The following is a 67,993-nucleotide window of genomic DNA, read 5'->3' on the forward strand; positions in this document are numbered from 1 at the left end:
AAGAGCAGTATGTAGTAAAGCAATGGGATGTGATTGAGGTGCACATTTTTTTAAATGATTGGATGTGCTGTGCTCCTGTTCCCCTTCTAGACTCTTGTCTGCCTCCTCCGCTTCCATTGTAAGCCCTTTGGAGCAAAGATTTTCTCAACTCTAGAGACAGCACCCAGTCCAAAGGAGCTGTGATACCACTATCAGCAAAGTGCCACAGGTACTAGTGGAATATAAATCTACTAGCATGTGTGGGGTCGTCGTCACCTTGTAGCTAGCCTGTGTAAAGGGGATAATAATCTACTACTCCTAGCATCACATGGACTTCTTCCTTTATCTTGAATTGGAGACATCCATGGTGATAACCCATGAGATAAAAGCCAGGGGTTCATTCAAAGGAAGCAACGAGAAATGTAGACTGAACCTCAGGAGCTCCTTCAGTCTGTTGCTTTAAGCAAAGTCTTTGTCTGCTGAGACTTTTTTTTTTTGCTTTGTGCTTTAATTAAACGAAATTTTAAAAAAATCTCTGTAAAAGAAATATATTAATCAGCTGGGATTTAATTAGCCTAGATAATTGCCTGATTCATCTAAGTCATATGCGTATTTGAGAGAGATCACTTACATTATAGTGCTGATTCTTAAAGGTGGGGTTTTTAAATTCAGAAAGAAAAGTTGGAATTCGTTTCCTCCTGGGGACCATTTCCAGGTGATCTGAACTACATTCCAAAGTGTCTCATCACCTGGCAAATGTATTCAGTGTCTATGCAAAAGGCAGCTAATAAGGGAGAGTTTACATAGGGCCAGCCGCAGAAAGCAAGTGTAAGGTTGTCGTAAGCGTCCCGAGGCTGAAAGGTATTTCAAGTGCAGTGCAAACACAAAAATGCCAAGATCTCAAGTGAAATTTTGCCTGGTCAAATGCTTAAAGCAAAGCCATTGAATTCAGATTCCAAATGAGAAAGCCCTGAACCAGAAAAATGCTACAATGAAATGCTGGTAATTTGCAAGCAGGGTCCAGTCATAGAGATTTGAGCAAGGTCAGAGATGCATGGAAGTCAAGTGGTGATGGATTTACCTGAGCTGTGCCTGTAGGATTGAGCATTGTACAGCAGAAATGGCTCACGGTTACCTTTTCTGGAGGATGTGGGGACAACCTCCTTGTTCCTTGGTGCTCTCATGGGACAAACCCTTCCCTAGAACTGGTTTGAAAGGGGAAAAGATTTTCCATCCGATGCTAATTTGATTGAGCTGTTCCTGCACCCTGATGTCCTCATCTCATTCTTGTGTTCAGGAGCATCTCTGTAGATGAGGGTTTGTTCATATGCATATGTTTGGAGAAAAGGCACCTTTGTGCTACTCGACCAGATGGCATATTTGTGTGCAGCAGAAATATTTTCTCACCAGGCATATTTGTGTGCAGCAGAAATATTTTCTCGCTAGACTTGGCTTCTCTTTCTGGGTTCAGGACGAAACCAATGGTTGATTTTGCGTGTGTGTGTGTAAAATGTTCTCACTTCATTCTGAATTGCTGCTGTGGCTAATTAACTATTATTAATTTGGATTGCATTACCACCGAGATACCCCAGCCAGGACAAAGGACCCCTTTATTCTAAGGACCCTGAAGAGCTTTCATTGTAAATGGACACGGACATGGCAACAACAGGTGAGAAGAAGGGAGTTTTACAATCTGTAGTTTATGGTTGAGGGACTGAAGTGCAGTTTTACAGGGGGTTAAGGCAGAGCCCTAGGCTGAACTCAAATCTCCTGTTTCCAAGTCCACTGCCTTAGCTACAAGGCTTGACTTCTTGCATGTATGCTTATTTCCTGCTCTTTCTTTGTAACATTTCCCATTTACAGTGACGTATTCAGGCCTTTCTTCTGTTTATAATATTCATCTTCCAGTTCCAGAACAGAAGAAATGCCATGTGATTTAGGTAACCAGTCACTTAGCTTGAATATTCACAGCCAACGTCTACAAGGAACCATTAAAGTAAACCATGCTTGTACATGTATTGAATACCTACATATATAAAACAATGTATGCAGAACCCATGTCCTGTTGAAAACATAAAATGGCTACAACCAATGGATAACTTGCCTCCTGAATAATTTGCTAAGCCGTTGCCAGGGTACTTCACATTTTTTACCAAGTCGGTTCATACTGTATGACATGGTAAATAGTGATGGGTGAACTTCAAAGCAAGTCAGGGGGTTGGATAAGGACCTAGAGGTTTGCCTATTACTCTGAATTTGCCAAACCTCTTAACCTTACACATATTTCTCAATAAAAGCTGTCTTTTTATGTCCTGCTCCTCTTTTTGACCCTCCAGAAAGGTTTGATACTGACCGGTTCCCAGGGCTGCCAGGTTTGTAGTGGGTGGCTCTGGTTCCCATCCCAGTATGACCTAGCTAGCATACAGTGGCAAAGGAGATGCAGAGATTATTGTGGCTATCCAGGATAGACTCCTTTTTGGCACTCCAGAGCATAGGCTTGTGACATTATTGGAGTCAGAGAACAGAAGAGCTGAAAGCGACCTCAAGTTATCATTTAGATTATTCTCCCAACTTTAAAGCACAGTAAGTATTACTGGACTGTCCCTGGCAGAGTTTACCCTGTTCTTAAATACCTCCAACCATGGAGACTACACAGCCTTTTGGGCAGTCTGTACCAGTAATACCCTTATAATCCAAACACATTTTTCCTACTATTGATTCTTCTTTGCTGCATATTTTGCTGATCACTTGTCATCCTGCTGCTGGTGGCCATGGAGAACGACTGACCACTGTCCTCTTCATAACCTGTTACGTGTTGGAAGACTGTTATCTAGTTACCTTCAGTCTTTGTTCTAGGCTGACAAACCCAGCTCCCTTTAGGTCATGTTTCCAAACCTCATATTTCTGTTGCTTTTATGTGGACTCTTGTTATTTTTCTGCGTCTTAAAGCAGTGTGACCAAACTGGATCCACTGCCTCAGCTGAGGCATCTCCAATGCTGAAAAGAATGAAATACTTTTCTCTTGAATCTTATTTTAGATATTCCTGTTAGTATGCTGCAGAATATCATTCTCCTTTTTCTACAACAGCATCACGCTGGTAACTCATATTAACTTTCTGATCAATATTTCCCCCAAACTCTTTTCCCTCACACTGCAGTGTAGCCATTCAGTCCCCTGTTTGTACTCCTTCCTAAGTGTAGTATTTTGCACTTGTTTTCTTTTTTTTAATTGCATCTTGTTGATTTTTGGATGACTTCTCCCATCACTCAAGACCACTTTGAAATCTAATTATCTCCTCCAGCATGCTTACAACCCCTCTCAGCTGGTGTCACCCACAGATTTTATAAATTACCTGGAGAATCCTTAAGTAGGATTCACTGATCTAGCAGGTCTTTTCTATCATTACTATATTAGTGTGAAATGGTCTGTGGAAAACAAGAGTTTATGGGGAAGACTCTTAGTTGGATAGCTCCTCTCTCTTTGAGAACCTGCCCCAATCTCATCATTTTCAGGCTCACAAATCCATCCATCCAGATTTTCTTGCTGCCAATTTGAGATCAGGTTTCTGGAAGATGGTATCATGTTATAAAGAAGTCCCCCAAATGCATTTTATCTTGGAAAAATAATCTTCAGGCTAAAGTCTGGAAAAATCTTTGGTTTGCTGAACAATCCTTCTGTTTTTCTAAATGGTTTCTATTAATGGTTTGAGATGAATCCCAGGAATTCAGATTTGAGCCCTTTCCAGAGAAAAACAGTGTTTAAATATAGTGCCATCCCAAGATCTTACAGTGACTGGAGCTACAGCTGCACAGAGCCTCAAATAAGTTTCTTGGCAGAAGTTGCACACACATCTCTCTAACCTGCTCGCTGAACAACACATGCTGAAATAACGCGATTTGTGTGTGGCTCTGAAAGGTGACAGTCCCTTTAGATAGTGGAACTAGGTTAATTCCTCCTTTGCATGCAGCTTTTTGTGAGCCCAACTGCCGAGTTCACTGCATTTACTACAAGATCAGGCAGTGTCCCTGAATTCTGTCTGACTGAGTGTCTTAGGTACTCGTATGGCCTGCATTAACATAGCATCTGGGTGCCTCACAAGCTTCCATGTACTCATCTTCACAACCGCCGTGGGAGGTAGAAAAGTACCGTGCTCCAGATGGAGAACTGAGACACACCGAGTGACTAAGGAGTTGTCTGCTTGGGGACCCAGTCCAGTAAAACACTAACTCTCCCATAAACTCTTCTGTATGCACTAGGGGAGTTTTTGTGTGATACAGCTGAGCGTACTTCAAAGAGGATCAGGCTGGGCTGGAGAAAGGCCCCTTTGGGCGGGACAGGAGTTCTCAGCCTGGGAGCTGGTGCAGAAGAGCTTTTGTGCCTTTAATTTCACACCCTAGTTTATTTTGCAATAGCTTTGCTGGGTAGACAAGCCCAAAATGACTTACCAAGGCTTGGTGGTAGAGCAACAACTTGAATGCAAGTCTCCCAAGGTCTTAGTTAGCAACCTGTCTGGACCACCCTGCCTCTGATTTGTCCACATAGCAGCAGGTTCAATGGCATCGGATGTCTCAGTAACTTCATCCAGACCTCTCTCTTGGAGCTCTCCTTTCTTGCCCACTGATCCATCACTGCAGCATGACTGGGCATTAATAGATAAAATCACATTTGCTGCGATTTTGCATGAGGGTTGAGATGTGGCCATTGCAGTAGATGATTGTTTACCCTTTCACACTGGGCTCACACTTTTGCCCAGAAGGCGATTCAGCTTAGAGGATGTACAAACCCAAGGTGCTCAATAGGGGTTCTGCAGTGAGACTGGACTAGACAGAGAAACGCTGGGACAGGATCTCCATCTTTTAAATATGATAGTTAAACCTGGGATTTCAGCTTTGCGATTAGAGCACAGAAGAACAATTGTAACAGAGGGTCCATAAGAGATGGCGCTGCTCGTTGGGTCACTGGGATAATGATAGGCTTTGTGGGGCAACCCTGTCATTGTGGCTGGATTTCAGTTTTGTCCTCTGAGTTCACAGTACCAAATGCATGTTGTGTTATTTCAGTCTTGCTTATGGGATTCATTGTAGTTGAAAGATTTATTTTAATGGGAAAAGCTTTGCAACCAAATGAAGCCTCTTGGGAAATGTATGCCCTCCAGTGACTCGTAGGCTATTGCATTACATTGTTCTCTTCCATCAGTAAGAGACAGCACTGGAGGCTTTTCTTTTTCCCCTAACTCAAATTTTCCTGAGAAAAGGGGAAAGGCATGTGGATGAAATCTCCATCCTCCCGAAGGTGACAGATGGCTAGCACTGGTGGGATAATGAGAGCTATGCGAGCTATTTGCAAGCTGTGCTCTCCTGCTGCAAAAGCATTATGTCAATGTACTTTAATCCTGAGCCGTAGCACCCCCTGCTATGGCAGCTTGTGGCTTCCCAGGCAGGCTCCAGCAATGCTCCTGACTCAGAGCACCCCCACTGCCAGTGCACCTGCTCAGGCCCTTCACTCCCAACCAGCAGCACTCCCTGCTGCCTCCATTCTGCTGTTGGTTGGAAATGTTCTTCCGATTGCTCCAAGCACATGGTGAAGAGATGTCACCCAGTCCTCTGTTAGAGGAGACCTGCAGGGATCATTGGTCATTTGAACCTGCATCGTTGTAATATCCTTTGCTTAGCATTTTGTGCTGTGATTAATTTTTATTAATTTTTTTGCATCCTCATACAGGAGAACCCCCAATGGGAATGAATCCTGGTGTTTTTTGCTACTGCCTCTGCACATACAGCTGTAAAAGCTGCACAGATGCTGGTTTGCTGGCCCTCCCAGTGAGAATATAGGTGTGTACAGTGTCTTTAAATCTTCAGAAGGGGCTGGTATTTGCTATCAGCACTCTAGCTAGATGGTTGTTCTGGCACCAAAAAACCCCATACTGCAGGGTGTAACCAAAGTGAGTTACATGGGTATCACCTTTCCCCTGAGGAACCAGTTCCTTCAAGAGCACCTTCAATCCTAGTGAAACCAAGACTAGATCCATCTCTTCTGATAGCAGGGGGGCATCTTCCCTCTATGCTGCTACTACTGTGTTTTGCAGACCGCAGGTAGGGAGCCCTGCTGGCCAGAAGCATGTGCCTGCGTGTCAGAAGTGGTGAAGAAGAGGTCTTTCCCCTGTGAGGGGGAAGATGCTTTCCTTTGGTTGGCCGTGTGGTCAGAGCAGGCTGCTGGATGTGCCATTTTGGGCAACAGAGCAGTGCTTTTTGTTGTGAGAGTCAATACTCAAAATACCAGTAGAGGGGAGGAGACGAGAGGACTGAGGAAGCTTGGCCTAGCTGATCTGTGCTGGGGATTGAATTTCAGGTGGCAAGCTCATCCCTCTATCCCAGCCTGGCAGGAGGTACGTGCAGGCTCACCTCCAGGGTCTAGTCAGTCCAACTGCAATCCAAGAGCACTCTCAGTGGGCTGGAAAGGCAGGTCAGAGCAGTGCTGAGGCTCTAAGAGCATGAGATGGGGAAATAAAGAGGGGAAAGTGAGGAAAGGAAGGTGGACGTATGGCATGAGGAGGGCCTGTGAGACCACCTGCTCAGAGAGGGATCCTATATGAATACCTTGGATCCTTTCCTCACTCTCCTTCTCCCTGCCTGAGCCCCAGAGTCTGCTGTTCTTCTCTCCAGCTTAGTTATTTTCTTTTCAAGACCTTGTTGGCTCCTGCCTGGATTTGGCTCCTTGCAGTCAGGAAATAGCCGCTTCATTACAACAGCAACCACAGAAATCCACAGCCATCCCCACAAGTCATGCAAGGCACAGCCAGTAACCTCTGTGATGCCAGGCCAGCAGGGAATGGGGTGGAAAAACAACCTGCAGCTAAAGCCTAGAAGGCCTGGCTCACGCTGTAGGTGAGAATGAAGGAAAGGGGAAGGGAGAGGAGATAGTGTTGAGGTATCTGCACAAGGGTGGCACTGGCATGGGTTTCCAGGCCCTTAGTCCAGTGTTTTCCTGGCAGTCCCATCTGATGACATGGCTGAGCAGTGGCTTATCAGTTCAGAGCTTTTTCATCTTGCTGATTTCATCTTGCAACACGGTAAAACAGGAAAGGTCCCTTCTCTCCTTCACACACGTAATTGGTCGGATCCTCAGGTACTGTAGACAAGCGTTGTTTGTGGGGTCGTGCTTATCTACATCACCTATGATTCTGGCTGTCAGGGGTCAGCTTCTGGGGCAGCAAGAGATGGAGAAGTGATCATTACGGGTGGAAGGTCAAGGAGCTGGATTACGAACGTTGCCTCCATCTAGCCCAGTGATTTCTCAGTCAAGGTGCCGCATTGCTTTGGTCCTTTCAAGGCAAGGTTAGCACTGAGGTGTGCGCACATGATTCACAAGATAAACCTAGGGATTTCGAATAGGAAGCCAGAGTGTCAAAAACACTCTGTGGTCTTTCTCAGTTCTTTGCAAAGACGAATTGCTTTATTGTTTTTCTGTGGTCAAAAAAGAGTGAAAATGAAGAGATGGCATTTTCCAAGGCATGCCTGATTCTATCAAGGAGTGTCTTGAGTCTGAAAAGGTTGTGAACCATTCCTCTAACCCTTTCTATCTGAGGGTCTCCAAGTGCTTGGCGGAGTGACTGAGTTAGATCTTAGGTTGTTTCTTATTGGGGGGAAATGGAGGCACCGAAAGAAGTAAGAATTTCATGCTTGCCCAATGAATTGTTGATCCATTAACCAGAATCCATATACCACGTCCTTCACTCTGCTTACGAGCTCAGGCCTACTCTGCATGGTGCCCTGCATTGTTTGGTGCCAGCCCTGCGAAGAGGGTCATCACCTTATTGCTGCAGAGACCAGGTCAGAGCAAGCAAGAGGCAAACCGTGCAGTGCTTCTCAGAACAAATGCTCTCTTCTCTGGCTCCCCCGTGGTGTACTTGGAAGAGCGCTACTCTTTCCTGGTTGTCATAAGACTGAGATCAGCACTGCCTGGTGTCTCAGATCCTGGCAAGAGCAGAGAAGCAAGAAAACAATCAAAAGAAGCAAAGTGCGCTCACACGGTTACCCCCAATCCTTCCTACTCCTGCAACATGATTCCCATCAGGTTTGGGGGAAACCTTCAGTGGGTTCTTATTGGAACCAGCCTAGTTAATCCAGAACATTATGGCTCTTGTTTCCAGCAGGCTGGCGTGGAGGCTGTCAGGGCTGAGAGAGTTAACAGGAAACTTTGCTGGTGGACAGATTATTGAATAATTGTTGGAATTCCTAGCAGCTTCTCTTGCAGCATCTGGTTCTGGTCACTGAGGGAGACAGGCACTGGACTCAGTAGCCTCTGGCCAGGCTGTCCTTGAGTTCACACTTATTGCAGAATCTGCAGCAACAGCATACACTGGCATTAAGCCTCTCCAATGAAGGATTATATTTATCATGCACTTTGCTTTGTGAAGCATTTGCCTGGCTAGATACCTAAAGCTTCGTTGAAATGCAGCAAGATGGTGGAGGAAGGCAGTGGGATAGAGATGCCTGTCACCTAGCACACGAGGCGCTGCTCAGTACTATGACAAGGGACGCACATTTTTTTTTACAGAAACACTCCCCACCCTTCTTTCTTTTTCTGTTTTTAAGGTTGCATCTGGCAGGTCTCCACAATTGTCATTTTTAGTTTCAAGGGCTATGTATTTATTTCTCTTGGAAGGACAAGGCAACTCTGCCAGGGCTTAATAGATGGGGTTAGGAAATTCAGGTGTGTCAAAGGTGGCCACCAAGCTCTCTTGCTGGTCTGTAGGTGGCTGCCAGTGTCAGGAGTGGGGCTTGTCCTGCTGCTGTGCATTGAGCAGCAGAGTCTGAAACTCTTCTCTTATGAAGATGGGAGGGTTAATGACTGAATAACAATGTGTCTGCCCACAAAGTGGTAAAGGCTGCCAGCTGCTAAAGATTTCCATTCCTTTGGTGCTGCATGACAAACTACCAAACAGGATGGCTGCACAAAGCTGGCAACGGGTCCCGATAGCAAGTTCCACCTGGCAAAGGGGTTAGAGCCACTTCAAGGTGTTTGGTGAGCTTCACGGCTCAGCATGGGCTCAGGACTGGGCAAAGGAGCGTCCTGAAGGGGCTGGAATAGAGGGTGGGCATCGGGCAGTGGGAGGGACTGTGATGGCAGCAAAACCTCAAGGACTGCATTCTCTGCTGAGTAAATTGAAACCACTTGGAGAAAGCAGTCTCCCAAATACTTGTCCGGTGAGAGAACTATTCCAGGCAGGTCAGATCATAGAGGATTATTGGAAAGGTCCCATTTCAGGTTTCACATCATGGGACAAGAGAAGAGACCGGAGACCTTTTGTTACTCTTCCCCCCCGCTAGGCTCTATGCTGTCAGACTACAGGGCCCTTGGAGAAGAGCCCATTAGCAATCGCTAGAAAATGATCTGCTTTCAACTGGGTACTTCACTGAGCCTGTATAACTCTGTAGTGGGATGTAGTTCACTCTTCCAGCCTACAGCACAGTCTAGCAGTTCTCCAGCAAGTCTTTAAGACCAAAGCCCGAGGCCAAATTCTACTGGATCGGTGCCATTTTATGCCCACTGAGAACTTGGGCCCCATCCTAACATACTTCATGCGCTGTTCAAAACAGTGACAGCTAGTCTACCATAAGTGCTAGCTGGTCCAGAGAAAGGACACAATCATCAGGACTTTTTCTACCTACCAGTGAGCCCTGGGTTTTTATAACTTCCTCTGGAACAGACAGCGGAGGAAGGTGCAAGGCATGTGCTCAACTTCACATCTCATCTAAGTGTAGCACTTTGTGGCACTAGCACTGGACAAAAAGCTCCCAGATTCTGGTCTGTGTTCAAATATTAAAGTATGATGCACAAGATCTGGGTTCATCTTCTGGCTCTTCCATGGGCTCCCTCTTGGGCCTCAGGGAAGCCACAGAAAGGCATTGTTTTCAGAAGCCCCTAAGTGATATAGGAGCCTAGACCCTTTTGATTTTCTCTGGCGTCTCTCTGTGCCTCACCTGAGAAATGAGGACATGTTGTTGTCCGTCTTGTCTGTTTAAAGCATAAGCTGCTTAGGGCAGGACTTGTCTTCTGCAGCACATGACACTTCCATATTGCTTCTCCCTCTCCTTGTTTCTCCCCTTCAGAGCTGCAGAGTGCCTAGAACTAGGTTTTGGTTCAGTTTTCATACAAAGATCTCGAATGTTTTACAAGCAATGAAGCCCCCAGTATCTCTATGGAAAGAGTGAGTGTTGTGATGGCAATGTCACATACGACTAGCCTGAGGCAAGTGAGATCTGACTTGATTTCAGCGCTGCTGTTTGCGGGAGTTGAAGGAACCCAGCTCTTCTTAGTGAGTTGCCATCAGGCCACGTGGCAAATCAGTCCTGAACCAGAAAGACCGAAGCATCCCAACTCAAAATGCCTTCTTCCATCTTGTCCACTTGGAGATCAGGCTATGAATAACCTGAGAAAGAAGCAAGACATGGGTTGATACAGAGCAGAGAAACCCACTTCACCAGTGTTTGGTGTGCTGGTCTGGTGCGAGCCATGGAGTCTTTTTCTCCATAGATTTCTAGGGTCAGAAGGGATTAGATCATCGAGTCCAACCCCCTGCTCTGGGCAAGAAAGAGCACTGGGGTCAAGTGACCCCAGCCAGGCATTTGTCTAACCTCCTCTTGAAGACCTCCAAGGTAGGGGAAAGCACCACCTCCCTTGGAAGTCTATTCCATATTTTGGCAACCCTCACCATAAAGAATTTCATCCCGATGACCAATCTAAATCTACGCTTCTTCAGTTTATGGCCATTGTTTCTAGTAACGCTGAGGGGCGCCCTGGTAAAATGGAGTATCCCCTATTCCCTGCTGACCTGACCCGACCCCCCCGATAAGTTTGTAGGCAGCCACAAGATCACCTCTCAGCCTTCTCTTGTGGAGGCTGAAGAGATTCATATCCCTCAGTCTGTCTTCATAGGATCTTGCCTGCAGGGCCTCAACCATACGAGTAGCCCTCTGAAACCTTTCCAGGTTATCCGTATCCCTCTTGAAATCCAGCACCCAAAACTGGATGCAGTACTCCAGTTGAGGCCTCAATAATACCACATAGAGGGTAAGCATCACCTCCCTAGACCTGCTCGTGATGCACTTGCTAATGCGAGACAGCGTGTGGTTGGCTTTACTTATTACCTTGTCACATTGGCTACACATGTTCATTTTTGCATCGACTACGACTCCAAGATCTCTTACCACTGTAGCCACGTCTCTGAATCAGATTCGACCAAATCAAATCGGGATAGTGATTCGAATCACTGAATTGATCACTGTCCCCCGAATCGGCCGAATCTGAATCTGAAGCAAATACTAGCTGCTTTGCACAGGCCTACTGCATAGAATGGCACTTCCCAGTCTGTAGGTGTATTGGTGAATTCTTCTCCCCAGGTGTAGGACTTGGTACTTACCTTTGTTAAACTGCACTCTATTCTGATCTGCCCACTTGCCCACTCTATCCAAATCTATCTCTATCCAATTCATTCGCTACCCTCTTGCGTGTTTACTGTACCCCATAGTTTGGTGTCGTCTGCGAATTTCGACGCAGTGCTTTCTACACCCTCGTCCAGATTGTTGATGAAGATATTGAACAGCACTGGCCAAGGACAGAGCCTTGGGGGACACCACTGCCCAAATCTCCAAGGTAGAAACCAGCCCATCCACCACCACTCTGGGTGCATCCCGTGAGCCAGTTTTCCACCCACCTGACTGAAAAAATCCACGTCACAGGTACTTGGTTTACTAGTAAGAATTGGGTGCGACCCATGCTGGTTTCCCCTTAACATTGTATTGCCTCTGGCCCCCCACAAATGTGGGGTTTTTTAAATGATTTTTCTAAGATCTTGCCAAGAATAGAGGTGAGGCTAACTGGCCTATAATTATCTGGGGCCTCCTTCCTCCCCTTCTTGAAAATAGCGACCATGTTGGCCTTTTTCTAGTCATCTGGGACCTGCCCTGAGCACCACGTGCTCTCAAACAGTTGTGTAAGTGGCTTTATGACACTGGCTAATTCCTTTAGTACCCTTGGGTGAAGATCATTGGGGCCTGCCAACTTAAATACATCCAACCCCGCCAAGTGCCCCTTCACCAGGTCAGTGCTAACTGTTGGTGGATTGGTATCTCTCTCAAGCCAGACTAGTCTCTCTGGGAGGTATGTTTGTATCTGTTTCCAGGAATACAGATGCAAAGAAATTGTTTAAGAGCTCAGCTTTGTCCATCCTATCTGTTACAAATTGCCCTAGTCCATGCTACCCTGCGCCACCTTCTCGCTTCGTACATACTTAAAGAAGACCTTTTTGTTAACCTTAATCTTCGTTGCCAGCCTGAGTTTCTGCTTTGGCCTTCCTCACTGCTTCCCTGCAAGTGTGAGCCAAGCAGGTATACTCCTCCTTGGTGGCTGCTCCCTGCTTCCATCACCTGTAAGCCTCTCTTTTCCCTTGTAGGCTTTCCTAGATTTCCCTGCTCAGCCAAGAGGGTTTCTTGGCTTTTCTGTTTCTCTTTATGTGTACTGGGATGGTACCCCTTTGTGCCTGCAGGATCACTCCCTCGAGGAACTCCCACCATAATTTGTTTTCTTGTTTGAAAACAAATTGCTCTTACTTCTTTTATGATCTCCTCAGTGTAGAAACTGATAGCAGCAGGAATTGTCTTTGGTGCACTGAATATTTATTTCAGGATGTGGTGTGGGCTGAAACATAGTGGAGACGAAGCAAAAGTCTCAGCTCACAATGAAGGGCTTATAAATTTCAGACCTAGACTCTACTGTTACTTCCGACTGTTTTCATTCATTTTCCTCCTGGGAGAGTTAGGAAACCTGTCTAGGATCAGGAGCTCTTGCTTTCTGTTTCCTGTACCCTCTACCTCCTTGACTTTCTTGGCTCTGAAGCTCCTGTTTATGGTGCACAATGAGCTGGTATTCTGCAGGGTAACATTCGCCTCTGGAGAGTGAAAAACTTTGGGAACTGAAAACACGTCTGTCTGATTTTGAAAGCAAGAACTGTTTGAACTGGAGGAAAACTCAGATTGGTGTTGGACTTGGGAGTTATTTGGTGGCCAGCTTTTTTTTCTTGGAAGGAAAAGAGAATTATCTGTGGATACTTCCCAGATATTCCACTCGATTGACTATAACGGCTTGTCTACACACAAGTTACATCAGTTTTATTTATTGGTTTAGCATGTGTCTGTGCATTTACTGAGGCAGGCTAAACTAATATGAGCCCATCTTAAACTGATGTAAGAGCATCCATGTACCAAGATGCCTTGGTTTAACTAATCTGATATGAAATCACACTTTTAACTATATTAGTACAGTTTTGTGTAGAACAAGATTAATTTATCAGTCTTTTTCTTCTTTTGTAGGGGCCTGTAACCGTCCATGCTGTTCCTTGGCTGGACGCTTACCTCTTTCGGCACGGCTCCCTGCATCTGTGTCTTTACAGGTAGACAGTTCGGCCTGTTGACTTAACTTTGCTAGTGCCAAATGCTCTCTTACGTGCCATGACTTGGTCTTAAAATTTCTTGTGAATGTGAGGAAGGTCTTCAGTCTCCCAGCACAAACACTTGGCCAGATCAGGCACTATCTCCTGGGGCTCTGCCTCCCCTGCACCCCACCTGCTGCCAACCCAGTGTCACAGTCACAGTCATGTAAATAGAGGCTCACGGCCCTAGTGCAATATTGTCTTCAACAGTTTCCCCCCAAAAATACCATCACATTCTTGGGGCTACTCACTCAGTCCTTTACTCCTTATCACTTGCCCAGTGTCAGAATAGTCCGTGAATTCCCTTTAAGAGAGGGATTGGGGGGGTGGCAATAATTGCTCGCTAATTCCATTTTTATTCACACTTCTAATGCTCAGTTATCCTCTTTCCACAGGAACCTCGTTGTCCCGGACCCACCCATTGCAATGAGGCTTCCATGCAAGTTCCCCCGGTAAGTAAACAGGCTCCTCTGAGCCTATATCTGTGGGCTGCCGCACTGGCTCCAACCAATCGCTCCTGCCAGGGCAATTCATGCCAGGACACTGCTCTTCGTGGCTCCAGGAACTCACTTCTGGTCCCCCTCCTGTGGTCTCCTGAGCAGCTTTTATCTAGCTGCTTGAGTTTCACCCTGCCAGTCGGAGCCGGCAGGTGCTCATAAAGCATGCTGGCCCTGGCAGTAGGGTTTCTCTCTTTGGCATCAGCACTTCTTGACCCAACTCGTCTTTCTGTGGAGGCTTCTCTGCTACTTCCGGTAACTCGTCTTCGGTGGCATTTACCTTCTCGCTGCCCCCGGGCCCTTGAGAATTCTGATTCTTCATAGGTACATGGTTTTTTTGCTCTGTACCGACTGCCAGAGCAGTGGATACAGGAAACACCATTAAGCTTTCAACTATTAGTCTCATTTCTAAAAGCCTGGGAGCAGAGAAAGGAAATAAAGAATATAATATTGGACCTTGCAAGGTCAGTTGTGTAAGGTGCCTGTTGTTCCACTGAATGGCAGTCAGAGAGTCCATAGCATAGTTCAGTGATGGCCAACTTGTGGCGTGGGCATCCTCCGCATGTGGCATGCAGCAGATTGGGGAGAAGATGGGGAATATAGCAACAGGTAAGGTAGGACGTAGAAAGCAGAGTCACAGATCAGGCAGGGAGCACTGGGCAGCTCCATGCAATGCAGATCAGGCATGGAGCAGAAAGCAGAGCAACCGATTGGGCAGGAGGAGGGGATCAGAGTGGCACTTGAGGAGGAGATGGCATGCCTACCAAATTTTTGGCATGCCTATCAAAAAAGTTTGGCCCCCACTGGTCATTCAAGTTTGTTTTCATACAGGGGATGTGAATGTGGAGGTTTAGACTTCTCAGGTCTCTCCCATCAATGCATCTGAGGCAGGGTGACTTGCAAGAAAGACTGCTGAGTGGTCTGTTAGTTTAGGACATCATCATCATCTGGGCTCTTTTGTGTACACTGTCCTGAAATCAAGTGTCTTAATGGTGGTTCAAGAGCATTGACATTAATATCCTCTTGCTAGGATTGCTGCTATTCAGTGATTGCCTGCTAATCATGGGCCTGAAAGTAAACCTTGTTTTCTAAGTCAACTTCTAAGACTTGATTTTTAAAGTAAAACCATGTGAGGAGGGAAGGATCAAAACCCACAGAGGGCAGGAAAGAATCAGATCGCAGGCAGACTGCTGGATGAGTGTCAAACAAAGGAAGGAACAGCTGGATCCAGTAAAAACACCAGGAAAATTAGTTCCAGACTCCGAAGGGAGGACGGTGGGGGCTTGTTTTCAGAGCAGAGTGGGACCAGCTAACACCACCAGATAAAACTGGTACATCAAACAAAGTCAGGGAGCAGAGCAGAAGACTTCAGAGGAGAAGTGGGGGGGGGGGAGTGGGTGGAGAGCGTGTTCGGAGGAATTGAGCAACCAGCATTAGGGAGAGGAAGGAGGTGGAGTGGGGGGGGGATGTAGGAGGAGGTGGGAGTTGTAAGTTGTAGGTGGAGTAATTCTGTGGAATACGAGCTGCTGTCCTTGGGTCCGTGGCTGTAAACTGATGAGGTCATAGTGTTTTCAAGTTAGCAAAAAAAAAAAAAAGAAAGAAAAAAGAAGACTTTGACGACTTGTTTTCGGGAGAGAGAGAAACGCGCAGAGGCTGAAGAATGGAGCAACTTGCAAAACTCCTCCTGTGGCAGCTTTTGCTTCTGCAAAGTAGGTGTATAGGTGATCAGCATCTTTCTTGCTTGTCTTTTATCGCACCTGGAGAGGACAGGGGGTTGGAGTTTACTTGGGAGAGCTCAAACTGTCAAGTCAGTGGTTTGGTTCAGACTTATCTTGTTCTCTGTTTCTGGGGTGCAGGGCAGGGGAAGGCTCAGATGGGATAGAGGGATTGCTCCTGGCTTTTGTGGGGAGAAATGTTTGTTGGGAGGGGTGGGGAGGGGAGGCCAGAGTTATCTAAGTACTATTGAGGGACTGTCCAGGGTCACTCCCTCTGAAGTTTGTTTCACAACCAAATGTCCTGACCTGTGGAGGAAAGGGCAGTGAATTAAAAAGAAAACCTCCAGGGTTTTGCTCTGGGGCTTGAAAGGAGTTAGAATTGTTTGCTCCGAGGCGGCATTGTACTTCCTGGGTAAGGCAGGAGCAATCCAGTGGTAATTTTGGGTGCTCAGCAGAGCAATATGAAAACAGTGTGTGCTCTGTGCAGGTAAGAGTGGTTCGCTAAGGATTTGCTTTGCAGGAAATAGGCGAAGATGAATGATGAGGGTCACGGGGAGATGCGCTAAATTCTTCGTGCCTTCCCTCAAAGTATTTTTCCAGAGAGGGCATGAGGCCCCAGTGCTCTCTAAGAGCCTGGGCAGTTGGGAAACCCCAGTACTGTCATACTGATGTGAAATGGCTCACGGGGAAATAGCAGGGCCTCATACCCCAGAGCCCAGACTGGCACTAGCAACACTTTGGGCTGAGAAAAGCCAGGCGTGAGTGAGCATTGGTCATCTCTTTGAGGAAAGCACAGAAGCACTCAGTTACTGCCAGACAGCACCTGGCACCTGGAAAGGATGAGTACAAGATCTTTCAGGACCAGAGCACCCCCTTGCTATTCACAACCCCCCATAGAGCCCATTACACAGTGCCTGTGGTTAACCAGACCAGATATTACTATGTCCCTCAAGTCACAGATGCAATGGGTTGGATTGTTCTCAGCTCAACCCCTGGAGGATGGCTTTCAATCTCGGCAAGTCACCCCTAGTTTGCAGCACCTCAGGACTGGAACAAATGGAAAGGCTGTAGGTGGGTGAGAACATCAGGGCATGAGCAGAGCTGCAGTGGATTCAGCACAGGCATGAAAGGGTGCGGGGCAGATCAGACCTGAGGTGCTGGTGAGCAGGAAGGGCAGAGGTATGTTTGAGGGGGGTGAACCAGCCGCATTGCTAGCCAGGAGATTCAGGTGCACTGGCAAAGCCTGAGGCAATAGCAGGTCGCACTGCTGTTCCTCGCTGGCAGAGCTGTGCGGGGGCTCAGCCCTGGGGGAACAGGGCCACCGGTCAGGATGGAGGGGCTCTGGCAGCGGTGTGTGGATGCAGCTTGGAGAGGTGCCCGTGCGGGGGGCCAGCCAGGCTGCCTCCACAGCTAGTTCCCCTTCAGGAGGCCATAACCACCAAGCTCCCATTAAAGCCTCATTGAAGAAGCAGCGGGGAATGCAGCCCCTTCCTTCGGTTTGTGAGATGAGGCTCCGAAGAGGAACTCCACCCTCAAGTGTTAATCTCGCACGGGGAAAGGCGAGCCCCATCCGGCACGGCTCCGCGCAGCGTTCCCCGGGCTGCTTGCCAGTGTAAAGCGCAGAGGGCTGAGGAGTGTTTACAAAGCAAAGCGAGTATCTGAGCTGTGTGCGAGAAGCCCCTCTACGTCTGCGAGGGATCCGGCGCGCAGCGCAGCCAAGATGGCCATTGGCAAGGGCTTGGCCGGCTCCCTGGGCCGGCGAAGAGCTTCCACGTTCTGCCGAGGCTGCACATTTTTGTCTCTCTCCGATGGGCAGGCACATTCCCGCTTGTGGGAAGGTGCTGGAAGTTAGAGGCGGATGGGTGGGGAAGGCTTCAGGAGTCCCAAACTCGATCTCCAAAAGCAGGAGCAAACCCTGCTCTTGAGAAATTAGAATCCAGGAGCTATTTAGGGAAGGGAAGAGGCCCTCTCAGTTGGAGACTTCAGAGCACCAGACCAAGCCCTGGTTTGACATCAAGCGTCAATGCATGGAGGATCTTAATCCGAGAGCCAGTCTAGCGCTTGCACTCCAGGCCATTCAGAGAAAGGAGCCGAGCGGATGATGCTTGCTTTGGCTTCAGGGATCCAGCATTTTGCATCGCTCACTGTTGACCCCAACTGGCTGTCCTAAAACATGGGCAAAAGTCACTTCCCTCTGCTGCGTCAGCTGGTTAATAGAGCTCTTGCCCAACCTGAGCTGAGCTCACTGGTGTTGCAATTGCTCCCACAGTGCCATAACCCATAGTAGCCCTGCTGACACCCTGTCAGGTCCCAGCAGAGCCAGTGCGAAGCTGCTACTGTTTTCCAGGGAAGCATGAGATTAACTCAGCAGCGGTATCTGCCTTTTGCACTGACTTTGTAACAGCTCTAAAGAGCCTCTTTAAAGGCTTGGTGGGGGGCCGTGATGAGGAAAGTGAGGAATTTGGGGTTTCCACTAGTTTCTTTCAGCACCTGCCGGACTGTAACTCTCCCTCCCTGACACAAGGAAGATGCAGTCTCCATTTTGGAAAGGGGCTTAAAGGCTTAGGGCAGAGGGTTCACAGTGGGTCCGTGCACAGGTGTCTAGCAAGCAGTGCTCAGAAGGGGCATGCGGAGATGGTTAAAGCAGAGACCAGGAAGGGAGGCTCCCAGGTTTTGGTCCTGGCTGTGCTGTCACCTGTGTCATCCTGGGCATGTCACCCATGCTGAGGTTTTCTTCAGAGCCTGGGGTGAAATCACGGCAAGCCCTGGGGCCATCTCCTTTGCTAATCATGCCCGGGGGGGGTTCCAAGTTGGACACCCCACGACGAGGCAGCTAAAATCAGTATCTGTTTCCAGAAGCCTGGGCCTTAACATCTGTGTGGCTCTGATCAACACTTCATTCCCAAGGGCGTTGCACTGTGCTTTGGAGCGGTAAAGCCCTGTGCAGTAGATCATGCGTATTCCTGTGTCCCTTGTTCATTGGCTGGGCTGCCGTGGCATTCAGATAGTTACACTACCCAGGACCCAGCTCTGTGGCCTGGAAAATGGGCAGTGAGATGGTCAAGGAGAAAGGGACTGGAGGAAAGTAGGAGCAGCTGGGAGCTGGAGGCTGAGCTGATGGGAGCTGGGTTTCTCTGGCAGAACGGTGGTGCCGCTGGCTGTACAAGGCTGTATGCCTCATCCTTCACCTCCTGGGGTCACTGGCAAAGTTTCTGTGGACCTCGGTGGAACAGGCTCAGAAGCAGTGTGAATAGAGAAGGCAGAACCATGTCCTCGCTTGTTGTGACAGGTCATGGATATACATCTGTTTGCCGGCAAACCCCCTTGCGAAGACTACACACCCTGCTGCTAGCCAGGTTTCTTGTGTTGCTCTAATACCGCCCGCCAGTGTCTTTTATCCCCTGTTGTTAGTCTCTGATGCAGCAGAGCCCCTGGTGTGCTGATGAGCTTTGAGACAGGCTCTCAGTCAGGGCAGCGTCCCCTTCTCAGCATTGCAGTCACCTTCAGCATGCACCAGAGATGCCGTTCAATGAGGGGAGGCGAGAAGGATGGTCTCCTATTTTGGCTGCTCAGAGGGCAGAGCTGAGTGAGCCGTGGGGAGGTGGGGTCATAGGAAAGTAGGGCTGGAAGAGGGGACGCCATGCGGCTATCTAGTCCAGCTGCCTGCTCAAGGCAGGACGGTTCCTGACTAAACCATTCCAGACAGCGTCTGTGGAAGTGAACTTGGGTTCATGAAAGCTAGCGCGCTCTCTATTTATATGCATATCTTAGGTAGTCTATAAAGGTGCCTTTTGACTGACTTTAGACTAACACAGCTGACTACTTCTCTACCATCCCAGGCAAATGTCTGTCTAACCTGCCCTTGGCCATTTCCGGGGGGGGAGATTCCAAAACTACTCTAGGTCGCCTGTTCAGCTGCTTGACCAGTCTCATAGTCAGAAAGGTCTTCCTAATCTCCAACCTAAATGTCGCCTGTCTTGTTACAGATTGGTTTAATATTCTTATTAAACCAACCTATAACTGCCCCATGCTTTCAGTAAAGATTTAGAGAAACTATTAAGCTTCTTTATGCAATCAGGTAGGTGAAACAATAGCAACCTTACTTACCCCCCACAAAAGAGACGAGGGCAAGGCATGTGTTTCAGAGACTTGGCCTCTTGCTCCTTGTTTGCCCGGTTTCTTCTTGGCCTAAGAGTAGAAGCACCATATAGGCCTCCCAGCCAGTTGCCCCTCATTTTTGGGACTGCCCCTGTTATGTTAGGACACGAGGTATAGCTGCAGGGGTCCCAGGGGTTGCCCTCATTCGTGAAAGGTCAGATTCCAAATTGCAGACTGTAGTATATCCACTGTTGCCTATTCTCACGGTGCGTGGCTTCGGCCCTTAGCTTCTGGAGTCCTGCATTTATAGCAGAATATTAATGTTCCAAAAGGAAAACATGTTTCTAGACCCACAGTTACAAAGCAAAGCTGGGAAACATGACCCCTTCAAGCCAGAGTGAGTATAAAGACCTGTACATTTATTATTTTGCTTGTTTAGAAGCCAGCTTCATAAATGTGTGCGCCTTTCTCGTGCGAGTTGGATGGCTGGAGTGGGTGATGCTGGATTAGCAGGCTGTACTTGCAGAATATCTCTGCTTTCCAGAATTGCTAAACAAACCTCATTAAGTTCCAGCTTCTGTTGCTCTCGTGTAGGTTACCAACACTCACGATATTTAGTGGTGTCCTTAGAGCCCCAGCTCCTTGAGGTTCATACGATAGGACTCACGATAAGTCTCAGCTTTCATGTTTTAAAAGTAAGTTTCTGGCTTCCATGGCTTTAGGAAAGAGCTGGTAAAGGTAACCTAAATGCTCCCTAAGGGGTCAGAAGGTACAAGGCAAAATACTACCCCCCACCCCCAAAACCCCTGACTCTAAGACAATCTCATGACTTTCAAGAGTGTGGCTCATGATTTTGGACTACCTTGGGTAGGGGGTGCTGTACCATGAAGAACAGCGCTGTTCTTGCTTACACCCTTGTCTCATTTGGCCTTGCTGTTCTCATTGTATCCTGCCCACATGTCTGTCCTCACTGCCTGTTCTAGTTTCCTCCTGTTTTTGGCTTCCTGCCTCCTTTCACACTGCCCTCTCAACCTGGATCTGGGACCTAGAACTCTTCATTACTGTGTAAAAAAGCCTCTTTCAAATCATTGCTAAATACTAGAGACTAAAAGAAAAATCAACTCTGTATTGTTTGTCTTTTTGGAAAGGATGGAAAGCATCAGGGTCCACAACTCCATCCCAGCCTGCACTTTGCAAATGGATTATACTGAAATCCAAACACCCCTGATCTCTCCTGGGGCTCTGGATATTGTGGCTTGTGCCCCAGGCCAGCTTGGGAAATCTTTGTTTTCCAAAGACAGGGCATGCCTACACACTGGGCTCTGCCCTTTGCTGGCCTGGCTTGTGTTCCTAGGCTGGGCATTTTTACATGTGGTCCCGATGCGGCACTGAGCACTTTTAATTAGCAAGCCACGCTAATTAAAAGTGCTCATGTGTCATGCGTACCAGCAGTGCAGCGCATCCCCGTTCTGATAAAATGGTGGTGGGGCGCTTTGAACTGAAGCACATCAAACATGTTTTATTTCAAAGCTCACCGCTGCCATTTTCTCAGTGCAGAGATGCGCTGCGCCACGGATACACGTGATGCACGAGGCTGCCGGAGCGTGACAATTTGTGTGCTCCTGCAGACTCAGTTAATTGAATCTGCTCCAACATGGTGTGTCAGAGCAGGCTCCCTGAATGTGTGTAAATGTCCTGAGTCTGTAGCCTGTCTGATTCCAAGGGCTGCTGGCTTCACCCGTGCCGTGATTTACCAGATTGTACTTGACGTCTTCTGTGCTAAATAAACAATAACTGGAGAAAGCAGGATTTGGGGAGAGAGCCCATTTGCTGAGTGCAATTGAGGTCACACACAGCAGAGCGAGGTCTGGAGGCAGAAGGCCCAGAGGAGAGAAAAGGGCTGGGTTTTTTTCCTCCCTTTAACTGCCAATTTGTGTCCAGGACGCTTGGAGCTCAGTTGCTTGAATTCTTGTCTCTTCCTGACAAATGATGGTCCAGAGACTTTCCAGATTCTGTGGGTTTCTAAGCCAAACTCTGGTTTACAGCTGAGCCTCCTCTACATTTGTGCTCGACAATAACTTGATGTCTGTGTTAGGTCCGCAAGGCATCGAGGGAAGCCAGTGCAATCGGCTCTGCTCTTCCATCTCCCGGAGTCAGTAGCCAGCTTGGCCCTGGATGTCACAGGACAGTGGCCTCCAGCATGCAAACTCTCTCAGTGGAAAGGGGTTGCACTGTAGCCATCACTAGTCCCTGGGGACTGGCTCACCATAAAGCTAAAGTAAAAGCTCTGTATTCCCCATTTCCCCAGATGTTCTTCAGTGATTGTCACCTGTCTCAATGGCTGCCTGGCACCAGGGATTGGTTAAGGAAGACCCTCGTGCTGCTCTAGCTTTTCACGTGGTGAGGGCAGTCCAGAACCACCCCCCAAAATCAGACTGGGAATGCAAAGCTGGCATGAAGTCACCCTTCTCTTTTTCTATCCTACATCTGGTGCTGAGCTCAGCACAGGTACCTTAATTTAGCCTAATGTCTTTGACTGCATCTGTACTCAGTGGCTGGAACTTGGTGTCAGTGGTCCCCCCTCCCAGCAAATCAGTATAAATAAGGTTAAAAGTGATGCTACCAAGGCACGAGTGTCTGCTTTGCAGATGGGGAAACTGAGGCACAGAGGTGAAATGACTTGAGTGTGTGAGTGATAGAGCTGGGGAGTGGACCGGGGAGTCCTATGCAAGCACTAGCCCTGGCTGCTGCCTTCCCTCTAAGGAGCACTCCTAAGGGGCTTTAGTAGGGGAACTAAAGGGAAGCTGATGGGGACTTTTCCCCCAGAAGCTGTTGCTCTCGCATTACAGACACCAGGACACCGCAGCCTTGTTTCACAGAACAGCCACGTTCTGAAGCGTGCTGCAGAAATGCACGTGGCCTGCTGACAAGACTAAGAGCCCGTCCTGGCAAAAGGCCCTTGTGGATAGAGCTGAGAGTCAGGGCTTGGGTGGTCCTTATCATGCCACTAGGTAAACCCGGCATAATAAAATAATCCAGAGCTGGGGGGCTGCGCTATTCTTAGCTCAGGCATGGGGCAGGCCACTGGCTGGAGCACAGGGAGGTTTTCCTGGTTTGGAAAGCTTAGCTGGATGTCTTTGTCAGCTGTCAGATTTATAGAGCTGCATTTGGCCTCCATGTTTTTTACATTAAGTTGAAAGAGGAAAAGGGAAAAGTAAATGCATTCCTGTTGCTCGGCCATGAAAGGATATTCCTGCCGCACCCAATCAATCCCAGTTAATGAGCAGTAAAATGAGGTGCGAAAAGCCCTGGTTACACAGCGAGCCAACTTGTAGCCCTTCTCCCCAGAGACACACATTCCTGCGCCGCCCTGGCATGAGGTCACTTCTCTTGCCGTGGTGTGAGCAGCAGTGCATCCCGATACATCAGCCTTGCAGTGCCCCCCAGTACCTGAGAGTATCACCTCGTGACACAGTGGGATGCCATGATGCCCCCTCGCACCTGCTGTGGCAGAACCCAGTTGCCCCATTGCATGTTATATGTCAACCCTGTTGGCTTCAATGGCTGGCCACTCATCGCAACTCTGGGAGCACTGGTCTCTCCCAGTGCTGCACCCGGTCTCTCTCACAAGGACCAAGATCAATGGTGGCCGTTGCAGTGCATGGCTGAAGTCTATCTAGGTCTAACTTCTGTTCAGCCCGTCAGTTCACCCAGACTTCTGGTGAGGTTGTGATGTAAATTTAGGACCGTCACACTAATTAGAGTGTGGTCCGGTCATGCAGCATAGACCTAGGGCTTAAGAGATTTGCCCAGTCCACAGAGTGAACGTGGATTGAGGATTTAACCTTTGTGCCTCAGTTTGGTGAAAATGATCCTTGCAGGGAGAATGAGGTTTACTTTATCCATGTCTTGAGAGCAAGTTGAGAAGCCCAGGCAGAAGGTGCTCTGAAGTGTCATATAGTTCTTGCCTTAAGCTGTGTTTGTGCCCTGGCTGCCCAAAATGAAGAGCCATAGTCTTATCTTGGGTATCATCAGGTGCTTCATAATCCATGGCTTTGGGCCTCCAGTGAAGGGGCTGCTCTTTCTTTTTGGGAATGTGGTGTCCTTTTCTTTTCTAGTGCGTCAGGATACACCAACACTTTTCCAAGGGGTTTGTCCTCTCTGTAAAACTGCAGCTGTAAGTGTAGCAGGGTGACTTCCACTTGGAGACTTTCCGAGTCAACAGTTGCCATGCAAACATCCGACCATTTTTCTGCCATGATATCATTGCCAGTCCTTTGTTGGATGACGGAAGGCGTAAGAGCGGTTTATTTTAATAAACATATATTCTGTGGGCGTGATTAAAAAAGTGTCATTTTGGAATTAATGTATTCCCTGTTGCAATGAGTAAATTCCAGGGCTGAAGAGAAAAATGCAGCTTTTGTCCGGTGGGTATTGTGCCCATGGCATGAGTAGGACAAAGCAAGTGATTTTTTTGCTGTAACCCATTCTGGGGTTGAATGATTAACAGATGGTTACAAAGAATGATATTGTGTTCTCAGCCTGAATCCTACTTTCAATTTACAATGTCTGTAGACCTCCCTGGGCCATCCTACGTAAAAGGCAGGAGGTTTTGGGCCCGTCAGCAAAGCATGTGTTCATATCTCAAGAAGTTCATATCTCAGATCCTGTGGGTCTGAGTCGTGTGGGCTGAGAAGGCTGCCCATGCTCTGAAAGTCTGTGCTGCATCAGTACTGGATATACAAGGGGGAGGGGGTGGAGATTTTCAAGGGCATGCTCCCAATTTGGGAAGGTTTGTTCCCTGAATGGAGGCAGCCGCTAAGTCTGAAGTGGGACAGGTGTCTGCACTATGGATATGGTGCTTGTCCAGAGGATCCTTGCTCTCCTTAATATCAGCTTTGCCTTCTGTGGACTCACAGGAGTCGTCTAATCGAGTCGACTCGAGCACTGGTGCTGCTAGCTCTCCTGAGAGGGGCCAGATTCATAGTCTGGGAGGCCAGGCATCTTTTGACCCCGTGCCCAGTACAGTGGCTATGCAGCCTTCCCTGGATCAACTCTGACCTGAAGGAAACGGGATGGGAGTTGAGTGTCCAAGTTCATGCGTCTCAGCTGGGAGAACAAAGTGGGGGGCCTGCTAGGAAGGAATAAATGTGAAATTATCGAACTTTTCACACAGCCAGCAAAGAGCACAGTCCTGAGAAGGATTTAAACTGGTGTCCTAGGAAGCAAAGGCTCCATACTCTACTGCTAATTCCACGAGCCACCCAGCACCTCCTGGCTGCTAAATGCCTTTGCTAATCCACTTTTCCAGTGGAGCCCCTTGCTGAACCTGGCCCATAGGGCCATGGTTGAGTCGCACACTCCTACTGACCGCTTGTGAGAAGGGTGGGACTTTTCCCCCTCACATCAGAGAATGGGGATCAGTAAGGACATTGAGACCAATGAGGACATTGGGTGCCTCATGTGTGATCCCAGGGACCTCTCCAGCTCCAAATGATCGGCCGCAAGGGCCGCACCCAAGCAGACTACATTCTTACCATAACCAAAGGCCTCATTATCTATTACATAGCGAGTGTGGCACTGCAGAGTACCCTAAACATCTGGAACGAGTGGAGAAATCCCAAGCTGGTAGTCGTATTCCAGTTCTGTTATGATCCCTCTCTTGCCAGACATGCCTTGGACATGCCTTCTCCTGGCACCTTTTCCTGAGACCTCCCATCCGTGGGAGCTTTCAACTGCTGTCTTGTCTAACCCTGTGCAGAGCAGGTCTGTGCACTGCACTGACAGCTATGCCAGCAACTACCAGCAGCTTGCCTTTGCTGGTTTTCCTGCCACTGCTTTTGGTGATGGAGCTGCTGTCTTGGTACCAGTAGAGGAACTTTTTCAGGGGATGGTCTTTTTCTGCTGTTTAAAGCAGTTCTTTGTGGTGTGAGGGCCCAGGGGATAGTCCCAGGAAGGGACTGATTATAGCCCTGAGCTGTGAGGCTTTCATTATGTAAATCTACAGCTGGGAAACAACACTTGAGCAGACTACAGCTGAAAGGGCGCCTGCGGCTGCCCCAGGATGGAAGGCCTAGTAAATGCTTCAGAAAAGCCGATGATCCTGTGAGATCACGATCCCTAGCCATTCCACTCTGAACACCTTGGTCTCCATCTTTTGAGCTAAAGGAGAATCACTGCAGGTCATCTCTGAAGTCATATCTTTTCTCTAAGTTGCAGAAATAGAAGTAAGGAAGGATGAAGTTCCCCATTACACCTAGGCCATACCAAGGGCACTAAAAATGCAAACATCTGCACACGGAAGCTCATTAACTCATGCTTAGCACCCTCTGAGTATCTCAGAGTTATGCCACTTGAGGGGAGGGTTAACTCTGGGCCATGCTACCCTGCTCGTGTTAGGGTCAGCTCCATAGAGATAAAACAAGCAATCTGCAGTCCTCCAGCATCCCAGAATGCACTGTTCCCAGGGCTCCCTATACCCAGAGCAGGGGTAGAGCCCAGGTATCTTGGCTCCTACCCACACCCTTGCCCTCCCCCGTAGTGGCAAGTCAGAACTGTGAAGGCAAGAAACAGGAATAACCCTTGACATGGAGCTGCTTGTAGCACAGACTAATTTTACCAGTGCTTCACGTTTCACAGATTTAATATGATCTAAGTGTAACGCGTAACTTCACCCTATCTTAGATGCACATTTAGGGCCTGATCATGAATGTTCTCTCATCCCAGTGCCTTCACCTCAGAGGATTAGACCTCAGCGGCTGCACTGCACCTGTTGGTTCCCTTTGAGATGCATTGGTTCACTGCTTATATGGGCTGTGAACAAATATACCAACAGAGCATTTTAGAAGGGTTGGGGTCTATGACTTACTGCTTAGTAGCCTGCATCCGCTGAACGGATGTGTTTTGTCTGTCCATTCCTATGCCAGTGTGAATAGAGTTGAGCTGGTGTAACTGCTGGAAGAAAAGGTACGACGTTTCAGCCGTTTAGCTCCACTAATACTGTAAAGAAGTGAGCAGATGGAACAGTTGCATCGGTTCAGGGTGATCCAAAGTAACCTGCTGTAATTAATAATGATTGTGTGTCTTCCTGATTAGATTTCTTTTTTAATCTACAGAATTAAGGTATGCAGGTAAGTGAGTACCTCTTTCTGTACGACTGTTCAAGGGGAAGAGTTAGCTGGATTATGAAGGGTGGGCTTTAAGAGGTGAATGAATGAACAGGAATCAATCCCTGTTTCTCTTCTACTGAGCAAATGGCCTAGCGGGCATCTGGTGGGAACAGTGTGGCCACAAACGAGGTGAGCAGGTCGGTAGTACGCTTCCAGTTTATTCCTTTTGACTAGCACAGAGACCAGGGGATGGGTATATTGAACAAAAGGGCATACAGGAAATGAACAAGATGGGAAGGCAGGAGATTGCTGGGGCTTCATGTGCTATGAGCAAAGTGTAGGAATATGGTAAACTCCCTCCTCGTTTACTCTGGCGTGTCCTGTTATTTGGGAAAATCAAGGCCAAATTCTCTCATCGTTGTGATCTTGTCTCATGCATTTACTGCAACTTGCTGATTCTTTTGTTGCTCTTGTCTTGTTTTAGTTCTTTTGGGTCCGGGACTGTCATCGATTCATTTGTATAGCACACGGCACAGGGTGGCCCAGCCTGGCTGGGAGAGCTTTGGTGCCACGCATTACTTTACAGTACAAATGAAGAAGAAATGAAGGGAGGTTGTAATAAGGAGGAGTGATGGCTTCTGGATAAGACGTTTCAGCTATTTGTTTTGTGAATAACAGTTTTTCTTCTCTTTTAAACAGGGTCGGTTGTTCATTTGTACTCCGGTAAGTGACATCCTTCTATTCCGCCGTATGGTTTTGATCATTAGAAGTGTTGGGACCAACTCTGCATTGGGGTTTTACTGTGGACTTCATCGGGAGCAGGATCTCAGCCCCATGCAGAGGAAAGGCCACTTTGTACAACTGGAGGTTAGGAGTAAGAAGGGCAGAGAAATCAGATAAGTCATAGGTGTAAACCGTGGGCTAGAGTTCTCTCTGTGAAGCATCTGTGCTTCCCTACAACGGGGGACCAGACCGGGGCTTGATTTTTACTGTGATTCATTTAGATGTTGTTCAGACAGTTCTCATTAAGGATCTCTGAACCTTCTGGTATTGGGAAGCTGGCAGAATGCTTTGGGCTAAATTTAGACGCCATTTGAAAATCATGCTTTCCAGTGGGGGAGGAGGAAGGGAATGGGGAAGATCTGCAAATGCTCAGCACTTCCGAAAGTCGGGGCCTTTGTTGAAGCACTCAAGTGGGAATTAGCAGGCACAAATGTAAGCATGCAGTTCTTCAGACCGTGGGCCTGATGTTAAGCTGTACGGCAGGCTGTGGTGGAAGAGGGCCCTGCTTACTGAAGATAACAAGAAGGGAAGTTAAGTCGGCGAAGAGAGAATTAGAACAAACAAGGGAATAGGGGAGAGGCAAATATGGAGTCAGGAGGGGCTTTAGAAGCACATCAGTGCATCAGAAGCCTACTTTGCTAAGACTGATGTTGCCTTAAAATCTGTAAAGGACATCCTGCTTCCCCACCCTAAAACAAATACCCCGTAAGGGATGATCCTGCCTTGAGTAGGGGGAACTATGTGACCTTGTGAGGTCCCTTCCAGCCCTGCTTTCCTATGATCCTATCACACCTCTTTCTCTTTCTCCTATCCTGCCTCACAGTCCCAGCTGACTTATCAAACCCAGAAAGCGTTGTGGTCTCTGTGACAAACATCAGTGCCCCAGCGGGGTCCCAGACTGTCCTGCCTTGCAAGAGTTACCGCATGGTCTGGACCCAGGACCGTCTGAACGACCGCCAGCGCGTGGTCCACTGGGACCTGTACAGCAACTATTATGGAGATTACAAGTCAGAGAGGCTGTGTGATATGTACTCAGCTGGGGAGCAGCGAGTGTACAGCTCCTACAACAAAGGGAGGATATTCATGCCTGAGAACGCGTTCACAGATGGCAACTTCTCACTGGTGATCAAAGGTACCAGGAACCAAAGCCATCTCTTTCCCTTTTGCTTCTGCAAGAGCTCAGCTCCATGAGCGAATGGGTCTGTCCATGAGAGCTGTTGTTTCGCTGAGCCTCTCCAATAGGGATGTCAGCCTGATGATATCATTTGAGACATAGGTTTCTAGACCACACGTGAAGGATTTTAAAACAGAAACTCCTCTTGCAACCGCTCTGAGAGTCTTAGGCTACGTGCACTCTGCAGACTTTCCCTGCCTGGCAGTGAGGCCCTCAAACCTGCCGTGCTGCACCACATGCACTAATCCTGAACCAAAGCAGTGCAGTTTAGTCTGTACCATTCCAGTGAGCTAACTAGCTTTGTGGACTGACAGTACCAGTTGGCCCATCTATGCTACCACGTGCACTTGGTTTCTTGCAGGGGCTTTCAGGCCTCTGGAGCTGCAGTATGAGGCCTTAGTCACTCTGTACCACTTCCTCCACAATTGTCACTCAAATACAGGTGACCGTTAGTGCGCCTGACAAGGACGGTTCATTGTACCAGACCCTGTTTAACCTAATTTAAGTTAGTGTGCATAAACAACCTAAACCAACTGTCAGCTTGATGGTAACAGTTGTTTTCCCATCCTTCTGTGCTAGATCTCGCTGAGAGTGACAAAGGCATCTACTCCTGCAACCTCCACCATCACTACTGCCACCTGTATAAGACTGTGAAAATCCAGCTGGACATCACCAAGAAAGGTAAAGGTGCATATGCTGATGTAGGAGACGGGTTTTGTTTCCTTGCTGCAGGGGGCCTTGGTCCGGCAAAAACTCTGGGTACCAAGAGGCCTATGCCATGCGTATTGCCCACTTAGTCCCAGTCCAGCCCAGCACTTTGGGCAGGGGGATCTCTGCTCCTGCTGCTGTGTCATTGACATGAGGAGCAGGGATTCACACAAGAGGCAGGGTTCTACCCATGTGGCAGGCCCTGCTGGATTGGGACATCCTTGCAGCAAGTGAACACATTGCTGTACATCAGGAGCCATCCATGCTCACTGCAGCATCTTCCTATGTCCCAGCCTTCCATTTTATTAGAAGCATTTATCCATGAGCCCATCTCCTGGCTTACTGGGCTCACACCAAACCATTAAAGTGACCTATTATATTAAATGCTTATGATGGACCCCCTGCCTGCTGCCCACCCCACCCCGGATTAACTCCCTGGCCTGTTTCTGCCCCAACCCACCATTAGAGAAACCTCCTCAGCAACAGCAAGTCTGGCCCAAAAGACCTGTCTGGCACCATGGTCTCCAAAGTTACCACTCCGCTGTGACGAGGGAACCCCCTGCTAGCGAGCGTGCCTTGCATCCAGGCTAGACAGCAAAGTTCCTGGGAGCGGTCGCTGACAGGACCTTGCTTGACCTCAGTGGTTGAGATGGAGATGCCCACCCTCCTTTCCTGCTAGCCTCCACCTTGTCAGGATAGAGCAGCAGGAAAGATGAACCTGCCTATGATAAGGAGGCAGCAAAGCACTTAGTGCTTTTATCAACCTTACAAGAGGCAAGGGGATGGGATACAGAAGGGACTGCATCATTTCTTATGTTCAGTACCCAAGTTTTTCTTGATTTCAGTCTGCCTCCATGAGTCCCCATCTGCTTATCAGTAAGAACAGAGCACAAAGCAGTGATCCTGCAGCTTCTCCAGTAATTAGGGCATTTGTGGGCAGCAAAGCATTTCCTGGAAGGAAACTGCATAAGGCATTTGGAGAATTGGGATGCAGCACATTGAGGCTGAAGGCTATTATTCTTAACCCATACTTGGTCTCTGGAGGGAGAACAGCCCTCTGTCTTTGTAGAGCTAGGCATGGACTGCTAGCTACAAGGGAGGTAGGATGGCCCCGAGGATAGTCCACTGGCCTAGTAGGCAACCTGGCTTCAGCTCCTAGCACTTCCACACCCACACCCAACCTGGTCTGACTTTGAGAGAGTCATTTTGCCTCTGAGCTTGTGAAGCCCATTGAGATCCTTGGTGGGAAGGTGCTATAAGAGTGCACTGGATGACAGGGAGGCTGCCGTATTACTGGGGGCAGGGGGATAAAATGAAAGTGAGGGCGCACATGCAGGGCTGCGTGTAGGTGAAGTAGAGCTGCAGTGTATTCACCTGGCTGCCCCCTATGTTGTTCCTGCAGCCAAGGCAGTGAAGAATTATTGGGATGGTGAGAAGGAGGTGCTTGTGGCCCTGCGGGGCAGCACAGTGGTGCTCTCCTGCGTCAACCGGGACCATATCTGGACCGAGCGACACAGCGAGGAGGAGCAGCAGGTTGTCCACTGGGACAGGCAGCCCCCGGGGGTCCCACATGACCGAGCCGACCGCCTCATTGACCTGTACGCCTCCGGCGAGGGCCGTTCCTATGGGCCGCTCTTCATCCAACAGAGGATGAACATCACCGAGACTGCCTTTGCCCTGGGCGACTTCTCGCTGAGGATCTCAGCCCTGGAGAATGCGGACGAGGGCACGTACTCCTGCCACCTCCACCATCACTACTGTGGCCTGCACGAACGCAGGATCTTCCGGGTCTCTGTGAGCGAGCCGGTGAAGAAGGTGGTGAACCTCACTAACTACAACACAGCCCCAGCTCTAGGTAGGTGGCCTTGGAAGGGGAGGTTCCTCTGCACAGGCATGACTACTGTACAAGCCATGAATTCAGTGAGGGTAGCTAAAAGGGAAGGCAAGGCCCAGCGTCCCTTCAGCTCAAAGGGACAGCCACAGAAATAACTCTGCCAAGTCGTCTCTGCTCCCACAGCAGTCCTTGGTCCTCCCTGGGCAGGCCAGAGACAGGGAGGGGTATGACCAATGCACATCTCTGCCCTCATAATTTAGCATCTCTGCAAAAGGCCCGTAAGTGTCCCCTAATGTATCCCTTAGGGCTTCCTCAGACTGAACCAGGGGCTGCAGGCCCTTGCAGGTGAGGCTCAAACTATCACTCTTCTATCAATGCCTGGCTTCAGAGAAGAACCCGCCCTATGTCCTGATGTTGGTGGGTGGCAAACATTGCTGCTTGAGGAAGACACTTCTGCACAGAGCAGAGACTACAGGAAACCCTGGGGAGCTGTGGTGTGCCTGCTTCAGCACATTTACCATTTTTGCACTTCCATGTGTTTGTCTGGAGCAAGTCACCATGTGACAGCTTTCCCAGCCCCCAAACCAACCCTCTCATCACTGGTAATCCTCCCTCTTTCTCCCCCCCAGCAATACAACCTCAGAGTTTAATAACATTTGAGCCTTCTGGGTATAGTTCCTTATTAACAGTGTAAAATATTCATCACGGTTGAATATTTATTGGCTGCTTAATACTGAATTTAAACATGCTTCATCCATTTTTAAACAGGTCTAGTCTGCATTAGCAATAGGCTTTCCCCAGTTGCCAAGGCTTGAGCCTTTCCACAGGGATACAGGCCAGTGTCCAGAAAATGCAGGCATATCAACTAGAGATGGCTGGGAGGACACAGCTTACAGAGAGGCTGGGCATTCATACATCAGTCTCTCTGTCTGTGCCCTTTAAGCTGCCATCTCTTGGCACAGGGAGCCACATCCAGCTGATATCAGTCTGAGGGACTGTCCAACAAGAAGTAAGGTGTGTTCCTGTAGTTACTTGCACTAGTCTGGTACTGAACAGGGTCTGCCTGGGCAAGTGTTTGAGAAACCTTGAGAGTGGATAAAACCTGTTTCATGTGGAAGGACTCTCTCACTAGTCCTGCATCTTGCATCAGGGATCCAACATGGCCCTAGCAGCAAGCTCATCACCAGTGCCTTGGCCAGCTGTGTTCATTACATTGCACTGGTTGATGGCTTGGCTGTCCTGATGGTAATTCCAGTACGTGTAATTGCTGACTGACTCTGGGTAATCACATTATGCTTCCTTTTGCTGTCCTGTGGTCACACCAAATGCATCTTCTGCTCCGGTTCCTCCGAGCTCTTGCTTTAGCGTTGCTGCATGCCGTCCAGTGGCTGCTGGTCTCACCCCAGCACTAGAGGCTGGTAAAGTAGTATCTGCAGAGTTTGCATTTCAGTGTAAGTCTGTTATGGACTTCGGGCTGAAAGGTGCTATATGTACGCAAGGTAGTATCGATAGCATTGGTAAGAAACCCCACTTTTGGGTTTGTGATGGGCAAGAAGCATGAATGAATGAATGATTCCAAGGGGAGACAGACAGAGGCCCTAATTCAGACTGGAGCAACAAACTGTCTTTCTGCCCAGTGTTAAATGGATTTTCATTTCACTTCAGCAAATAGGATCACCAGAGCTTTTTCTTAGGACACTTGTAGGTGTTGTTACTGTGTGTGGCACTGAATACAAAAGAGCTGCTCTTCTTCCCTTGTTTTGAATGACGTCAGGTGGCTGCAGCCAGATGGAGGGATGGGCTCATAGGTCTTATAGTGCACTTCAGTCATGCGAGCGGCAATGATGTCTAAGCTTTGGAGCTGGGGATCAGGATACCTGGGCTCTGTTACTGGCCATGCCACAGCGACTTGCTTTGTCACTTGAAACAGATCACTCGGGTCACCCTTGCAGCCCTTGCTCTTGTGGGACAGGGGTGATTTCCCTGGGCCGGTGTGGAATGAAAGCAATATTTCCTTGCCTTGCAGAAGCAATGTGATCTTTCGCTGGCTAATACTCCTGAAGCACTTTGACATCTCAGGTAAAGGGTGTGCAGCATGACCCAGAGAAATAGCAGACAAGGGCTCAGGTGAAGGAGGCATCTAGCTTTTTGAAGACATTGGTCCTAACTCATTCATTGGGCTCTTCTGGTCAGTGCCAGAAAGACCAGATTGAACCCACTCCGTTCCCAGTGACTGCGGCAGAAGGAGAATCAGGCCTAAGATTGTGCCGTTCCTCCTCTCCATTATAAGAGCATGTAAATGCAGGTTCTTAGTGCAGCGCCCTTGCTTAGCGTCTCTCTGAGGAGGCTCCCTGATGGCTTCTTTGTGTACAGGCCCTGATCCAAAGACCACTGCCTACGGTAGGGTTTGCCCTGGGCTGGGGTGAGCGGGAGCTGTGTGAGAAGGGCTTGGGCCCCCTGGGAGGGAGTGCTTATCCGGCCTGACAGCGCTGCACTGAGTCTCTGCTGAGTCCATGGGAATTTGAAGGAAGCTGAAACGTTTCATGTGCCTGGTCCAAGCCCTTTCCAGCTAAGCAGCTTGCCGGAGCTGCTCCTGCTTCCAGAGCAGAGGGAAAGGCCATCGCCAAAGCCCTGCTCTGTGATGGGCCAGAGGAATAAAAGAGACCCAAAATAAGCCTAAACGTTAGGAGATAACAAACCCAGAGCAGTAATCTTTCTCATTGAACAGCTCTGGTCCCAGGTATTGCTCCAAGGCCTGGAGCCATTTCCAGGCAGCAAACTTCATCTTCCTATTAAATATAAACTTGGGCTCTCTTCTGCTCTGGGTCACACTTGTGTAAGTCTGGAGCAAGCCTATTAATTTCAGTGTTGTAACACTGGATTTACATTGATGTAACTGAGCGAAGAATCAGGGTCTTTTATCTCTGTTGCTCATTGCAGAATAGTTCACAGATTCATGCTCATTCCCCTTCTGGCATTTGGAAATATCAGGCCAGATCCTCAACTGCTGCACTTTGGTGTAGCTGTATTGACTTCAGAACCTAAACTTGCAGATAGTTACCATGATAAGTTGCCGAACTTTAATCACATTAGGTGCCTCCAAGTGGAAACGCTGGAATGGGTAAATCTATATGTGTACTTCAGTATCGCAGAGTAGGGGGTCAAAATTTGCATGCAGTAAAAGCATCTGGATCCCATGTTTCTACACATCAGTTCCATACTAAAATAATTGGCTCAGTTGGGATCACCAGACGATTCCCTTATGTCACACATCTTGGCTTGGGATTTGCCAAGTGATGGCTCTCATCTTTTAATCTGAACCTAAACATTTATCCCATTTCCAGGAGAGGGAGGAATTCAGCTGTCAGCTAAAATCAGTTCTCTGTTAACCCTCACTTTGAGGTAAGTAGGCTAGAAAAGTGCAGTCGGCAGCAGCCAGCTTCACTGATTTGAAGGCTGGAAGGGACCTTTCTGATTATCCATTCTGACTGCTGTGGAATTTGCCCAGTAAGAATATTCTGCCTTTGGAGAGAGCAAAACCTCCGGTTTCAGTTTTCCCTGTGGGTATATGTGGGATGTTGAACTACATGTAACAAGCTGTTTTCATTGAAATTGTAAAAGCTGCCTTGAAATTCTTCTGTTCCCATCAGGGTTTGCGTAAGTTTTCTGTTGAAGAATGTAATTTTGGGGCAGGATACTGCGTTGTTTAAACAAATCAACAGCAAAGGAAGGAAAAGGATCCTTCTTTCTCCCTCCTGTTACTTCTCTACTGCTGAGGGACAAGAAATGCTGAGTTTTTTGTTTCTGGGAGTACACTCAAATGCATCCTTTTATCAGCATAAACTCAGCACATGGTAAATCAGTGCTGAGAGCTCCCCATAGCAGCCCCGAGAAATGAGCACAAAAGCTAACAGCCATCGTGAGACTCTTTTGTCCAGAGTGGTGCTCTGAACTTCAGCAAGGAGAGTCACATCCATTGGGCAAAATGGCTATGAGATGGTAGCAGCTGAAACAGAGTAGAAAGGTTAATTCTGGGGTGGGGGAACAGCTAAAGCAGATTATTCAGTAGACATCAGATACTTCATTTTGGATACGGATGCTAGGTTACATTCATGGCTGGCCCCAAGTCCTTTAACCTGGGTTTATGAAACTCCCAGTGGACATCAGCGGTGTGTCATATGCTGTACATGTGTTAAGGATCCATCGACAGGGATCAGACGGCAGGGTTTGGAGCCTCGTGTGTCGCCATCAGTTAGTCTGACTTGTGAGAGCACCAGCTTAGCGACTCTTTCCCTGCTGGCTACGTTGGCATTGGCTTGTTTGGATGAACTGTGCAGAATGTTTTGGGGAGCTTGGGAATGACGAACTGGATTGGATATTGCAGCAAGTTTGGGTCTTGCTCCTAGCAGAAAGTTGCATCACCAAAGCTTACACCTAGGTGCAAAACTAAGCAACAGAAGAAAATGTACTAGAAACTAGATAGAGACGTGTTCCTGACTCTGTCACTGGGCTTCCAAGTGACCTTGGCCAGCCTCAGTTTCCCTGCTGAGAAATGCTTTGAGTCTGTTGAAGAAAAGTGCTGCATAACCTATGGGAATTAGTATAGCCTCATAATATAAACCACAGGAAGCCCAAAGCCCTTTCAGAGAGGCTCCATCACTCGCTAGGTGGTTGCAATTCCTGGAGCTGACAACAACTGAAGCCCTCCCCTGTCCAGTGGGCGATAGCATGGGAAGGCAAGGGCAGCCGCATTTACAAAGGCTGGCACCTGGCTCCAACATCTGCCCACACGGTTGCTGCCTCTGCACAGCAGCTACGGCAGCCTTTAATAATCCCAAGATTTGTTACAGCCCAACTGCTGTTTAGCATGTTTACAGCTCTTCAAGCAAGTGTTTTATTTTTGGCCTGACTGTGGTGACAAAAGCTACTCAGTCCATCCCCGGCAGTGCCAGCCAGCAGCTGCCAGCGCAGCATCGAGCAACAGCAGTAAAAGAGGGAAGGGCAAGCCGATCCGACCAGACAGCACTTGCTGAGCCTCTTGCTTTTCCAGTCTTGCTGCTGGCATCAGCAAGGCCCAGGTTTGGCTTGCAGCTTTTTGGCCCCATCTACCACAATATGTTTCTTCTCTTTCCTTTTTTTACAAACAAAACAAACTCCCGTGTCCCATAGCCAAGAGCCGCCTGCATCTCAGCAGTGCCTCTCATGCCAGGCTTGCTAGGGCTTCACAGTATTCAAGTAACATTCTTTGCAGTTATAGAGAAAATTAGCCATCCCCCCCACCTTGAACTGTGGAAACTGAGACGCACAACAGCTTAAAGATGATATTTGTCTTAGATGATTTGAAAGGTCCTTTCTCCGCGTGTCTCCTCTCCCAGGAATGAAAAGAATGGAAGACCTGTCCCCCGTGTCTAAAGTTGTCACGAGAGTGAATTCCTTGTTGAGGACCGGAGCTGACCTTGTCTGCAGCTGGAGGGTATCTGTTGCTCTGGTCCGACCCACTGAAACGAGAGGCCCGTCTTAGGAAGTTTGGAGCTGAATCTCTCCTGGGAGGTTCAGGTGCATGCAGGTCCAGGATATACAATTTTAGGCCCACATCTAACCACATTTCTTTCACAAAGTTTAATGAAGACTAACAAGTGCTTGTGAGTCTGTCCAATTTGCCCTGCCTAGATCATGGGTTCCCAGAATCCCAAACTTTTTATGCTGCGGACCGGCAAACTGTGGACCGGAAGTGACCAGCATACTGCGGGCAGGCAGCCAACCCTTTTTTATACTCAGTATAAAATAATTATACTTTTATACTTGGTATAAAAAAAAAAGGCTGCCGGTCCTCAGTGTGCCAGTCACTTCTGGACTTCTAGTCAGCAGCCAACCCTTCTCTGGGGAGAAGGGTTGGGAACCCCTGCTCTAGGTACCAAAATGTTTTGCTGCTTTCAGCAACACATTAGTCACAATTTCTTTCCCAGATCGTAATGATTTTTGCCTTGTGACAAGAAGATGAAAATGAAGACTGAATCTGACCTTGGGTAGGCTGGTCTGGCAGGAGGAGATGGGGAGCTTCATCCCTTCCGCAACCTGTAGAGCATCATGAGAGGAAAACAGCTAACATCCGAGGAAAGGACCTTGAGGTCCCCTGCAACCCACTGATCCCATTAGTCTAACTCGCCAGCCTGTGTACCGCAGCCGCGGCAGGACACAGCCTGCGGGCTAGGGCTATGTCTGGCTGCCAGTCGCACTTACCACCATCATTAGGAGCACCACCCAAACACCCTGCATTGATGCTCAGGGAACCAGAGTAGTGCTCGACCTGGCCCCACCTCACCAAGTTCTTCCTTCTTAGTAGGAGTTTCTCACCAAGCAAACACCAGAGAAGTTCCTCTTACCTATTCCCTGCCTCCCCCAAGATCTAACCCAAAGACAACTATAAGGTTACCTGATTCCTCACTGCCTTAATTTTCCATTTTACTCTAGTTTAGTGCATCTCAGTCCCCAGAAGCCCTGGATCACTCGAGTGTTTAATTAAAGTTTGGCTGATTGACTCAGTGGGCTATTTAAATTAGGCCTGCTGTAATTGGGGTTCTGGACAGAGCCAGGCACAGTCCGCGCTCTCGGTGGTTCATTAATTGTAGGGGATATGGAGTTTCTGGACCTTGACTGTGTTTGCAATGGAGCTGAATAGTTCAGAGCATTCCCAAACGGCCTGAAAAGCAAAACCAGCTGTTGGAGTTCTGATGAACTCACTGGCGAGGCTCCGCAGTGACATTTTTGTTGCAGGCGATCATCTCGGCCCATCAGGGACACTGGGGGCAGCACTCCACTTAAGGCAGAACGACTGAGAAGGCATCAGGGCAATCAACCTGTGCTGGCAAAGCTGGGGCAGCTTGGGTCAGATCCCGGGGGGTTGTGCACTAAGTAAAACAAATTGGGGTCGGGGGGGCTTCAGCGTCATCCTGGGAACCATTTAGTCTGGGCCACACAGTTGCTGCCCGATCTGGCACAGCCCCTGCTTCGGACAGATGCAGGCCGCAAGCGTCAGCAGAAGGATGGAGTTTCTTCCTGGGCAGGGGGAAGTGTGCATGGCTCCCGGGAGCTCATTTGTCTGTGCCTTTAGCTCCTGTTCTCACACACACGCAAGCAGACTTACCGAGGAAACTCTGAGCCATGTTCTGCTCTCACTCATGCTATCTATGCCAAGCTAGGCAGCCCACGTACCCTCCTCAACAGGGGTGGGGGGCAGCAGTGAACAGAATTTGATCCTGAGCTAATTATCAAGCATGCAGACAGGGAGCTTGCCATGCAGCGGCAGTAGCCTCCAAGGTAAATCCAGGATTCCTGGCTCCTAAGTCCCTGTGTCAGCCCTTAACAAACTCAGCCTGGATAGACTAAAAGGCACAGTCACTGTATGGAGGTTTCTCCCTTCCTTTTCCCTGCTCCTCTTGTACTGTCTGGGGAGGTGACTCCAGAGAGGCCTGTAAATTAGATTGCCTGCCTGGTGATGTGTGGGCTCCCCCGTCTCCACGAGAAAGTCTCCCTTTGAGCTCTGCTTGCAAGGGAAGTTTCCCCCTCCCCAGCTCGCTGGGCATGGGGGCTTTGCTGTCTCTCCCCTGGCACAGGGAGGACCTGGCGGGATCTATTGTGCCCCTTACTCTTGCAAGCAGACTTGGCTCTGAGTTTTTATGTCTGTTTTCGAAAGCATGGCCCCATAGCTCCAGGCTGACAAAGGCTTGATTTTTGAAAGCATGGCCCCATAGCTCCTTCCACATACAGAGGCTTAATTTTTTTTTTCCCCTTCTCTGCATGGAGAAAGAGAAATCTGACCTGGGAAACTGCTATGCCCAGCACCGGGACAGACTCCTGGCTTGGTCTTCTATTTAATATGTATTTTATTTCCCTTAAAAGAAAATTCATTCTTTGGCATCAGACATTTCTTCCACTCCATAAGTTATGCCACTTGGCAGGACTGGGCTGCTCATACTCGCGCTATCTGGAGCTAGAGCGGTGCCGTGCGTGTGTCTGCAGGGAGCGGGAGGGGTAGCTGCGGCCTCACCCAGCAACACCTGGTTGCCTTGCCAGGCCCCGTGCTGGGCTCCCCTCGTGCGCTCGGTCGGAGCAGCGCGCCAAACGCAGGAGTCAGCAGCACAAGCTGCAGCCTGCTTCCCTGTGCAATCCCAGGAATTTTAAACACATGGAGATGTTGAGAGAGTTGTTGAAACGTGGTGTGGCAGAGAGGGATGAAGGTCTCGCAGTGCGTGTGTTGGTGTGGATCTCGCAGGGTTGGGGGCCAGCTCCAACCTCTGGCTGACCTGGTTATCTCTCGGTAACTCAGCTCCTCCCTGCCAAATGGGGAGAACGATCCTCGCATTTGTGAACTGCCCAAAGAGGTGAGATGGGGGTATGTACAGCTCCTAGCAGAGTGAGGCCTGATCTCAGTCGGTGCCTCCCAGCGTTGCTGAACAGAGAAGTATTAATTGCTGTCCCACTGGGCTTTGAGGCTGAGTCCTGGGTTTTAGCTTGTCCCTTTGTACCAAGGGGGCAAGCCACCAAAATGTCAGCTCTGGAAGCAGATCTCAAATGAGAGGGTGTTGAAATAGGGGCTGCCTTTGTCTGAAGGCACCCAAGAATACATGAGGATCACCTGCCCCTTCCTCCCTGAAATGCAGCTACTTCAGTGGTAGCCACTCTGCACCCCTCAGGATCTACCAGAGGGTGTGAAGAATAACTCCTCTCATTGAACACACTCTTAGCTCCTTAAAAAATGGCCTTTGAACAGGGTGTCAGACAGGACCTGTCAGTACTTTGCTTTGCTCCATGTGATGCTTGCTGTTGCCTTAGTCTATCCTGCTTTCTCTCTCCAATCCTAGACCCCAACATCATCAAGAGCCATAATGTGATAAATGTTATCATCCCCGAGAGCCGGGCACACTTCATCCAGCAGCTGGGCTACATCCTGGCCACACTATTCCTCTTCATCATCCTCCTCATCATTGTTGTCTTCATCACCCGTAAGCGCCGGCGGAGAGGTGAGCATGGCACCGGCAAGGAGTGGCGAGAGCTGCAGGAGTGTTTCCACGGTCAGGGTCCCAGCAAGCAAACCCACCCTGGTGCTGAGCCTAGTGCTGGGGGCAACAAGGTCTTGTGTGGTACCTGGCTCTGAGAGACTCTTCATTGACTTGGCTATAAAAACCATCAGGGTCTGATTCCACTTTTTGCTCATCCTGATGTAAAGCTCCCGGGCAGCCAGCTGGCACTTGAGAGCAGGGAGTACCAGGGATGTGGTGTAGACATGTTTAGGACTAATCAAAGTGTTAGTAGCATCCACAGCCTTGCATGGACTAAATACCAGAGATGAGTAAGGGTCTTGAAGACTAGTCATCACTCATCCTGGGAGCCCTAGAGATGAGGGGGAAGTTGGATGGTGCGCGGGAGTGATGAGGCTGGGATGTGTTCAGGAAGGGAATGTGATTGGGATGGGATAGATGTGGGTCTCTTGGGAGCACTGTGATAAGGAGTGCTGCATAAGGGCTAGATGTCATTGTTTTTCTTCATCCCCACCAGCGCCAGGAGTGGGTGAGAATGGGTGGATTGCATAAAATTGCTCATTGTGTGCATTTCTTCCCCCCTCTAGGCTACGAGTACAATGTGAAGAAACACGGAGAGTAAGTTGGGATCTGCTTTAAGGGACTAAAATACTGAATGGGGTGAAAGGTTGCATCTTAAAGAACGTGGTCCCAGCATCAGCTGCTGTGCAGTGGGGGTACTTCTACTCACTTTGGAAGAGCTTGGCATCACTAGAGGATGTGACTGTGATGTGCGCAGCCACATAATAAGCATATCATTTGATAGGACTGCTACTACCTCCTAGTTGACTTGCCTGCAATGTCCCATAATTGTTACTGTTACTGTGTACTTGGGGCTGCGTGCACAGAAAATAATGGTGCATCCTGGCAAATAGCTTTGATCTTTCCAAAGCATAAAAGGAGGTGTTGAAGCAGGCTTGGCAACTGGATTTCTTCTGCCCTAACACACTAGGGCCTGATCCACCAGGGAATAATGCTTCATTAGCAATGAAGTAGAGGCAAAACTGTTTACATCTGCTGCAAGTACTCCCCTGGTTATCCTAGAATCAGGCCTGACTCCGTGCCCCAGAGCTAGCCTTGGGTTTTCTTCGTATTTTGACCCATTTCCATGGCTTATGATTATCTATTTGTCCTCTGTAAAGGAAAACAGACAGTTAGATGATATGGGATGGGAGAAGCTGGTGGCTCATCCATTGGTCTCAGAGAAGGAAATGATGACTTCAGCAGGAGGGTGCACACTTTCATCAAGAACCCATTACCTTGTGTCTTGTCCTCTCCTTGGAAGATGTTATAGAATTTAACAGGAATATTATTCTCAATTATTAACTGCATTAGAATAGCACTGTGAGGTCCCATTTGAGTGCCATGGCTGATCATGCTGGGTGATGTACATACACATGGAGAGAAACAGTGCCTGCTGTAAAGATCTTGCAGCCTAAATAGACAATACAGACAAAGGAAGAGGGGAAATGGAGGCACTAAGTGGTAAAGTGACTTGCAGAAGGTCATGCAACAAGCCTGTGGCAAGGACAGGATTGGTATGGGAGCTTCCTGACCACTGGAACATGTCATCTCCCACCTGTCCTGCAGCAGCCACAACATTTTGAGATGAACTCTATAATATTATAGTATCAACAAGTTTTAAGCAGCATTTCCATTAAATTTCTTAGGACTTTTCCATGTGGGTTGCATCTAAAGTTAAGATGATGACAGAACTATTAAAACAGTCATTTTTAAAAGGTGAAATTACAAAGACTGATTGAACCACAGATCTCCCATTACCTTCAGTATGGGTAGTACAGCTAAAATCCTCTACAGTCACCAGAGAATTGTAAATGGCTGGAAGATGGGAATCAGAGGTGATGGGAGAGGGATGATGGGAAGAGAAAAACGACCTGCAAACATGAACAGAGCCCATGGCACCAGACATAGAAAGTATGTGACAATTTCTTTCTTGCTCACTTTATCAGGAAAGATGTGAATCTCAAAGAATTTATGGCCGACACAACGGACCTGACCCGATACAAGGGTGAAGACATAAGGCTGGGTAAGTGTTGGGTCAGGAAGCATCTCAAGCAACACCTTTCAACCCGTGAGCCAAAACTCATCACAACTGAGCTTTCCCCAGGGGTTGGGCACCAGCTTCTTCTTCACTTCAGTGAGGGTTGAACTTCCAAAATCTTCTGGCAGCTTTGGGCATCTCAACCCACAAGCTTGGGTGAGGGGGGGGCTTGAGATGATGGGGATTTTAAGTGTTTTATGGTTTTTGGTGGAAACCAGGTGAAGCTCTGTGGTTTCACTCTTGGGTTTGGAAGTATGATGGTCCTACTTTATTGGGTCTCCCACCCAAGAATCTCAAAGCATTTTGATGTCACGGGAAATATCACCAGAGACTGGCAAAAAGCTGTATAAACCAACCGAGTAGCTTCTCCAACGGTACACTGAGAAGGACATCCCATCCTGGTTCAGCAGTTCCCAGCTCTGTCTGCAACACCTCCGCACCTGTCCCAGGGGACTGTGTGAGGAGCTGTTGACTGGGAGGAAGGAGAGCCATGAGCTAGTTCCAATCCCTGCCTCCAGTCTTCCACACTAGGAAATTTTACTCAGCCGCTTGTGATGAAACCTTGTGCACCATCGTGCTGATCCTGGGGCGCTTATTTGGAAGTGGAGGAAGAGGACACAGGGTGTATCCTATGAGGAGGGAGTGGGAGGGTCGTAGATGGGGAAAGATTCAGAATCTCTGCGGTGGAGCTCAAGGTCACTCAAAAGATGCTGAAATGAAGGGAAGCAAGTAAGACCCAGTGGTAGTTTACAAAAGGGTGATTGTGTGGTTGCATGTGTATGCCCTGGGGCTCTTAACAGACCTGGAGGTGGATGCTTGAAATTGTAGCCCTGTTTTGATCCTTTGGGTGATTAATCAGGTGGCCTGCTCACCTTTCACATTCAGGGAGGGTTGGTTCTCAGCTGACATTCCTAAGGACACAAAGAGATCAAGTGCACCCCTGGTGTGATTCTCTGGATGCCAGTTAACTCACTAACACCTTTCGGGAAGAACAATCTAAAGAGGGAGAGATGGGGCCTGTAAGATCACCAACTGCCCAGCCTTACAGCCTGAACTAGAGAGATCCTGCTGCAAGACCCCAAAACAAAAGGGTGCATGAAATGCAGTAGCAAAGAACTGAGGTGCTCCGAAGAATAGGCTCTGGGCTGAATTCCCTGCAGCAGGCAGGGTCTGGGATGGGAGTTCAGATCTGGGATAAGTCACCCTGGGCAGCTTCCAGTGACGGTGACAGCATTTTCCTGCGGGCACATCTTATGAAACTTCCCCTGTGAACAAAATACCTTAAATAACTCTGTCAGGGAAGGCCTCCACTTGGTTTGTCCAGAGCCTTCTGCTGCAGACAGAGGCATTTGGGGCAATTATTAAAGGCAGGAAACCAAAGTACTTGTAATTGAGCTGGGGTATCTGATTTCTCCTTGCCCAGCAGCTGAGTAACTTCCTGGTACGACAGGTCCAGAGAGGCAGGCAGGATGCTCTTCAGGGCAGAAATCATGCTATGGTCCCCCCTGCAGAGCTTAGTTTTCTCCCATTTCCTTGGTGGAAGCCAGGATCTGACTTGCACTCCTTCCTCGTGCAGATTACAAAAATAACATACTGAAGGAGAAGGCCGAGCAAGCCAGGACCCTCCCAGCAAAGAACATCGACTTAGACAAAGGTAATAATGACCTGTAGGCTGGATGGTCTTGGTGGGAGGGAGGGAGAGGGGAGCATCACACCATAATGCCAGCAGACCAAGCCACAGCTGGAGAAAGAATGTCTAAACATCCTGACATAGGGCAGCAGGAATGAGGAGCTGGTTCTGCTTGGTTTCTTTCATCAGAAAGCCACAAGCTAGAAGTGGTGATTAGGCTCCTTAAAAGCCTTTGGCAGCACATGAGTAGAATTTTCTTTTCTGGAGGGGACTATGTAATGGAGATGGAAATCCTCTCTCTTGTGTCCTTTCCCCCAACACACAGTGGCTCGGAGATGAATGCTTCTCTGAGCACAGATGCCCCAGCAGAAATATGCCCCCATAGTGGTGAGGAATGAATCACTTCTTGCACAAGGGGATAATTTCATTTATGGTCATCATCTGCATCATCCAAAGAAAGCAAACAACCCCCTGTGAGCATGACTCTCCTGACATGTAGGTCAATATAAATCCAGAGTGACTTTGTGGAGTTACGCAGATGAAAAACTGGCACTAAGTGAGAAGGGAAACAGGCCCTGTCTCTCCTGTAATTTGGTGTTTGAACCTTATCTGTGCCATGGAGATGGGATTCAGATGGTGATAGCCTAGGGCAGGGGTCAGCAACCCCCGGCACGTGTGCCGAGCACGGCACTTGAGGCCATTTTGCTCAGCACACCACCACCAGCCTGGGCTCTAGGCAGCTGCTGCCAGCCGTGAAGCACGGGTTGCTCCCAGCAGGCGGCTGGGAAGCTGCAAGCCCTGCTGCAAGCAGACCGGGCTCCGTACTTGGCAGCAGCTACCCCGAGCCTGGGCCAGTTGCAGCCAGGAGGCTGCAAACATCTGCTCTGGGCTCCGGCATTAGCTCCATACCCGGGAGTGCACGGGTGCCTTGGAACGGATGGTCTGGGAGGGGCCTGAGGCAGTGCAACCCCGGCCTCTTCCCCACTGCTGGTACAGAGCTGATGACTGGGCTCCGGAGCCCAGCGCAGCTGTTTGTACCCAGCCTGGGGCATCTGCAGCAGGCAGTGGGCACTGCAAACAGCTGCACTGGGCTCCACAGCCCTAGCATCAGCTCCATGCTGGTGGAGACTACATGTGCACCTCAGACAGCGGGGGGGCTGTGCTTCCTCAGGCCCTATCCCCACTGTCCACTCTGAGGAGTGCGTGCACCTGCCGGTATGGAGCGGAGGCCGGAGCCCGGAGCAGCTCTTTGTAGGCTCCCGGCTGCAGCCGACCCAGGCCCTGGTAGCTGCTGCCAACCACGGAGCCCGGGCTGCTTGCAGCAGGGCTTGCAGCTGAGCCCGCCTGACTTCCACCTGCTCTGAGCTCAGCCCTGACCCAGCAGGATGAGGCTGGCACTGCCCCTTGCCAGGAGTACTGCTCCTTTTGCGGGCTTAGCTGTGCAGGGTGGGTGGGTGGTTGGGCTGATGGGCAGGCTCTGGGCTGGGACCCCGGCCTGAAGGCTGGCTCCCCAGGGAAGCACGGGGGCTCTGGCGGGACCAGGGCACTGTTGGGTCGGACTTTGTCCAGTGGCCCAGGAGCCTGGCTCCATGCGCCCACGCAGCTGGTTCTGTGCATTTGTCTGCCTCTGTCTGGTCCTGTGTGTCTGTGTGCGCACGCGTGTTTCTGGTCCCAGATGTGTGTGTGCACGTGTCTGTTCTGGGTGTCTTCTGGTTCTCTGTGTGGTTGTGCGTGTGTCTGGTTCTCTCTCTGCTCTCCTTTTTCTTTTTCTTTCCCTCTCTCCTCTTTCTCTTATTTGTCTCTTTTTTTCTCTCTCATTCCAACATGCTCAACAAAAAAGGAATACACAACAACAAAGGCAACATTTATGATTATTAAATATACTAATATGCAGCATGTCCTGCCATATGCCACCTCCCCATTTTGTTTTTCTGGCAAGCCGGCACTCTGGCATCTTCCAAGGTAGACATTATAGGTTTTTCAGCACTCCAGCCAAAAAACATTGCCTACCCCTGGCCTAGGAGATCACACAGGTTGCCTTTGCTCTGGATGGAGCCACCAGGCTAGATCTGCCTGGATTCTGCAGGGACCAGCCAGGACTATGTCTCGCTCCAGTCACACCAGCATAACAATTGATTGTATCAGTATCACCAAGATAAGAAGTCACTGAGTGTTCCCAAGGAAATAAAGGCTATCTTGCGTCCCATATAGCAAGAGGCTCTGTACATTATCTGGAACAATGAGCTGTCTGTCTGAGGACAGGCTTTTCCTACAGGGTTGACCTGCATCCATTTCACCTGGAATCGGATCATGTCGCTGACCTGAGCTAGTAAGACTGTGAGGGAGAAGCCAGCTCAAAAGGGGCTGGATGAAAGGCTCTCCATCCACTCCTCGGTCTGGACAAGGCTCTGAGCTTTTTTCACAAAGAGCTGAAGCCTGGCTCACTGCATGTAGACATTTTATACGTCTCCATCACTGGAGGGGTCATTACTGTGTGTTTGCCCTCATCAGGTTATCACGATAGGGAGAAACCGTGTTATTTCCTTTTGAAGATCTGATATGCAGCTTTAGGAGACAGGCCTCTATGTTCTGGGCTTAATCCTTGGCCACCTTTTCAGCTGAGGCTCCTTCTCCTAAACCCACAAATACACCCCAGAAACAGCTGGGCCTTATAACAGATGTTTACAGAGCAGGGTGGCGGGGTATGTAGCAGCTGTGTACATCTGCATTATGTGTCACAGTGGGCTTATTTGACTGATATTAAACCCCTGTGCAGACAGTAACCTCCATGCCTCTTTGCTCACAGATTTCCGGAAGGAATACTGTAAATGAAGATACCCCAGAGCTGCTGGCTGGACCAGAAGCTGCAATCAAAAATAAAGAACTAGACAAGAGATGCATTTTCTTATTACAACCTCCTTCCAGTTACCGTTGGGCTTTTATATAGGCTTTTCCCTGTTGGGCACAGAGTCATTTGCAGATGCTTGCAGAAAGAGTTAGGCCATGTTTTGTAGGTGATTGTAGGGTGGATTTGGGTGGCTTTTTTTTTTTTTCTCTTTTCTTTTCCTACCTTCTTCCTGATTTCTTTGTTCCTTTGCATCAATGGCTTTACGAGCTGAATCAGCAGACGTGTAGCAGCTTTCAATAAATCCAACCTGCACCACGGCCCCGAGCCATCGTTGTATCAGGTACTTTTCCATGCAATGTGTTTCACAGCAAATAACCGAGGACCTGATTGTGGCCTCCCTTACTCTCTGCTCTCCCTTACGCTGGCGTAAACCAGGAGAAACAACAAAGACACTCAACACTATACAAGGGAGGGGGAGTACGCACAGCTGAGTCAGCCTGGCATCGCTAACAGGAGTTAAATGAGTACTATCCTCATTTTGCAAACAGGGAAACTAAGGCACAAGGCTCAGCCAATTCCCAGGGTCTTCAAGGGGACAAGTGGCAGTGCTGGGATTTTCTCCTGGACATTCCTGTGCTTAACCCCCTACTTATCCCACTGCACTCACTCTTCCACCCTTTTTTTTTTTACTGCAGACTGAATCCAGCCCTGGTATGAGCAGATATGGCTTCTTTTGAAATCAGTGGGGTTGGAGATCCTTGAAGCCAGCATGAGTCAGATTGAAACCAGAAAGCTTGTCGTGTACTAGGCCAGTCCTCTGGGATCTGCAGTGTAGTTCTCTGTTTGGGGAATGAAAGCGGTGAAGTGCTCGTGGTCTGAGCTTTGGCTCAACCCAATGTTTTGGCTGCTGTTGTGGCTGATGCTGGCTGTCATGGATGTGTTTGTGCACCTCGGTTTTGCTGTGTAGGCCCCTGGAGTGAGCTCAGTGCAGTAGGTCTCACCTCTGCAGGATGGATCAGGGAGGAGAAATACCAACTCCAGGCCAAGGCATGACCTCTGGGTGTAAGAGGGGCAGCAATGGAGGCTGAATTAAGCTTAATATGAACAATTGAGGCCAAACTTGGACTCTCTGGGTGGGATTTGCAAAAGCACCAGTGTGACTGAGAAGCCTGGTGTCTGGTGACAGTCCGTGCAACTTATGCTGGAAAGTTACTTAGACTTCTGCAACTTCAAGCTGCTGAATTGTTATCAAGCTGTTGCTCCAGTGGGGCCTTTTCTTACTTTTCTGCAAGACTGGGCAGTCCTGTAGGTGGGGGATCAGATTCTGAAGGGCTCCAGGGCATAGGGAGCCACTTTCCCAAGTGGGCTACAGCACATTTCTTTGTGCTGGTTACCTGGAATGGGGAGAGTTGAGGGAGCTGAAGTGGACTTTGGCTCCACATTCAGAAGCAGATGCCTGAGCCAGCAGAGGATATGGGCAGAGAAACCCTTTTCAAATAAACAGCTTGTTGGGTTGGGATTTCAGGTTTCAAGCTGGGTCTTGTTGCATGGTGGAGATCACTTGACAGCCGCTGTCCTGGGTGTGTTTCATAGAAATCACAGAGGAAGGAACCTCAGGAGATCATCTAGTCCGACTTTCTGCTTTTGGCAGAAGTTTCCCAGGGAACTCATGCCACAGGATTGGTACAGAATGGCTAAGTAGGTTCACACTGAGTGGGTCTGGGGCTTGGTTTGTGTTCATGTGCTGTGGTGTACCCAGGTATTGCCAACGGCAAAGATCCCTGAGGAAGCCTTGGCTGAGATAGGAAGTGATAAATGGAGAGCTATTGATTTCAAGCAATCAGCTTAGAACCCTGGAGTTACTAAAAAAGCCTGTGAGTTGGAAAATTTAAAAATGCAAACAGGTATTTGGAAGTCAAGTGCTCAGTGTTAAAACCCAAGCGAGTGAGGGCAGGGAAGTCAGCGAATGTTAGAGGCGGCTGCCTCAATTCTGCCCTTGCTTCACATCCATCCGTGTGCCCATCCCTCTGCGTTGCAAAGACATTCTCACCTCGGCAGCTGTGCTTCTCTGCCCCTTAGCAGTGCGTGCACCGTGACACTTGTCACGTGAAACAGGCTTCCCCTGTTGCAGGTATGAGGAGGTAACCTGCCCTGACCCTACTGGCTTATCACAGGGGCAGGGGAGCTGAGTAGTGTACCGGGAGCCTTGGGGCCTGTCTGAGTTGCATGCTGTGTATGTAGTCACTAGCACTGGGAGCTTGAATGGGGTAGAGCTGGGATATCTACCCCAGGATATTTACCCAGCACTCTTTCCTGCCCAGGACAGGAGGTCGGACTTAATGATCTACTGAGGTCCCTTCTGACCCAAGCATCTAAGAGTCTAGCAGATTGTGGACAGGGAATTGTGCAAAGGGTTGTGTGGGGCAGTCATGAAGAGTGGTAATGTGGCTTCTGGCCTCTGCTTCATGGCTGGGGTTGTGGTTAATAGGCGGTGTGTTGCGTTTTCCCTGGGAAGTTGCAGTATGAGGTTCTGAAGCCTGTGGCTGGCGGTTATGTGGGAGTAGGGGTCACAGGCTATGCACTTGGTCTTGCAGACGGACAATTGGAGCGTGAGTCATGATACGGTATTGCCTCACCACGATGTGGTATTGCCTTGCTGTCATAGCTCTTGCCTCTCTAGAACCAGCCTGGCTGCAGATTCGGGGTGCGGGAGCATGGCCTGCAGGGGCTGCCAGTTCACTGGGAAAACCAGAAAAAAGCTGAGGTAGGACAAGGATGAAGTCCTGCCCCATGCAAAACCATGCACTGTGAGAGGCCAGCCTGGCTCGGTAGCACACCTTAACTGCGGGCTGATCTAAAGCCACCTGCAGATGTCTGTGGTAAAGCTCCTAGACTTTAATAGGAGTGTCATCAGGCCCAAGAGCCCCCCTCCCCATTTACCTCCACCCCCTAATGACTTCGCTTTCTATTGCTGAGCTGCTGTTTAGCAGCAACTCAAGCAGTCCCCAATCGCACACCCAGAGCATTGACCCCGTGGCTGTGTGGCAGTCCCTGTTCAGTGCCAGGGGAGCATTGATATCGAAGCAAGGATGGAGAAGTTTTTCAGGCCTAAATAAGGGTGGAAAGGAAAATGGCCAGCTCAAAGTGTTTGCACCTCTCTTTGCTGGTGCCAGTCTCATTACAGCAGAATAATTTCCCCAGGGAAATAAATGGAGCATCTTAGTTGAAGCATTAACTGAATGGCAGAAGTGGGGAGGGGATGCACCTTGATGTGATGTAGCAGGGCAGTGTCTAACCTTCCAGTCAGTCATCCTGGCCCCCTGTGCAGAGCCCATCCTGGCCTCATAGAAGGACCTGTGATGACTGCCCTTATTTTCACACGAACTCTGCTCCTGCAGCCTGCTCCGTGTGTGCAGACCCCGGGGCCTGTGGGGACAGAGCCTCTGGTTCCCCTGGGAAAGCAGCCAGCCATTATCAGCTTGCCTTTGGCTGAGCTTGATTGGAAACCCAAGCCACATCCTCACAGGTGCAGGAGGAAGCACTGGTTTTTCAATCACAATGGCACAGTCTCAGGCAATCACAGCTAATGTCTTTCTCCCTCTCTTCCATGTGTGTGTGAGTCAAAGGCTGGGACTTTTACTTGCCAATCCAAATTGCTTAATGCAGCTTGTACAGACCCATGTGTGAGCAGGGGTGACTTCCTCTTAAACTCCAGAGGAGCTTAAATATTTCATTTGACTTCTGGGCTGCAAAACAGCTTAAGGAGAAAGAAATGAATCTGTGCTCTGATACGGGGACTAGAAAAGACATTGTGGGCTCCCCACCTTTCCTCTGAGCGCCAATCTGAATTTGAGCAAAAAAGACGTTGTGCGTGTAACCCCAGGCAGGTCAGCATGGGGTGCCAGGTTCATATTATGCCCCAGGAGAAACCAGAGGGGCATGGATTCAGAAGAGGCATCGGTGCCTGTTTGCCCTGACACTCAGGATCACGTCTGCAAAAGCATCTGTACAGTTTGCAGAATTTTGCTTTCTGTGTCTCAGCTGCGTCTCCCCGTGTGCAGGTGCCCAAAGCAAAGGGCATTTTTCAGCCCTCCTAGTGTCTGGGGGGGAGGCAAACAATGAAGTCTTTCAGCCTGGACAGAGTTGGTTGAGAAAGCTTGTACAAAAACATGGCCATACGGAGTTTTGCTCTGCAGTTTGAGAGATCAGGCTGAGCCCATTTCAAAATGCATTCCTCCAGTCCATTTAAAGACAAAAAAAATGAAAGGAAGGGCCAGATTGGAAGTCTAGGGAGACAGCATAGAAGTAGTGGTTTTGTCACAAGGGATCAAACCATTGCCTGGGACTCAAGCTCAGGCATTAGTGGGCACCTGATGCGTCTGAGGAAGGAATAAACCCTCAGTGACTTGTGCAGGGCTGCACAGGGAGGGACGTTTCTCCTCTCTGCCTGGACTGCCATGTGGGGATCTGTTGGTCCTAGGAGCTTTCCTGAGACGTGCTGCTCCCAACTAGTTTCTCCCTTGCCCGGTAGCAAAAGAAGCATTGGGTCTGAACGGCACTGTGGCCAGCTGGACCTGTTCCTGTGATGTTTGATCCACCAGCATCTCGGGGCAGAAGCGGTACGTGGTCCTGAACATAGCACACGGTTGAACTGAATAACGCTAAAAAGGTTCCCCAGTGCTGGCAGAGCAGAAGACCTTCATAATGAGCCTCTCCTCGAGGCCGTCTCCCTACGGTGGAGGAGACTGAAAGGGGAGCATTAAAATCCAGCATGTCTGTTGACTGAAAGGTAGCTTTATTTGTATTCAGTGAGAAAGCTGGGCCCATGGGGCCATGTATTGCTGTCCTGCTACAAGAGCACACATCAGGTGTGGCTTTTACTGAGTCAAAGGCCAGAGAGAAAGAGACCCAGGTGGGACAGCCTGTTTAATGTCACCAAAGTGCTATTAAAAATAGCCATAGCTACACCCCATAGGCAGTGGGGGCAGGGGTCATTCTTGTGCTGGTTTCAGCAGCAGGAGTCACGCGAGGGCATTCTCCTCTTGGGCACCAGTGAGGAACTCATTAGCTGCTTTAGCTCCTTTGCATATTCACTTTTGTCTGTCAGTGGCCTGATGAAGTGTATGCGTTGGCTCTTGCACATGAAACACTCTGCAGAAAGGCAGTAGCTGGAAATGGAAGAGAGCAATTTAAGTCATTGTGACTTTTCAAGGGCAGGAGAGTGGTTCTCTGACACAGGACTCATCACATCCTAAGTTGTGACTAAGACACTGGACCGGGTGTCAGGAGAGCTAAGTTGTGTTCCTAGCTTTGCTGCAGACTCCAGGTCTGACCTCAGACCCTGTAGTTGTCTCTGCATCCCAGGATAACAATTCACTGATCCTTAAATGCGTGTTGCAGGCATGAACGAACGCAAAGTGCTGGCAGGACTATACTAAATAGATGCTGAATTGAAGCTTTAGTGGACCTGTTTCCCCCTTGATTCAGAGACCCTTGATAAGCTTTGCACTCCTACAATTCCCTTGGCATCCTGAGAAATGCATGTCTCATTGAGTTCGTTATAATAATAACCCTAATATTTTTATACTGAATGCTTCCCAGTTCTCCAGTCATCTGGTGGCAGAGAAATGGAAGTCCCTGCTAGGGTAATTAGAATTTTTATGGACTGTAAGCTTTTGTTTCCAAACAAAGAAGCAGTTTACAGCAGCGACCTTAAAGAAGGGTCATGGTAAATGCCAGCTGGTCCCAGATTGACTCCATTTTTTGGAAGCAAGAATTTTCCAGAGGGCTTCATGCAAAAAACAGGACTTGTATTTTTGATTCCTGGAATCTGTGTTTTCTGCTGTTTGCAGTTTTGCATTCGGAGCAGGGAAAGCACAATCTTTCCCCCATGATTTATGATCTCCACCTGGATAAGAAAGCTGCCATAAAGGGTATTTTAGTTCACAAATATTCATGCTGATTGAGTCCTTTTGCCCTTGTTACTCCCAAGTGCATTTTCTCCTATGAAATGTGTTCATAAATGACTGATTGTTATTGTTAACAGTTCTATAGGCTATGGGACCTATAATGACTTCTCTTTCTTTATTTCTAGCACTGCATAGTCATTTGGCACCAGAGAAAGAGAGAACAAATCCTGGGATTAGCCTAATGAAGATGACATTGTCATGATCTTAATTGGACATAAAAAGCAGGGAGTCTCTTCTATAGGAAGGAAAGTGAATACAGATAAAAGAATAAGGCACCTGGTGAGATCAGTGATTTGGAAAGGGGGGGAAAGAGACTAGAAAAGCTCTTGGGGGAGGGGAGATTAACTTTTGCACGAGCTGGTGAGATCTTAATTGAAGAGTTGCCAAATTTAACATGAATAGGCGCTTCCAAGAAGGAGTAATCTGAATCAGCTGAGCAGTCCTTCTACAGGTGCTAAAACAACAGGGTTTGGATTCATTTATAACTTAACATTTTTCACCAGGAATTACATAGTTGACTCTTGTGGCTGAGATGTGCTGCCTGGTGTAACTGTAGATTAGGATGTTTCTATTAATGGTGCTGCTCCGGTGATGAGTCCCATGTCAGAGATCTGTTCTCATCTAGACCCTAACAGGTGGGATGATAAAACTCCTCCGTAATGTAGGTCTTGCCCAGGTGGCTTTCAGCAGGTAGGAGGCTACCAGTGAAATGTGGATCGTCTTCCCACAAAGGCAGGCAGTGTTTGTTCCTCAGTTCTCTTAGTATGTGTTAGTATTCAGATGGGTGGAGGCAACCTGCTGCTAGAACATGGAGGAACCTGAAGCTAGTTTCTCAGTTGGCCTAAAGGAGCAAAGCTGCCTGTATTTCAGTGCCGATCTGTGCCAGCTGAATATATAGCCCGCAGTGTTTTTGTGCACGGAAATGAGGTGCTGCATCTGCACTGTTCATTACTTCGGGGAGAGGAAAAATTCCATGCTTGGCTTATGTAGACATGGTTCTTTGGGTAAATCCAATATCTTTTATTAGATCAACTCAATTTGTGAGCTGGTCTAATAAAAGATATCAGATGTACCCAAAGAACCTTGTCTGCCTATGTCCTTAGACCAACACAGCTACAACCGACACTCCTGAAATGTGTGGCATATAAAAGCCTACGCAAGAGCTATGTTTGACTAAACCTGAAAGATTTGAGCTAACTCCCACTGAAGCCTTTCTATTTACTTCAATGCGAGTTTGGTAAGCCCTAAGTTAACGACATTGCTCATTATAGTATCAGGTGTGGAGCTGCAATCCAAAGCAAGGTGAATCGGTGCTAGAGATCTGAAACCAAAGTAATTTATAAACTGCCTTCCCTTTAAAAAGAATAATTAGAGTTTGTCTGATGTATTTCCCTCTAGAGAAATGCAACACTAGAGATATTCTGTAAGGGGGAAAAAAAATATGGTCAGCATGAGAAAAGCGATGTGTTTATTTTGAATTTCTTCATGCTCTTTGATTGTTTTGAGATCTAATTTACAATGTTTAGGGGGTTTTATTAAAAAAAAAAAATAAAGAAGAGAAGCCTGATCATATGAGAGAAACTGCAAGTTAGGGAAGTGTCTTTTAAGATTTTAATCTAAAACACAAAAGGCATTAGAAGTGACAAGCCCAAGGCTTGGTTTATGAGATAAGCTGAATAATTAAGCATTAGACAAATTACCTGTAGACATGGAGGAGTCTCTATCACACCAGCTCTCTACATCAAGACTGGATATTTTCTTTTAAAGCAGTGCTCTCACTCAGACGAGAGTGAGAGGCAGCGTTGTCTGGCATGGGTTGTGTAGGAAAATCGACATCCGAGGATGGTCTCTTCTGCCTTTGGAGTCTGTGACTTTTCCACTAGGCATCTCCCCCTCCTTGGGGTCATATAGTGCAGTGTTCAGCTTCTTGTGGAGTTGGTTTTGCACGTATTTTTTATTATTTTTTTTATTCTTCATAGGAAACCATCGTCATTTAAGTCAAACATGGTTTAATCAACCAGAAAAACCTGTTACTGTAATAAGCCTAGAGCAATAAGCACGATAGTAAATGCCTCCAAAACTATGTATGGGGCCACATTTTTCTCTTAGTTACTCCTGTGACTCCTTATAGTGACACTACTCAACAGTAGGTGAAAGCCCTTCACCCATGACATCTCAAAGTTTTTCAAGCACACGTGTGAGTAGGATGTTCTTCCCTTTTTGATGGGGCAGGTGAGTCGTGCAGCGCTGTGCTGACGTGCCCAAAGGACAAAGCAAATCAGTGGCATATCGGGTGAAAATCCAGATTTTTAGCTTCTCAGTGTGACTGCTAAGCACGTCACCCCTCCAGACTGAGAAGAGAATTTGGTCTACAAAGCTGGCTTTACTTTTTGTTGTAATATAATTCATTTCCATACTATCATTGTTGCTTAATTGTCCTCATTTATCAACCCACTGTGTACCTCTCCTTACATTTAAGAAATAAAGGAGACTGTAAGTGACTTGCCAGTGCAGTTTGATTGTATTCCTTGCTCTTTGAGATGCCATATCGGGAGCTGTCTAGCAGCAGCATCGTGCTCCTAATACTCAGGCAGCACCTTTCATCTCAGTGTCCCAAAACTACTCAGTAGGCTCTGGCCCTGATCCTTCAAGTTGTGGGTGGGGGTGAGACTCCCATCAGCTTTGGCAATTTTTCCATATGGAAATTAAGTCTTTAAATTTGAACTCCTGGAGTCTTAAATCTTTGACTTGCTGGGAAGGTTTGTATAAGGATTGTAGGGTCTGGCCTCCTACCATATATCCAAATCACTGCATTTACCATGGAGGGGAAACACAGTATATGAAGCAACACACAGTGCTGTGGGCCAGGAAATGAAGTTACTGTTTCCCATTGGAACTGCTGGGGAGGGACCAAGTTGGTAGGCTAGGGTGACTGCATGGCTGCATTGCTAACCATACTTCTAAGGTTTCTAGCACTTGTAGATGGGGAGGAGGGGTCAGGAGCCTGCCCTTGCCCTTTCCCACCCACCTGCTGCATGAGTTTTAGTGCAGTTCTCTAAAGGTTGTTCGGTACGTCTGTGTTCCCTTCCCCACCTCCCAGAATCCCTGCTGCACTGACACAGCTGCCAGATAACATTGCCAAGGTCCCAAAGTCTGTGCTGCTCTTGGAGAGATACCAAGAGCTGAGTGATCTGCCTGTTGGCGTGACATAGTTCTTCCAAGGACGGGCCGGAAACAGCTTGCATTCCCCCTTGGATAGGCAGTCCAGGCCCTGGCAAAGAAAGAGGGAGAATCGGAGGAGGGCAGGCTGAATGAACAGGCAGCGGTGCACGGGCCGAGCCATTTGAGGAGCCCAGACAGCTCGGGGCTACGCCTGGCATCTCACTTGCGCAGACTTTGGATTAGAACAGTCCCTTGCCATCCTGTGCCACCTCTCCAGGACGAGCCTGTGCTGGCTCCTTCCTTCCTCTCCCAGTTGGCCAGAATAAATCCAAGTTAAAAAGGGGGGTCAGCGTTGAGCTGGAGCAGTGCCCTAAACCCCCTTGGTGCCAGCAGTCTGGGAGGAGGGTTGGGACGAGTGCCTTGCCTTGAAAAGAGTTACCTCCTGCCCAGTTTCTCCATCAAGGGATGATGGTTAGAGTACCCCAAAGAAGACAGCACCAGGTTGTACGAATGTCTGGTACCTTCAGTTTGCTTTAATGACGTGGTGTAGCCAGGGGCCTCATGGAAGCAGGTAGCTGCTGCTGCCTGGGCTCACAGTGGGTCTGTGCTGGCCAGACCAGGTGTTCAGTGGCAGCACGTGTTTTTTACTGCAGGGCCTGCAGGGAAGGAAAGTGAGAGAGGCTCTGGGGAGCCGAGATCATCCTGGAAGCAGCCCCAGCCCCTCTGGGAAGGCATCGGGCTGGACAGCAGATTTGTAGATGTAACGCTGGTCCCCTGGCAACCCCCACCGCCACCTCAAGCAAAGCACAGCAAGAGAAAATACTTTCAAATTAGACTGGTGAGGCTGGAAGCCAAAGAAACCAGCAATTTGTTGGGCCGAGATGACATGTGACAGATTGGATTTCTGTATTTCTGCCTTCTTGACGAGACGCGGAGCCAAAACCGTGTTTTCCGAAGGCCTCCAAAAATGCATCGGCAGTGCTTGCAGGCGTGCCCTTTTGCACGCACTTGAAGCTCTCCTTTGTATATGCAGTATCCACAGCTTCACCTGAAGCCCCGCCGTGGAAGTTCTCCATACACAAATGAGGGAAGCTGTTATTGCAAAGTTCCTGTAAGATCACGGCCCTACGTTGAGTCGGGCCCGTTCCTGCTCCCATAGCACCAGGTTCTCAAGCACGTTGCTGGTTGGAGGTATTGGCCTCTCCTCCAGGTTTCTCTGTTTCTACAGGCGATGAGGCTGTTCATTGCTGACCCATAAAAGCAGCCAGGAACTAGGGAAAGCCAGCGGAGCAGCTGCAGGGTTTGATCCAAAGCCCAGTGAAATCAAGGAAAATATTTCTGTTGTCTTCAGCTGGGTTTCGGTTAAGCCTGGATTGGGAGGAGGGAAGGAAACAGGAAAGATCTGGAGGGGTCGTTTTTGCCAATGAGGTCGGAGCTGCCACTTATTGGGAGAAGAAATGCCTGGAGGAGAGACCCTGTACAGAGAGAGGAGGAGGAGGGTGAACAGTGAAGAAAGACGGGGAGAAGCTGAAGAGGGAGGCGAAAGAGGACAGCCCAGATCACGCGGTTATCTTTTCTAAACAAACAAGACCCAGTTCTTCGGGCCAGGCTCCCAAATAGGACGCAGCCCACTGGAGCACAGTGGATTAAGTGGATTAGAACTAGGACAAATGCAGGGAATTTTTCCGAGCCTTACTTTTTTGTTTAAGCAAACACTGCAGCTGCCAGAGGGGTGATGCATGATCCAGAGTAGCGGAGAACCAGGAGATGCTGAACATGAGATGGATTGAGTAATGGTGAATACATACAGAGAAGGGTCCCAGCAATCTCACAGCTGAGACAGCCATCCTTCCTCAGTGAGACCGTGGGAAAGCCCTTGTCTTGGCCTAGCTGAGGGTGCATGAGATTATTTATAACATGCTTACTTCCCTGGTGGAGGCCTCCTTCATGCCAGCTGGCAGAGGCCCCTGGGCCTGGAGGACCCGAGTTCAAGTCCCCAGTGTTCTGGGTGCCAAACTGTGCTTTGACTTGAAATGAGAAGACATGTCAACACTAGTGTTTGGGACTGACTCTAAGGAATCCCTCAAGTAGCCTGAGCCATGTGAGCTGCCCATCTTTGTACATATACCGTATTTCTTGGAGGCTGCACAAGTTGCAGGACGCTTCCTGTTCCTCAAGTGGGGGCCCTCTGGGAATCAGTCCAATCACACCTTGTTTCTCCTCTGGCTTGGCTCCAGTTACAGGCAATTGAGATAAGATGTGCAGAAGAGCCTGGGATCAGAAATGGGGAGTTACAGGATTGCTGCTGGCTGACTTCCTCTGCTTGCAACCTTCATGGAGCAGGTGGGTTTGAGGTATGCTGCAGAAGAGGGTGGCATTAGGAGAGGGCATGAAGGATTGCCAGAGCTGCTAGGAGTGAGCTGAGCTATTGCTGGGCAGTGGGGGATGAGGATGAGCAAAGCGGTTCTTAATGTAGACGGGGTGGGTGTGCTGGTAGAGGACAGCTCTGAGTGACGTCACCCTGACATTGCGAGTGGTAGTATCCACGTCCCACAGATCCTTGCCTCTTTCGACAAACTCTCCACTCCATTGTGGAGGCAAAGGATTTCAATTTGACCCTTCTGTTTTGAGATCCCAATTATGACAAGCAAGAGGTGGTAAAAAGCCACAATGAGAATGACCTGTGTTCTCCCAAAGCTCTGCCTTGAAGCGACTCAACTTCAAGAGGAGCCTTTTCTGTATGACAACTGCTGGTTCAGCCATATGCACAGCTAAGGGATCGGGGTGGGTTGGGTTTTCCTGATGCTCTCACTGTTTCCAATTCATCTGGCTTGTAAAACTCAAAATTACATCCTTTCCGAGTTGGGCTTCATCACTCAGGCGGCTATCCGGCTGGAAATGGCAATTTCATATGGTGATGTATGCAGTAGAAATGCTCAGAAGCACCGCCTAGCCTCAGATGAAATGAAAAGGTGGGGCCCCAGGCATTTTTGTTCATCAGGTCATTAAAGATCCTATACTACCTTTTGGAACAGGCAGGGGATTCCATCCAGGGCTCTGGCTAAACTCCATGCTTACTTTATGCCAACCCAAATTATGTCCTGCAGCCTCAGTTCAATATAGGCTTCTTCTTCATCTCCTCTAAATTGTTTGTATTGTTGCTATGAGCTGTTTGCCAGCTGCCAGGTTCTGCCTTAGATGTGTCTGCATTTCAGTAATGGAAAGAGGGAGCCTGCAAAAGCATATCATTAAGAGAACAGTTTGGAAGAATTGGGATTATTTGGCCTGGAGAAGAGAAGGTTCAGCAGGTGTGTATGTGTGTGTGTGGGGCGGGGGGGAAGGAGCTAGATTTGATAAGTCTTCAAATGCAAAAAAAGAGACTATTTTACCAAGGATAGCAGTCAACTGATTTCTGTGTCCACAGTGATAGGAGAAGAATTAATGGGCTGAAATTGTGCCAGGAGAGATTTACTGGTAGGTTGGGTACAAGGAAGACCTGTCTAACCATGAGGATGGTTAAGCACTGGAGAAGGTTATTTAAAGATGTGGTGGAATATTTGTCACAAAGTCTTCAAAATCAGGTTAGACAAACACTTGTCCGGGACAGCTTAAGGCAGGGTAGACCTGTACCTTATAAATTAGCTAGACAGTGTGTGTGTTCAACCTGAGTTATCGTCGTCATATGCTATGAAAGGCTGGACAGAGTTGCTCCTGCCTCATGCAGGGGTGCAACTAGATAACCTCCTGAGGACTCGTCCAGTCCTACTTTTCCACAAGTCTACAAAACTATCTGGGTTTTTTCTGGTTGGGTTTGCCATGGGGGCAGCTCAGGCTCAGTCTGTTCGTTCCCTGACCAGCAGGACATAGCACCTACTACAGTACTGGTTTCTCTGTCTGCTGGGAACCGAGACCCACCAGACATACTGTGGATGGGAGCCACTATACAGCAGTTATCCTATCCCTGGGCTAAACAGTAACAACTCCAGAGCTGGGCTAGTCTTCAGCTAAAGGAATGTGATGCTGGAGATGCCATTTCATTCCAATGATTTGTATTAACATTTGTATGAACCACGTGCTTGCATGAACAAGGTTTGATAATTTTTCCCATTAGAAGCCTCTTGTTGCTCTTCAAAGGCTCCAGAGGATCCCAGGGTGTGGGATCAATCCTCGTTTTCTTCTCCATGGAAAATACATTTTCTCTCACTCCTGCAGACCTCACAGAGAGCTCCTAACTGGGAGCTGGAAGGACCCACAAGGTAAGTATCTCTGCACCGAGTGCACGTTCCTCAGTTAGGAACTATTTCCAACAAGCCTTTGAACATGCCTGGCATCATAATGCACCCCAGAGTATTTATTGTCTAATCCTGGGCCACAGAAAGCAGCAGGGATCCTTCCCGGGAGGTTGAAGAGCTGTCTTGCTGAACCGCAATGCCTTTGCTTCCCTCTAGCGGCTGATGTTGCTGTTTCCACCAGAACCGGCGGAGAGCTGAATTCGACAATGACCTGGCTTTGCACAAGGTCAATCATAAAGAAAGGGGGCAGGGGAGCAAATATGCACTGGGCCAAATCTGCAGGAGGTGCAAACTAACATCAATGGCATCATGCTAATTTGTACCGTCTTAGGAGTTGGCCACTGCTGCTTAATTTTAGACAAATCCAAGTTGTATCCTGTAGATGCAAGGTTAATACATGGCTTGTATTTCCTTTTTAAAAATCTCTGAGGATACTTTTCATGGCTAGCTGCCATCTCCCATTCTACATTCATGGAAACATTTCCCAGCTTTATGAACTGGCTTCTTCCTGAGATGGAAGGAGTGTCTGTATATCAGAATATCTTCAATCTGAAACCCCAAGGCAAGCTGAAAATCCATTTGCAATGCCCAGTACAATTAGACAGATTTATATGGGGTAACTTATAACCTATGAAGAGGAGGGATGGCTTGTTTGGTTCACAGGCATGTACAGGTGGCCAGTCCCAAACTTCTAATAAATCATTGCAAAGGAAATGGCCATAATCCATCTCTGCTTTTCTTTTGTGCCAGTAGTGACTCATGTGAATATTTATTTACATAAAAACAGTCCATTAAATGACTGAATATTAAAGATTAGTCATACTGGCAAGATTCAACAGCCCGGTGCATTTGGGGCTTTTGTCTCTCGGCATTAATACGACTTAAATCAGGACAGAGTCTCTGCTGGCCCACTGGTGGTCTCCTCTCAGTTATGAATGGAGAAGCCAAAGAACCAAGTCAGGACAGAGTTTTGTCTGTCCAGGTCAAGGTATGTAAGAGCACTGACAGGCTGCATTGATTCTGGAGGTGAGGAGGCTTGCACTGACTCTGCCCATGCTGTTCCCATTCCCTTGCTAGGCAGAAGTCTTAATTTCCCATGGCTGAGAAACAACACAGAAGTTCATATTGTCAGACCCCAGAGCCATTGATTTCAGCGACAGAACTGCTGTTGACTGGCCCTCAGGGAAGAAAGATGTTGGTTTTACCTTACAAATCAATCCTCCTGAGTTCCCAGTGCGGCTCTTGCAAGGCATTTGCCTGGGGTGTCATTTGAGTGGGCGTTCTGTTCATCTTCCCTTGTGATTCTCCGACCTTAGGTGGGGACAGAATGACAGGTGTGATCTGCTGAGAGATTAAAAAGCGGTTTTCTTGGTATAGAACAAAGGGGAAACTTGCTGAATCTGGACAGATTTCGAAATGGCAGGAGTCTGATGCCAGGGGTGCAAAATTATCAAGCATTATTAATGCTTGATTATAAAATGACCCCAGTTAAGGAGCAGAGCTTCACTGTGCGCAGCTCTGTACAGACCCTCAATGAAGCCTCCAGCAGTTGAAGACTAAAAGCATCCCTGCTCTTGGCTTCCCATTCCAGCAGCGTGAGGGGAGAAGCTTTTTTTCTGTGCAAAAATACCCTTGCTGAGGCTTTTTAAAAATACCCAGGTTGGCTTGGACTGGTTCTGAGCTGCAAAGTGCAAATGTTTAGCAGGAATAGAAGTGCAGTAAGCAGGCAGCATTTGCTGTTCTAGAAAGTCAGATTTTTGTAAAGGGCAGCATAATTCGGTTATGAAGCATGCCGTTCCACAGGGTAAGGCAGGAGTAATAATCAATGCTTATGCTCTAGGACATTATCTGGTCCTCTGCAGGGGTTGGCAAGGCTTATTTTACCACTGTGTGCAGCACTGAACTAATAGCGAGGCCTATTATGCCTTATTTTTACTTTCCGCTGAAGTATCAGGTATTGTACTCAGCAAGGAGTAGGGTATTAGCCCAGATGGCGCCGTGGGTACCTAGTATGGCATATTCTACATTCCTAATTATGTACCAAACCCATTCTGAAATTGAATTAGTTTATGGCTTAATTGTAATGTAAAACTGGGCCACATCAAGGAGGAGACGCATTGTGGGCAGGAACAGGAATCTTTTTGTGAGTCACAAAGCCGACCTCATCATATCTGGGCTGGCGTAGTCACCTGACAGTTATACAACTCATTACATTTTGTGTTGTCAAAAGTGAAAGCAAAGCTGGTAGAGCAGGAACAGAGTTCACTGCAGATCTGCTCTTTGTGTGTTGGCACCACCTGAGGCTCTGCGCAATCCAGCAGGTCATTAAGTACCCACTGAAGAGACCAAGGCCATGAAATGTCATTATTTTGTTTGCTGCGGTTTTTTATTACAAAGACTGTATAAGACTCTCGATATCTCTGAAAGCTACAGCTTGGGCTAGAGCCATCTCATCATCCTGCCAGAAGGAATTGCTTTTACTCCTTTTCTTTTAATATGTGGTCGAACTGCTGCATCTGTGGCATATCTCCTGTACAAGCAGTATCCTCAGAACCAGCTTTTGTGTGCATGCACATGCGTCTGTGCGAGGAGGAGGGGAGGAGAGAAGCAATTGATGCAATCTTTTGGAAATCTTCACTAGTTTATGACTTCTTGTGTAGCAAGGCCAATATTAGGAGAATGGAAACACCAGCCTAAACTTTGTAAAATGACTAGTGATGGGCATAGGGGATGCTCAACAGAAGATGCCCTTAAAGAAATGGGATTGTCAGAAGGCCCAGCCCTCCCCTGAAAATGCCACCTTCCCCCTTCAGTGTGCCAAATTGGACATCTCAAAATGGAGACACCAGCAAGTGGCCGATCAGGTTTGGAAAGGCAGGCCACACTTTTCTTTTGCTACATCTGGTTGAATGATTTAAAAAAGGTTCAGGTTTGATGGTGGCAAGAGTGATATAAATGCCAACAGATGCATGGAAAATGAATGAATGCAATTTTATAATGACTCTGGGCGATGAGGAATGCCAGCAGAAGGCTGGGGGTGTTGTTTTGGTTCCCCAGTACATGTTATAATGATGCTAAGTGTTACTAAACTGAATCACAGAAGCACATTCATTCACCACATGCTCAAGTGACGTTCAGGATCTGTGCGTTAGTGACAGAAGATACTTAGGATACTTTCTGCTGGGATGGCTTCTTTTTGAATAGGAACATGGGCAGTTAGGCTGGAAACAACCATTAACTGATCTGCAAACTTTTGAGAAACTTTGGCCCAGTTTTGACAGGTGCACCCAGAAATGCTTCATTAAACATTGTCCCTTCTGAAGAGCTGTTGCGCGGTGTGCTATTTGGCTCCCTTCTCCTTTCCAGTGATAGCTTCATTTCTGTGCTCGATGATATAGAGACAGAGCCCGACCCTAGAAACATTTGCCGCTGATCAAAACTGAAAGTCTTACGTTAGGTGGCATCTGAAGAATGAGGTGCTTAGTTGGTTAAAACACAGCAACGTGAAAAGTGCGGTGTCAATGTGACCTATACGTTGAATTTGCAAAAACACTTAAGGGAATTAGGTGCCCCAGTTCTCAGTGAAGGTTGATGGGATGGTGAGCCCTACTGAAATATGTGCCAGTCCGCCCATGTACAACTTACATTCTGGAACACTGTGCACAAGAGCATCTAGTTATTAATTGCTTGCAACAATTAAAAATAAAGGGGGAAGCCAAAACGCTGCTGATTTGCTGTAAAAATCAAACTTGCCTAAAACCTTGTTATGTCAATTCAACCACTGAAATGCAGTCAGGTCGTGCTTTTGCAAATCTCCCCCATAATGCTAACATTTTGGGAAAGTCCATCCCTTTCCTTTCAAAATAATAAATAGCAATAATATTAACAGGCCCTTTGGCCCACCGCAGCCCCATTTAATACGATTGGCTCCTCCATTTCTTCCTAATAGAAAAATCATTCTGTTGCCACAGGTAATTCAATTACTGAGCGGTGATTTACCTCTCCACAGACAGCAGCTGAATATTCTGAGAAATGAATGTCCTCTTCCTCTGAGAGGAAGAAGAATGAATGCAATTAGCTTGGGGCTTTGCTGCAGAAGGATTTTTAATGAAGAACAGATTCCTCAAGAGTTAACCCTGATCTTTGGAAATCTTCACTTTCTGGTGGCTTTCTTTGGCCTTTCTAAGGGAGAAGAAGGCATCGCTCAAAGGCGGCCGCTGTAAAATATGGACTCCACAAGATGTCTTTCCTAGAATGAGATTGTTTCTGTTCTGCTCCAAAGCACAGATCTCACACCTGGCAGCGCGCAATGGCTAGTTGTGCTGCTGCGTGAATCTCGAGAGAATTACATTTTTGATGACAGGTAAAGAGCCTGGTGGGTGCCAAGTTCCCCGAGGTAGCTGTGCTTGATAGATTTCCATTCAGCAATTCTTAAAGGAGATTTTTTGAAGGCATCAAATGTCTCTCTCTGCTTCCTTATTAGCATAGGCTTTGGAGAAGCCTGCTGTTCCGTGACAAATTACACAAACTGCAGGGGACCGCTGAGCACATTGATTAGGCAGTCCAAAAGAAGAAAAAGCAACCCAGCTTTGTAGGGACAGCACAGCCCTCGCTTGTCCAGAAACTGCTGTATCCTCTGTACCTGCCTGTTTTCAGTGATAAAGGCCCACCACAGAGGTTTCTGAAGGTCTACCTTCTCCTACTCCTTGCATGGTTGCACCCCTCCAAGCAGACTCTTCTCTGGCCTCGATTCCAGCACTCTTTGGTTTCCCTCCACCCCCAGTACTAATTCAAAGGCAAAGTTAGGTGGGCCCCCTGCTCTTGCCATCCTTCACAGGATATGCCTGCAGAGAGCCAAGGCAAGCTGCAAAAGAGAAGCACGTGTGCAGCTGCGAATAGGTCAGGCGCTGCTGCTGGAGTTCCCAGAAAGGATGAGCAACTGCAATTGGGAATGGGTTTTCAGGAGAGCTCAGCACACTTGAGGGCATGCTGGGCACTGTTTCTTGGGGAAACCTGGCTGCTGTTTGGATGGCTAAATGGGAGCTGAACTTCTCTGCAGATCTGCTCTGTGCCTGCAGGTGTGAGGCACTTGAAAAGGTGGCTTCAAGAGATACAGATCATGGCCAATCTCCCCGCACAGCATGTCCTGGGCTGCTCCACCTACACAGCACCTATGTAGGCACGTCTCGGAGAGTCTGGAAGCAGCAGCCTCACTGCTCCCTCCGGTTGCAGCCTTTCTGGCCTGGGCTTAAATCAGTGCTTCTCAGCCTTTTTGGACTTGAAGCACCCCTCACTGGACTCCAGGCCACCTGTATAATTGAATGAAGTGGCACCAATTTAAAAATGAATGTATATATTACAGTGCTTATCTCCTTGCGGAGGGACTGGGGGTGAGGGATCATCCAGGCAGAGACAAGCTGAGCTTGCACTTACATGCTTAGCTTATCTGCCCACACCTTGGGGCACCCTTCCAAGAATCTGGTTGAGATTCACCCTTGTTGAGAATCACTGGCCTAAGTGCATCTATCAGCCACTATTTAATACTTTACCTTGAGAATATCAAAGTCTGGGGCTGCACTTGTCTGCGATCAGGTTAGCGGTGACTGCCAAAAAGCATGTACCTATTCAAGAAGTGTGGCAAGCACACAATCTTGTAATATTATTTTATTGTTATTTTAATCTTTCACCCGTGGCCCTCCCAATCCTTACTCCCACAAAACGCTTGCATATTCTTTATTTTCTTCCGAGACACCAAAGCCTTTGTGTAATTTTATCTGCTCGCCGGTAGTACTGTGAACCCCTGCAGAGTGAGTTTTATGAGGACAGATTGCTTCATTTCAGACAACTCCAGCACCTTGCCCTGCAAGCACATAAAAGTGTAGATGTTGGTAGATTCTCAAACCCTGTGATCTATTGTATAAAGAAGCCAGAAAGAAATGCACTGCTTCATGTAAGCACTAGTTGGTGGAATACAGAAGCTTTTGTTAACTAAAAATGCTTGCCCTTTTCCTTCAAATCTTACTTCTTCTTTGTGTACTACTTGTTTCCCTGCTGATCAATGGGAATCATGATGCTGACAGTTTTGTGCAGTGTGAAAGGGGCTATACCTGGAAAGCACTATGAGAGCCCAAGTAATTCCTTGACAGCAAAAAAATAATCAACTCAAGGGCCACACACTGAATTTATGTTTACACCACATTTTGAGGACAAGCGGGATCGTGCCAAGTATTTTTATGAGGCCAAATCCTGCTGATTTTTACCCATGTAAAACAACTGTGTGTCAGTAAGCCTGTCGGAGTAAAATAAGCAAGCCGTGGCCAATATTGCCAACCCCAGATGCCAAAAAAGTATTGTTCCGTAATCCTTATTTCTGCTCCTACAGAGCAGTGGCTTGATTTTTCACAACTGATTTGTCATTTCAGGGGGAACTGCAGGTGCCCAGCCTCTTTTGCTCTCCTGAGCGGCTCTGCTGGAGTCCATGAACTTCCTGAAGTCGCTGAACTTCTGAGCATAAGGCATGGTAGGCCAACAGCCCTATCTAATGACAGCCAGGCTCTCTGACAGCAAATGACAGGCACTGAAGAAGTGCTATGATTATTTCCCATTAGCTCACTAATCATGGGGTTGCAAACATGACAGCCATAAAGCCTGGAGTGCATTCACTTTGGTGTTTCACAGCAATGGGAGGCGGGGTGTGCGTGTGGGCAGGAGGGGGGCAGCTGTGCATTTGTTTGGGCAGAAAAAGGTGCTTGTCTGTTTCCATACGCAGAGCAGGAGCCGGAGCGATTTCCAAGCCCCCCCGCAAAAGGCAGCAACGCAAAACTCAAAAACGCTTGGTTCAGAGATGATACCTTTTATTAGGTCAACTAAGCAACTGCAAAAAAGATGATCTTTGCTTTTTTTTGTGATTCCTTAGTTGTTCTAATAAAAGGTATCACCTCTGAACGAAGCGTTTTAGAGTTCTGCGTATTTTTTCGTCTCAGACCAACACGGCTACCACATACCCCTCCTCCAAGAGGGGGGCTGCATCCCCGCCCGTTGCGTTCGAGGAGCTTGATCTGTCACCGAGTCCCTCAAGAGCGGGGCTCCAACCCTGCCCATTGCCTCCAGGACCTCGATCTCTTCCCGGGCCCCTCACGAGGGGGACTCCCATCCTGCCCACTGCACCCAGGACCTTCCCGTGGCCCTGGAGAGGACAACTCCCACCCTGTCCGTTGCATACAAGGAGCTCGATCAATCACCAGGTCCCTTCTGCCTGTAGCCTCCTGGAGCTCGATCTCTTCTTCCCAGGCCCCTCATGAGGGCCGCTCCAACCCTGCCCGCTGCCTCCAGGACCTTGCTGTCTCTCCAGCCCCCCGGGGGGCAAGTCCCATCCTGTCCCTTGCATTCAAGGACGTTGATCTATTCCCAGGTCCCTCACGAGGGAAACTCCAACCTCGCCCATTGCCTCCAGGACCGCGATGCCTTGCTAGCCGCCCCAAGAGGGCAAGTCCCGTCCTGTGCCTTGCATTCAAGGGGCTCGATCAACCCCCGAGCCCATCCTGGCCGCTGCCTCCAGGCCCCTGA

The 67,993-nt window shown here is 48.4% G+C and overlaps 1 protein-coding gene across 1 annotated transcript; it reads left to right on the plus strand.

Annotated features, from left to right (window-relative positions):
• The first annotated feature begins 15,424 nt into the window (after window positions 1-15,424).
• Window positions 15,425-47,321, plus strand: MXRA8 (matrix remodeling associated 8). Its single transcript, XM_019541575.1, has 10 exons — window positions 15,425-15,675; window positions 27,588-27,611; window positions 28,495-28,803; window positions 29,425-29,526; window positions 30,956-31,408; window positions 40,249-40,407; window positions 41,013-41,043; window positions 42,435-42,511; window positions 44,103-44,180; window positions 46,963-47,321. The coding sequence occupies exons 1-10, from the start codon at window positions 15,627-15,629 to the stop codon at window positions 46,986-46,988; spliced, it is 1,308 nt and encodes a 435-aa protein (XP_019397120.1). The 5' UTR covers window positions 15,425-15,626; the 3' UTR covers window positions 46,989-47,321.
• Window positions 47,322-67,993: the final 20,672 nt, after the last annotated feature.

Source organism: Crocodylus porosus, unplaced genomic scaffold (assembly GCF_001723895.1).
Source record: "Crocodylus porosus isolate Cpor-Errol unplaced genomic scaffold, CroPor_comp1, whole genome shotgun sequence".
NCBI lineage: Eukaryota > Metazoa > Chordata > Crocodylia > Crocodylidae > Crocodylus > Crocodylus porosus.

What these genes read in the sequence shown, in the direction of transcription:
- MXRA8 (XM_019541575.1), top strand. Translation starts at nt 15,627, where the DNA reads ATGGAGCAACTTGCAAAACTCCTCCTGTGGCAGCTTTTGCTTCTGCAA. An exon ending in GCAGCTTTTGCTTCTGCAAA is followed by an intron (nt 15,676 to 27,587) that starts GTAGGTGTATAG and finishes TCTTTTAAACAG; the next exon opens with GGTCGGTTGTTCATTTGTAC. An exon ending in CAACACAGCCCCAGCTCTAG is followed by an intron (nt 31,409 to 40,248) that starts GTAGGTGGCCTT and finishes CTCCAATCCTAG; the next exon opens with ACCCCAACATCATCAAGAGC.